We start from the raw sequence: 72,089 nt of genomic DNA on the forward strand, positions 1-72,089 counted from the left end.
GAAAATGAAACCCATATTCAGTTTGCAAGATCCAATAAAAAGACCTGAAAAATCTTGATTTACTATACAGCACAAGTTTGACCAATAAGATTCCCATTCATAGAGATATTAGTTAGTTGTTTTCATTTTTCAGTTTGACTTGCTGGACTAAACACAAAGTTCTAATTCTGTGTAACCATACATTTATAACACACATGTATTTTTGTGGGCCATATTTATATATTCCAGACATTGAGCATCTACTGTATCTCATCCCGTTTATACGGCAGTGGTGTTTTGTTCCACTCATGTAACAGTAAAGTTTTGTAAAACCTTCTTTTCCCTACCCTCCACTCTGAGTGATTCTCCTCTGTGGCTTTCCAGGCATTCAATTTTTTCCAGTTTCATTTAAGACAAAGTGCTCCTTGCTTTGGAAGTGCTGAATGTCACAACCCTTTATTACTGGACAGGTCGATCTTCTGGGCGCTTCTCTTTCTGCCTACTGGTAAGTGACATCCCAGCTTGTGCTGCCTGCGGAAACAGCATGCTGGATCTACCCTAAACGCCCAGCAGGCCGCCTTAAAGCTGACTTTTCATTTAGTCTGGCTTTTCTAAAGAGTCTCCAGCTCTTTAAGGTTTTTAAAGGGTTGAACATGGAATAAGCTGCTTCTGTTGCAGCAATTTATTCATCAAAAAAGTCAACCAGCAACATAAACCCAACATATCAGATTCTGTAACCCATAATACTTTAAAATTGTTGTTTTTTTCTTCGTGCTTTGTTAAATGTTTTTTTCAAATTGGCCCAGAAGTGGTAAACTGGATATCTGAAGAGACATCCAGAGATATTACACAACTGAACACTAAATAGTCAATTTAAAAGGAATTTCTTAATTTATTTGTCTATCTGGATATTTTACATGCTTTCTATTCCATTTGGTACAAATTGTTGTGAATTTTGCTGCACAGTTGGTTAATGTAGTTGCATTTACTGTATAAATGTGAACAAGACTTAATCAATATTCCACTAATGTCTAAAAAGCACAATTTTGCAGTTGTGGTATAACAATTTTGATGCGACCAAAAACCCCACCTCATCCTAGCTCAAAACTTTTATCAAACAATTCGCTCCATTTTCGAAATTTCAAATTGCACAATGATAAGATAATTGGAAATGCACCTATTGTCCTGCAGCAAAATCCCTTCTGTGAGATAGAAAACTGAGACATTAAACAGGCTACATAATGACTTACCACCGTCATCATCCCAGATTTAGACCTTGAACAGTTCAAACACTTGGACTTCACAACATGAGAGTTGAAGGGCAAACCTTTACTGGAAATCATGCTCTCCACTCTAACTTTGAAGCTCTTTCAAAGCTAAAGACAACATATTGTAACAGTAAAATCCCCACAAACAATGTGGTATCCATGGAGATAAAAAGCAAAAAATGAAAAGCATTGCTTACTCTGGTGAACAGTTCAGTCTTGTATTAACACACCAAGCTGTCCTATGTTTTTACCATATGCTCCCGCTTATAGCTCTGATCTAAACTACCTGATATGATTCACTTATTTACTAATTAAGATAGCCTTGTCCTGCTAAAATGCCTGATTCTAAATGTACAACTAGTGCAGGCATGACCAATAATAACCCAAGCTGACAAGTAATTTTTGTAACTGGTGAAATCAAGACAAATAGGTTCCCAGGAAATTCCACTGGTTCAAGCTCTTGTTCGCAAGATCCAGAACCAGACCAGTGTTAGAAATATTAAGGTAAGTTGATCCTCTAACAGATGTTGGTGACGAAAGGAAGATCAGAGTGTGTGCTGCAATATTTGATTGTCAGGTTCGGTGTTTTTCTGTGTTTTATTCTGTGTTTCTGTGTCCTGAGTCTCCTCGTTGTCTTGTCTTCCCCTTGATTGTTCCCAGGTGTGTCTTGTTCCCTTGATTACCCTCTGTGTATTTAGTCCCTCCTGTGTCCTTTGTTCCTCGTCGGGTTCTTGTCGTACTTTTGCCTTTGTCCGCCGTTTTGTGTTGTTTAGCCGCCTGTAAGACCAGTTGCTACCGGTGTGAGCCCTGGCTTCCGCTCAGCCGTGCTGCCTGGCCGCGGACTACATTGTTGACGTGTTTTTGTGGATTATTTTCATTAAATTACTCACCATTCAACTTACCTGGGTCTCTAGCGTCTGCCTCACCACCTCCACCAACACTACTTATGACATTGATTTAGTAATGTTAAGCTGACAATAGGTCTTTACTTAGCATCTCAGAGTGAAAGTTGCTGGTTGGATCAGTGAATGGACAGCTAGGTGAGCAGAGTGAGGTCAACAAAAGAAAAACAGGCTGTCAATCCTGCTGAGATGATGTGATGAGAGAAAAAAGATAAGAAAAGTGTGGTTGAAATTTCACTATGGTTACGATTTGGCAATGGAAAGAGATTCAGAGTGGTAGAAAAAGGAACATAAGTATTGAATCTGTTGGAATGAGAGAATACACAGGAGAGAACAGAAGAGAAAGGATATAAAGATGGATAAAGAGGAATGTAGAACAAGGAAGGAAGAAAACAAAGCTAAATTAAAGACAGTAGAATGGGAATAATTTTATTTTTCCATACAAGAGGCATACAAGATCCACGGATTTATAGACTTTCCAAGGATGTAACACCAGCAAGAACATTCTCCGAAAATTACTCTCATTTCTGCTGGTTCTGGCACGCCGTCTCAGTACTCTAAATGTTGATTGATTGTAGAGGAAAAAAGTGTGACTTTTGGTAAATATGATTCATCTGAGCTAAAAACAGAACAGAGAGATTCTATTGTGTTGAATTATTCCTGGGGGAAAAGGCATTACAATTAAAGTGCTTGTGGCTCCTGCTCTTGTCGGCATTTCATGCATTCTAATTCCTCTGGAATACATTAAAATTGTCCTCTAGTTCTCCCAAAGTGACAGTTGAAATGATACATTTTTATGAGGAGATCAGAGGAGAGGCAGAGCGCGGAACACGCGGCACTCCGCTGCGACGACTTTCCACTCCACTCCAGATTAAAAGTTAATGGATTGAGCTGAAGATGGGATGTGACTAGGCCATGTTTGCCCCACGGTCCTCCTTGCCGCGGACGATCCTCAGCCGTTGGCCCTGCAGCCTGTGATTCACAGATTATGACAGCTCCCTCAAGAACGTCTTTGATCAGAGTGCAGCGAAATCAGACCCTGACAGGGATAATCAGAGGCATTTTCTCAGGAACAACCGTTTGAGAGCAACGACATGAAGAACAACTGCACATGTTCGCCTCACTCCGTATGTTTCATCTCTGCCGCTTAAAGAGGCTAACTTGTATCATATCATTCTGACTCTTGTGATAGCCTCCACTATTTTATACCTGTAGATGCTTTTTTTAACCTTAAAGTGGTTTTTCACTTCTGAGGAAAATGTTTCCTTTTCTCTAGATGGCCTAAAAATTACAGTTGCCATGTGGTTTCAAACATCAGATGGAGTTGTCATGGTGATGGCTCCAATATCAGCATGGCAATGTGGTATAATGAATCCATCACAAAGGAATACTTGAAATGATGTCATGAAAGCCTAGGCGCAAATTCAAACTGGAAGACTCTCTCGCCCCACCTGCATCATCCAATCAGTGTTTCTTGCTCATTGTCATCGACCTATCAATGCCAGACCAAGCCACGTCACTGCCAATCACCGACCACATTCTGCTGATAAGGATCTCAATCACTGGCATTTTCCGCTTCCACCTGTGCTTCATCCGTTCATCCCCCGTCTCAGCTTCTCAGCCAGCTATCTCACCAGATCCACCCGCGGTGGGTGAGAAGGGAATTTTTGGAATATATATATAAATAGGTTTATAAATTGCATATAAACGCTTTAACAATATATTTTAGCAGCATTGCACTGAGAAGTAGCTCATATAATGGAACGCCATCAGTTGTGTTTACTATTTGATGCTGGCTAGTCTGAAGGAGTTGTTGAGTGGGAGGGACTCTAGGAGGGCTGCTCAGGGAAAAACTGCAGCTCTGAGGAGGAGCTTTTCCTAGAAGGTGCCATTAGGCCCCTAAGTGTTTTACAAAGCTGAATGGTTAAAGGATTTCTCAAACATTCATGGACGAATAAAGGCAAGGTTATAAGATATTAAGCTAATTTTCATTTATTTATTTTTTCAAAATACTGCCCCTTGAAGGTCTGAGTCTCCAAAGAAGATTTCTCCCAGAAATTCTACATTTCCTGGTTTTGCCATGCTTCCTGATTCTGCTGCCTCTTTCTTGCTGTCTATCTCTCCCTCATTGTCTGAGAAGAAACCAAAGATGTGTCTTCCAACCAGTTTGTATATTATTTTGTTTCTAAATAAAAATAGTTTAAACTATAGTTTGATTGTCATTCAAGATCCAGATTTTATAAAACGCATTGCATACCTTGCATAACTTGCAGTTTTGGATATTTATTTTGTTTTTGTCATACTTTTAAGCTAAGTTTCAATTAGGTAGATGGTTTCATATCCAACTTGAAGATATTTGGTACACCAGTAGCTCATGGTCTAATCCATAACTGCAACCTGCTCAGGTCCTTTGGCTACAAAAGCCTTTCTAGGGAAGTGACAGATCCTGTTATTCAGTGGTAAGGAGGGGTCAGATAGCAAGTAAACTCAGTTATCCTTGAGGACTTGAAGGATGAAGGAGGCATGGTTTCTGCACAACTGCTTTCAGTGACTGATGATTATGTTTGGGACAACTGCTGGTTTGACTTCTGTCAGAGACTCCTGCTGTGATTTACCTATTACTGCTTCGACTCATCGGCAGCTTTGCTTGTTTGCTTTCCATCCAATGGAAAGCAAAACCTTGTAAAATCATCTCTCAAGTTTGATTTCTTCTTAATGCATTTATAGAGAATCTGAAGTGACCCGGGTGCCTTTCAGAGAAGTATAAGAAGCACAAAGCTTTGAGTGTTTTCTTTTGATGGTTGACAGTTCTGTCGGGTTTGTGTTGCACCAATGTTAAATATACCTTTGTTTTGGGTACACTTTGTCGAACAATGTGTTTCTTTTTTTGATGTCCCTATTTTAAGAGGTAACATTTGCCTTTTAAATGTTGTCAGTTTAACTGACACATGCCTGTGATTTTAACCTCATCAAACCGATGTTAATACTAAGTTATTTTTTAATATCTTGAATTATTTTTTGAAGGCGTCGTTTTGAGGGACATTATTCAGATCTCTTCACACACCACTACTTTGCTTAAAGTCAATACATAGAAAATGTTTATATTTAGAATTTGGCACAAGCTAAATATGCTTGTCTTATTTTGCTCCTGGTTTTCTTCTAAGAAAGAAAAACACTGTGGACCTTCACAACCCTAATTTTTGGAAATATTCTGCCATCACAATGCATACTTTAGTAATCAGTGGAAGTTTCATCATTTATGTCATACTAATATAGACACATTGCAACATGCAGCATATCCTGCTCCAGAGTTCCCTGACTGCCATTGGTTTTAGCTGTTTAGTTCTCAATATATTACACTAAATCTTAAGTGTACGCATAATATATAAAAGAAAAGTTGTGACTTTTTCACAACTTTACAGTTGTGACCTTTTTACAGAAAGGTCACAAAATAAAAATAACTAAAGGAACACTAAAATTCTAGAGAAAATTCTAGTTTAGATTCTAGTTTATTATAATCATAATAAACTAGAATCACTAAGATTCTAGTTTATTATAATCATAATAAACTAGAATCACCAAGGAAGAACTGCAGTAAAAATGGAAATCAGGCATAACAAATAGAAAAAAACTAAAGAACACAAAAAAATGACAAAGCTCAAACTCAAACATGCCCAGATCAAAAACATGTATGGTTTTGAGTTGTTCTTCAGCAACTTTTCGGCATTATTTTTCCTTTGCTCTGGCGCACTGCACTAAATTAATAATACCTACACCTACAGGTTTCATTTTGTTAACGGATTGATTTCAGTCCCAGAAAACATTAGAACTGAGAAGTGTGTATATGAGCTATTATATCAGTTCTATCAGGAAGAATGGGCCAAAATGGGTTAGAGGGACGAGACACTTTTACACACTGACACCATCTGCAATGGAAGATGACAGAAATGTTTAATTTTTGCTATTTTTCATAAACTTATGTGAATTTATCAGATGTATTTTTATTCTCAGATAGAACTGCATTAAGTCTGCTTTGCCTCTGAAACTATCCTGCTTGATCTTCCTCCTGATGTATGTCGCTGTCCCTGAAGACACGCAGTGACCCTTGAACAACCCTTTAAAATATTCATGCTGTATGTGTGTGGGGCATATTACAGCCCCTCACACTGTTCTTTCTATTTACAGCAAACACTTCTATTTTCCAAAGTGGACTTGGAGTCCCTTACCAATTCAAGCTTTGGATGAACAATAAGCATTTGTAGTTATATCATCCTCAAGTATGTTTCAGTTGAGGGTGGTATAACTGGATCTGACAAGCCCCAAGAGCAATCATGAATGAATACAGGAAGAATAATTAGAGACCTTTGTTTAGATAAAAAAAAAGATATATAACTGAAACCACTTGCTTGTTAAAGCACATTGAGCAGACAAAACTCTCATTTTTGAAAAACTGGTAAAAACAACTAGTATAGGGGAAATCCAAAAGTAAAAATTTAACTTGACAGTTTGTCTTGCAGTTTATTGAATCTGAAATTAAGAACTCCAAGTCAGAAAAATTAGCTGAAACCCCATGTTTATGAAACACCATGGTGGTTACAGTGAAAAAAACAGATTTTTTTTAGCACTTTTAGTGCTGTGTCTTTCATTAAAATAGTGTCACTTGTACTAGTTATAGAGTTAATGTTAAATTATACAACACGTTAGTATAAATTAGTTTCACAAACACATCTTTGAAAACCAGAGAGTTAGGCCTTAGTTTTTCCATTTATTGTATTACACAGTGGTGCAGTTGGTAGCACTGTTGCCTTGCAGCAAGAAGGTCCTGGGTTTTATTCCCACCCTGGGGTCTTTCTGCATGAAGTTTGCATGTTCTTCCTATGCACGGTGGGTCCTCTCCTTGTTGTCCAGCTTCCTCCCACAGTCCAAATGTTCCTCGCCCGGAATGTTAGCTGGAGATAATTTTCCAGCTAACGTTCCGACCTCCTTAGGGACAAGGGTGTACTGAAAATAGATGGATGAATTGTTATATTATCATTCAGAGAGAAAGGTGAAAGATTTGGTGACATAAGATAACATAAGGAAAATCTTTGCTGTGATTGTGCCAATTTACAATGTGTAGCAGTACAAGGAAATTGGTCTATTAAAACCCATTGTAGAGAATGTATTGTAATGTATTACATTTCCTTAAATGCAATTCCAGATTTTTCATAAGACTTGGAAGAAAGAGCCACTTAATGACCACTCAATCTTAATGAAAAAAATCAGTTTTGATAAATTAGTTCTCCCAAGTATCTTCCATCATGTCAAACAAAGAACCTATGATAATATTTTTTGCTTTAAAATTGCAAAGGGAAAACTTACACCCATATCAGAGGCTACTTTCAGTCATAAATTATGCCCTTCTGTTAAAATTAAACCCTAGATATCCTTATTAAATGAGTTAAAATGGGATTATTGGTCCAAGGCAATATCATTATCTGGATCTGTTCCAACTGCAAACTTATCACCTTGACATATCACATTCAACTGAATTTTTTTTTTTTTTTATAATACTGATGGAAATCACCCTGGATGCCCTTGTTCTTTGTGGCTGTGCTCGGTTTTGGCATTATTGCTTTATTTCCATAGAGGAGACCTGTTGATGTTCTGCAAAATATATTTTCCGATCTGCCAATTCTGTTTGAGTCATAGAGGAGTGTTACGTAAAGCCGTCTAGAGCTGCAAGACAAAGACAACATTTAGGGCTGACTACTCTGTGCCAGTTAGAGAAGGATAGTTCCAATAGCTTATTGTCACACTGTAAGGTTGTTGACAGTCGTTTCCCTGATAAACTTGTCCTTCATTAAATTTGTAAAGGAGAAGAGTACGAGTCAAATAGCATCATTTCACATCCTTACACTTCAGCAATTAGGAAAAAAATCAAAACTGAATTGGAAAGCTTCTGAAGATCCTGTTTGAGTCTGTGGTGAGATCAGTCATTTTCTCAGCTGGATGAACTGATAAACTCCTTTACCTGGTAACAGAAGAACGGTAGCAAAAATAACAGCACTGTTGGACAATGTCTGATAAGGTGTTGCAGAACTGGAGATCTCCTTCTGTAGCTACATTTCCACTGACCATATAAGTACATAATTTTTTTTTGTAAAATAAAATTACTTAATGGAAACACACACAGTTTGCAAACACTTGTTTTTCAAGAGAAGTTTTGGTGCCAACATAAGGTGTTTTTTTTCTGTAAAACATGCAAGTCTGTTACTGTTAGGATCACCCACATACATCTTAGATATTTTGAACTGGCTTTGCTCAATGTCATTTATTAGTTCATAAAGAATTACATTTTCTCTACTGAATATGTCCAAATCACAAAGAGATAAGTATGGCGGCAGCCTTAGTAATTTGAGATATGTCATTCTATATCTGGATTGATGAATGAAAAGCATTTGAGACAAACCTTAGAATGTCCACACGTTTCCACAAAGATGAACTAAAACAAATAGCTGAAGAGCTTGCAGCCTTGGACCTTTTTTAAAAGCTTAACATTTAAATACTGTGATGTATTATGGCTATGTTAATGAATTCAGTCTAAAAGTATGCCGTACTTTTTAAATTTCTACTTTGAGCTACAGAAGCTAGAAAAAATCATCAGGACAAAAATGAGAAACATTTGCTTGATTTGTTTGAAAATACTTTTTTTCCTTATCTGGCTGCCCAGTCTTCTCTCCTCTTGTCATGTTCTGGTGGCTTCACCTCCTAGATTTTTCCTCTCTTATTGTATGCAGACAAAGTTTCCTACTAAATGATTATAACTGAGATATTGTACAGCAATAGGAGAAGGTATTTCTCCTGCTTTATCTTTAGATCAGTGCGAAATAGCTGAAAGTGGATGAAAGTGGTTTAAACATGAGTAAAATAAGCAGTTCTATGATTATTTCTGCTGATGCTGAGGATTTTGAATCATGATTTGAAAGATTAAGATTGACAGTTTTACATGACGATTTTTAAGGATTAATGCAGGTCAAAATGTGTTTTATGTAAGCTAAGTATTATGAAAGGGCAAGATTGAGAGGCGATAGCTGAGAAAAAGAGAAGATAAATACTTGGAAAAAAGGAAATAACTAATAAGCACAATTCCCTGCTGGAAAGAGTTTGATGCTCAGTTAAGGATAAAAAGGACATGACAGAAAGTCAGTTGAAACATTGTGTCGACATTATTGTAAACAGATTAGCATAAGAAAACAAATTTCACAGAGTAGTAAACTTAAAAACCCAATGGTGATTCAAGTTTAAGGAAAAATCTAATTTTAGCCCTGCAAGTGTTGAGGATTATAAACTTATGGATTTATTGTTGTTCTATTTATCTGCACATAGAATTCTCAACCAGGATGAATCGATGTTTCTTCCTGCTGTTGAGCAAGCATGAGCAATAGGAAAATATTTCAGCAGAATTGGTGTTTTTTGCATTTATTTGATATTTTTCCTAAATTCTTCAGCGCTGTATGCAGCCATTGCTTTGCAGTAAAGTTCGACTATATCTAGAGAAGTTGTGGTTGTGAGATTTTCAATGTTTGACATGATGTTTGTTCTTTGGCAAGTTTTATTTGTAAAGCACATTTTCAGCAACACAGCAATTCAAAGTGCTTTAATTGATGAGAAAAAAGGAAAACAACACAAAGTAAGAAAAAGCTACATTGCAGTGTCAGAGTAAGGAAAAATGATGTCATGTTGAAAGACAGAACATGCCCACAGGTTTGGAAGATCCCATCATAGATCATAATCACAACTTCTAACATAGCCAGGAATGCTTATCCATTCATGTCAGACAGATACATAGTTGGCTTTCTCGATGTTTTGCTTGTGAATGTGATGCCTGCCAACCCAAACTGATGTTCACAGAGAAGTCTTTCTGAAAATTGACCCTGGAGTAGCATGCTGTTTTGTTCCTTCAGAGGATTCTGGGAATATCTAGAGATTCTCTGAGATGGAGACAACATGGTTGATGACACCACACGTTGCATTTATGCAAACACAAATACAATTTTACCATTCATCCAATGGAAGATCACTTCAGGAGTCCTGTTAATCATTTGAGTTCTTGATTGAGCCTATTGCAGTAACTGTAGGCCGACTTATTTTGGTATTATCACATATTTCTTCTACAATCTGTCCAGTTTTTCATTTTGATCTCTTTTCTCATTCTGTCAATTATATACATTTTTTATTAACTGAGAGGGAAGCATAGTGTCCAACATTTTTTTTTTTACACAAAGTAATCAGATTGAACAGAGAACATATGTGATCATGACCTTTCAAATCTATCCACAGATACTTAGTTTGATTTAGGTCTGGATTTTAAGGGCTGCCATAACATACACATGCTTTGAACTGCATTGGTGCATCATTCCATTGCACCAATTGCATGACCAATGTTGAAAAAAACATTTAAAAAATTACAAAAGCCACATTTTTTGTTGTCAAAATGCTCCTGGATTAAGTTATAGATGCCCCAAAGACCTTCTCATCCCCCTCACTCTCTACTGTAGGATCTTTTTGTTATCCATGCCAGTCTAGACATTGTCGCACACACAACAAACACACACACAGCAGTTATAACAAATATCTATTGTAATATTTGCTGAAGTAAAATAATTTGTACTCACAAAAGAGGAGCGGGGTGAGAACACACCCCTGGGGACACTAGAGTTGATTGGGAGACATTGCTCCCCAGTATCACAGTAGTCATTTAATTCCGTGAGGGTGCTAAGGTAAAAAAAAAAGATAAAAGAAATAAATATGGATTAGTGGGTATTATTTTTTTTTTTGATTATAGTTGCATTGCTCTTATATTTATATTTAAACAAAACATTTTATTTTATAGCACATCACTATTATTCTCTTCTTATACACCATATCTTTGTACACCTGTTTAGAAATATTTATATCCTGTATAGCACTTCTGGATAGAGGCAAACTACATTTCGCTTCTTTGTACTTGTGACAGTGCAATGACAATAAGTTGAATTCTATTCTATTCATCATATTTTCACTTTTTGTCAATGTCAATGTCAATGTCAAATTTATTTATATAGCACTTTAAAACAGGTATAAAACTGCGCCAAACTGCTGCAACAGAACAACAGTAGCACAAATAGATAAAAACAGAATATCAAAAATTGCTTCAGTTAAAAGCCAACGAATAAAAAAGAATTTTGAGAAGCGATTTAAAATGATCCAGGCTGCTAGCAGATCTAATCTGAAAAGGCAAATTGTTCCATAAATTAGGAGCAACAACAGAAAAAGCCCGATCTCCTTTCCTTAGTCGGGTCCGAGGGACTGTAAGTAAAAGCTGATTGTTTGATCTGAGGGTTCTGGACACAGACTGAAATTTTAAAGGTCCTGAAGATAAGGGGGAGCTAACCCATTTAAAACTTTATCTCTCTTGCTTCAGGTTGACTTGTTCAATTATTATCAGTTCATTTGTTATGATAAAATATCTCACTTCACACCTTCATCAAACAGATATTTTAACATTCATTTTAGGAACAGAAGCAAAAACGGGCTTCTGCTTTGATGAGGCAAAAGAGCTTCACTGATCAGTCAACTTTAACAATTATTTGTACAGAAACAAAATGTAGATATCTAAAAAGATAAGCAAACTGTGAGTATAATCTGAATATTTCCTTAGAAAACATGAAAGAAAAAAATGTGATAGTTTCGAAGCAAAAAAACCCCATAAATGAGCAGCTTCCAAACTACACATTACATTAGACCTTCTCCTTCAACAGAAGCATGTAAAAAAGGAAACATTCCTGCCACAGTGATCAGTTCTGCTCTTAGCAGTATTTCCACTGATCCTGATACTTTTTCACAGACTAGTATTTTACAACAGGGACAATGAAAGATTTAATTCTATTTCGATTCAATAATTTTTCCTTTTACTGCCACCTATCATCCTATTAGAATTAAACTCTATATAATCAATTCCTCAAGAAGTTACTTATAATATTCAGTTTCGTTCAGTTTGGCATAAATGAACCAGTGGGAAACAGGGGGTGATAAAATTTCAGTTCTCAAACATGTTCCCATCATATGAATCACTGGCTCATGTAAGACAGATAAAAGCTGTCAAAGTTACAGAGATCAAGTTTTATTGTTTCCCAGAGCAAAATGATCACACATTTTAAAATAGTTGGGATTTCCGTCATGGTTCTGTCTGACAAGTTATCCTGTTAAACAAACTTAAATAAATTAATTTAATTACACAGAACACAATTCAGAATTATAATAAATTCTCACAAATTCAAAGTAGGCCTAAGCTGGTATGATGCAAGCCATTTTCAGTCACAGAGGAATTATAAAAAAAAAAAAAATCTTCTTGAACAGGACATTAATGTTTGATTCAGGAGAATAATTAAAGCAGGATTAACTTTAGGGTCTTTGGAATTAGCCAGTCAGAAAAGCTCTGTTTAGTCAGAAGCTGTAATTGTTCGTGCTATGTACAGAAATGGTTTTTACCGAGTGCTCAAGGACAACAGTTTGTAGCAGGTTCTGCTTTACTTTATTCCCCAGGGTGAATTGTATTGATTTTAGTTGCTGAATTAGCATTTCATATCACCTTTGCTCATTTAAAATGGTGATTGCTGATATCTCACCGAGGACAAATGGCTGGCTCGGGAATTACAGCTGAGGGCGATACGGATCAGCTGCAGAGAGTTAACGAGTTCTCATCCCAATGTAAATATATGTGTGTGCGCATGCATGTGTGTGTGTTGATTGCTCTAGGGCACTCCCTTGAGTGAAAGTGTCATTCTTAGTAATCAAAGAAGAAACTGGGGTAGAGTTTCAAATGATAATTATCACATTTACTAGGTTAAGACTGGAATGGCAGCAGTTGTGGACTTTGACTGGGCCATCTGCACAGCATGGTCCCACCATCATGTTAGCGCAGCAGCTAATAAGAGTGATAAACTGAGGTAAAACATTTCTATACCACAAGCTGTCAGGTTTAGGCCCGGCGACTCCTATTCTCTGGTGGATGCTCTGTTCCAGGCATGTAGTCGCTGACGCAACAGAAGCAGTAACTGGTTAATGTAGCTCATGTCATTTGGAATTTTTAAAAATATCTTTTAGGATTTTCTGCAGAGATTTCTTCTACCAAATCTCAGATTTTATAAGTTTTTCTTCTCTGTTTTCCATATTGCACCATGTGGTTCTACTTCTTGTGGAATTGGTGGATACAAATATCAGTGGGAAAGTTTTTCATAATAAGCTTCCTCAAGCTCAGTTAACTTCTGTATGATAGCTGAATCACAAATAAATTGAAAACGAAGCCTTATGGATGTTCTGCAGGAGCGAAAGGAAAAGAAAGTAGAAGAATGGAGACTGTCTTGGTGAATGCAGTAAATAAAATCAATCAGCCTGGAGTAATGGTGAGAAAGCAAAAGTGGTGAGGCATTTAGCTAATTGGGAGTTTTGTCAAGACTTGACAGCAGGAACATATTTTAGTCTTCAACAAGATCACTTTACCCTTATAGACCGTACAGGCAGGCGAACCCAGGAAATGGAAAACGGGAAAGAAAGTAGACCTTGTTTGCTGTCAAACAATACAACATGTGGTATTCCAACATGGTGGTGGTAGAATCAGGCAGTGTGTTTTATTCAGCTGGAACATGGAATCAGGTCAGAACCACACTTTTCAGATTTGTTCTTCTGAATATTTTGAAGGACATGTTTTTCTTTCGCTTCTCAAGAAATGCACTATGTTGTGCTGAACTGTCTCTTAAAGAGGCAGCATCATGTAAAATCAACTTTTTGAGCTTTATATCATGCTATAATGTAATTCCCTCATCAAAAACATGCCTGCAGTGTTGCTTTGATCAAAGACGCATCCTGTGGTCATGGAGAACTGTGGTCTTTTTAAGAAGGATCAAAGCAAAGAAATCATCCAAGGAGATTGCAGAAACTAATGTTTCAAAACTTCCTGACACCTTATCAAAATCTGGAAGAAAAATTGGGAACCATCATCTTTGAGGAAAAAATGTTGTATAAATTAAATCTCAAATTATTTCCAACATTTTGCAAAATTGTGGAAAAACAGCTGTAGAACTCATTTCTATTTCAATAAAAATGCACATCAGTGCATCAGCATACCGAAAAAAAATTGGTGAAGTGATGATTCAATTTTTCTAGTATCTGCTGTTCAAGCCTGTGGTGACATGCTGTTATTTGAGGTTACTGCAGTTGGTCAAGTCAAAGTACAGCAACATTATGGGCCCAAAGAATGAAGTCAGCTGAAGATACTGAATGACCAGTTTATCACATCAACAGGTTTTCTCCTCCCTGAAGGCACAGGCATATTCCAGTATGACAATACCAAGATTTATTGGCTCAGATTGGGATTGGATGGACCACCTCAGACTCTGAACCTTACCATCATAGTATCCTCTGTTCAAATCTTCTTTTATAAATCCAGAGAAGACTCTGAGCAATGGCCTGATTCTCCCATCATCAAAAAAAGATATTGGCAAAAGTAAATGCAACTCTGAAAGCAAGTGAATCATGTGACATTGCATGACAATGTCACAGCGTATGGAAGTTGTAATCAAAGATAAAACAGGACCAACAAAATATTAAAGTGTGTTATCAGGTTTTTTGACCAGGCAGTGCACATGCAGGTTCAAGGTTGTGCTGAGACTGAATGTGGCCATCTGCTTGCATAAAAGGAGTCACACAAGCAATGATTAGCAAAATAACCCAACAAGAGAAATTATGTTCCACCCAATAAATTAGAATTTTCAGAGCAGGGTTTTAAAACAGGACAGAAGTCCTAATATAAACAGCAGTTTCTGTGCAGCAGTTCCACTCCACAGAAAGAAGTGGAAACTAACTGTATGTTTGGCTGCAGGTTTACCACTCCACTATTTATATCTACAGACGCCCTGTTTGACTCAGACAGCAACGTGTCGCTCTGGGCTAGCTTCATAGCGGGCTCCGGCTTCTTCTCCGAGGCTGTCATCTCTCTGTTGTGTTGATTTCTGCAACTGGAGGCACCATCAGGCTGATCCTCTTTCCTCTGCAGGTTGCTCTGTGCTCCAGATCTAAACAAGAAACAAATTCAGTTCTCAGTAATGCCAGATTTGGCTCACTGCAAATAATGTTCCGTCATGACTTTATTCAGCTCACCTGCATACAGCCACATTGCTCTTGCTCCTGCTTAAGAGTCTGGGCTGACAATGAACCCAATCAATCCCCTTAACTAAGCAATTTGGCTCAGATCACTTTAAATATCAGTCAAAGTCTCCATTCCACCCTCATCATAGCTCAAGCAAACCTCAAATCCATAGCCTCATTAGATCGTCCAGCTGACAACATTCTTTTATTACACTGACATTTCTTTCATCCTAAGAATATAGTGCTAAAGTAGGACATTCATTTCTTCTGAAAGATGTGACAGTGTTGGCACCAGGGTAAGGAGAATCTCAGGTGGATTATCATCACCTACCCTAACTACTTTCTAGTTCTTTGGGGAAGTGAATAATATGACAAAAATATGTGGCAAGGTGCCACATGTTGAGGCATCTATAAGAGGAAACTCTTATGGTTGGTGTCTGAAATTTGTCTTCTGTGATTTTTGTCATTTACAGAATATCAGGTTCTTTCAGGTTTTATGGCCCTCTGTTGTTAGGAAAACATTATAGCTGCGTGTCCATTGACCTTAAAATTGCAGAATTTGACATAAAGTTTATGATTTTTCTCTACTTAAAAAAAATCCCTGAAAATAAATGTTTCTCTGGTCCTCACTGCTCTTCTTTATGAGGATTTTCTTTTGCAACATTTTGCCCTTTCATTCAAACTTTCCATAAATAAACTTGGATTCTAAAGCAGTCTGTGACCAACCTACTTCTTCATCAGTTGAAGGCTCATCCTGCCTGTCAAGTCTGCAGTCTTCCGCATGATTGATTTCATAGCCAGCAGCAGAACAATAGACAATCAACTGTAATAAAACTATTTTATCCGTCCATCTGTCCAACTTACCAGGTTGTAGTTTACAATATATTTGGCCTTTCACATTGATTTCTGCTAAATTTGAGGCCAATATGAAATATATTTTATCAATGATATTGACAAAAAAATTCAATACAAAACCATAACTGCTTCATGTTCTACATTTAACTGTCAATCATTTGAGTAGTTATTCTGACTCAAAATATACAAAATGGAACTGCTTGCATGTTTGATTTTTCGCACTCACTTTTTTTAAATAAAAGTTTTATTTATATCTACAGTTTGTAGACAATACTTTCATTTTACTATAACTATTTGACACACATTTAGATTTGACTCTGTTAACATTTCATATAATTCAGTTGCTATTGGTTTTTACTTCAGAGAAAAATTTAATTAACATGAACAATTATTAATTAATTTTACTATGGTTGGATGTTGAAGTGATTGCAACTTGTATGTCCTTTAATAGAGGATGACCAAAATGTTAATAGCATATCTTGAGCTAACGGTCACTGATTCTCTTGGCTTTCCCATCAGAAATATATGTCTCACTGTAGTTGAATACTTGTAATAACTAACTGATTTACATGATCAACACATTTCTGCCTGACTTCCTCTCTTGCTTCATTTGTTGCAACACTGATGCTTTTTGTCATAATCAGTTTTTAAATTATTCACACCTTAGAATTGGAGCAACCTTCTTCTCAGAATTAATTGTGTCGCCCCTAGCTAGCTAAGGGCCACCGATTAATTTAGCGAATGTGGCGTGTCAGGTTGCTGGAGGAGAAAAACCTGTAAACCAATCAAATTATTATCAACTTTCATTGTGCTTATTACTTTTGACAGGGACTTTACCTTTGGAGCACCTAGTTAATGCAAACAGAGATAGGATGAGTCAAAGGTGAATGTGGGAGAAGTGTTGCAGAGAAAAATCCTTCTACAGTGTTTTGTGCTACTGATAAAGCCATCCCCTCATTCACAAGGTGCTGCTTCTCCCTCTCATTCTGCTCAGCACTTCCATCTGACCTTGGAGGATAACTTGGTAAACATCAATGTTTTCAGATTTATTATCTTCACTATTATCAGTAGTGAAGGTTGTTCTACTTTTATGAAGAAAATGTTGATGCTCTCATTTCTGAGATGAACTGATGGTGGGGGCATAAGAGCCTCATGGGTTTACAAAAAAGATGTACATCTTTCTCCATCATTTGTAACATTTCAGTAAAATTTTAATAATTAAAAAAATGGATTTTAAATAATAGACCAACACTAAACAATACATTGTAGTGAAATGGAAAGAAAAATTCAACCGTCTGAAATAAAAATGAGTCATTTGTGAAACTGTTTTGGTGTCTAGCTGCAGAATCTCAGTCTGGACAGAATCCATTTTGATCTGAACCATTCCTCTGTATTTCTGGCTGTTTGTTTTGGTTTGTTGTCCTTTTAGAAAGTGAGCCTTCAGTAAAATCTCAAGTCTTCTGCTGCCTAAACTGGTTTCCTTTCAGGATTGTCCTGGATTTAGCTCCATCCATCTTTCCATCAACTTTTTCCAGCTTGTCTGTCCATGCTGTTTTTCAGCTATTTATTATTGTGTTGACCCATTGTAAATCTATTATACAGTTCACTACTTCACATACTTTTAGAGATACAGCTACAGTAAGTAAGATTTTATTTATATATCTATTTAGGTCGAAGTAGGAATTACCTCCCAAAGTGGTGGAGAACGAAAGCGATAAGATCCTGTGGAAGTTCCTGAGACAAACAGACAAAGAAATTATGGCCAGCCAGCCAGACATTATGATCATTAATAAGCAGTAAAGGACAGGCATTATGATCATTAATTCAGCTGATAATGATTTTACCACCTAGAGATACTTAAGGGTGATTGAAATTTAATTCATCATCATCAACCTTTATTCAACCAGGATAGAAACTCATTAAGATTAAAAATGTATTTTACCTAAATGTCCTGGCAAATGGCAGCAGCACTGACTTACAGATAGGCTCACTTTCACTCAACAACAATATCATCATTCAAAATTTGAAAACATAGATGCTTCGGTTAAAAAGGAATGACAGGCTGCATTTCTGAGAGATACTAATTTCCACATGGAAACAAAGAAACAGTCATGGTAAAGAATTATGTTTGTCAGCCATAATTCATTGATGTGATAGGTCTTTATGGTCCACAATATCTCCTTCATTTTCCTCAACTTTCAACCATTCAGTATGCTTGTTTTTCAAACAACTTTAGGGAATGTGTCTGAACTTCTGAATTTGAAGAAAGATTAAAAAAACCCCACCAATCATTATTCCGGGTTTTAGAATATAGAAGTTAATGTCTAATTTACATTAATTAATTACGTAATGTATGTGCATATTGTCACTTATTTTAATCATTATTATTTCTAATATAGTACTTCTTTTTTTATATATAAATATTTAAGTAAGCATTTGTCAAAAGTGTTAGACTTTCCAGTAAAAATACTAAAACAGACTGCATTTCCCAGTGTACATTGCATTGGATCGACTAAAACTATCCCTGAGGTGCCCAAGATGTATTTAAAACAAACCCACACGCCGTGGTTAGTTTAACATTAATAATAGTTTGAAGTGCAAGTGTTTGTCAGTTGAACTGGTTAATATCAAGAGATTAACAACTTCACGCGCCATTCCTGCGGGTCCGTGTAAAGTTTTTGGTTTCCTTTTTCCAGTGTGTAGTACGCATGCGCGAAGCTACGCCGGGTGAAACATGTCAACTTCAGTCAACAGCTACAAACCCGTGAGCCATGTCATTTTCGACATGGATGGATTATTACTCGGTAATACAACTGTTGTTTTAATTTAAACAGCGTCATCTGAGCCGAACGTCAGCTCGTTCACTCTGTCTGCAGCCGTGAAAACCACAACTAACGAACGCCATAGGAAAATATACTCAGTCGTGGCGTTTGCGCGCAAAATTAACGTAACACATCGTATTAAAAAGAAAGACAAGAATATTGTTTTGTCTTTTGAGAACGACAATTAATTCGGATTATTTTTCATAAATGAGTTGGCGCTATAAAGAACAAAAAAAAGTCTTTGTTCAGTTTGATGTTTAGGGAAGCTGGCCAACCGGAACAGCTCAACTGCATACACCTTAATAAATTAAAATCTAATTGAGCAGTAATTTTAGTCCTGATTGACTGGACTAATTCATTGAAACCCGCTTATATTTAGTGATATGGTTAGTTTATTATGTCTTACAAACACTTGTGGAGGTGTACTGTATTAAGTTTTGTGAGTGTTTGTCTATGACTAATTATTGTATCGGGCATCAACACTTGGTCTGATTTCTTTTGGCATGAAAAATGCATCAGTGCAGCATGACATAGAGCTGATGATAGTTGTTTTCTGGTGTAATCTTTACAATGAGCTCATAGATGGTCTTTGCTCGCATTCTCACTAAAACCAGGAAGATGGAGCATAACACCAGTTTTAAAGTCCCTAGACCAGCTTCCCTGTAGCTTAGAGAATAGACTTTAAAATACTGTTAGTTTATAAATCACTGAACGATTCAGCAGCGCAATACATTCAAGATCTGTTATTGTTGTATCAACGTTCCAGACCCCCTAGGTCTTCTGGTTCTGCTCTGCATCCCCAGAACCAAACAAGGAGAAGCAGCATTCAGCTTCTATGAACCACAAATCTGGAACAAACTTCCAGAAAACTGTAAACAGCTGAAACACTGTCTTCCTTTAAATTTAAACTAAAAACCCACCTGTTTAGAGTTGGTTTTGAAACATAATCATTTATGAATTTAATGATGGCATTTGACTTAATGTAACGTTTTGATTGTTGATTCTATGTTGCATGAATTTGTGTTTTTGTTTGTGATGATGTAAAGCACTTTGGAATGCTTTGCTACTGAAATATGCTTTACAAATGAAATTTGATTTGATTTGATTTAGATTTTGGGGGTTTAGGTTAGGTGAGTTTTCTGGTATCAGTGCTGTTGGTTATTTGGAGGACAGAAAGTGGCAAAAGTATTATCAATCAACTTTGCATTGCATACTACATTTTTGGAGAAATGCACTTTTGGGTTTTCATGAATTGCAAATCATAAAAATGACCTGAACTGAAATGCTTAAAATATATCACAGTGATTATAGCGAGTTTATATATAAAATCTGTTTTACATTCTAAACCAAGTTACTGAAATTTAATGAGGTGCAGCACTTTGAACTGCCATGTTGCTGAAAAAGTGCTAGATAAATAAAACTTTCTACGGTGGTCCAGAGATTTAAAAAAAAAATAAAATACACAAGTTTATCTATTACTATAAATGTTTGAAAAACCTTCAGTTTGACTGGTCTGTTCCAATCAAACAATAAGCCAAATTCTGAAAGCAAAATTATCTATGGAAATAGTTTTTTTTCATACTTTGCATAATGTACTGTGTAGCTTTATCACAGCATGACACCCTGATTCCTAAGGAGAACTTAAGATGGAATAAATTAATGCAGCTAGTTTCTCCAAAAGAAAGAAAAGGGGTCAGAAGAAGCAGTAAACCTTTTTTCAACACACACCTATGATATAGCAACAATTATTTAAGGCTAGGTATGGACCTCAAGTTGAGGTAATAAAAAAATAGCCATTTAACTGATAAGACTTTGTGTGGTGAAATCTCGTCAGACTCCTGTAATCAGTGTTGACCATTTCAGTCCAGGTTTGGCCTGTTCTAAATCTTAAGGCACCACAGATCTGATTTAGTCCTTGTACTACAAAAGCAATGAAATAGCCCTTTACTGATGTACCAAATTGGAAGCTGACAGTCGGATGCTAATCTTCACCTTGTGTGAAGCTTTCCCCTGATAGCTATCTATCAACAAAGACTAACTGATTGGCTTTAATCAGGTGGCAGATCTCTGAAGTATCCAGTTTTAGTCTGGCCATATGGAGCTGATACCCAGTCAGTGCTGTCTTTGATGATGGAGCTCAGAGCTGTGATGACATTCCTCCCCAGCTGTTAAAAAGTGGTGGATTGTTCATTTTGTTTCTCTGCTAACTACAGGCTTGCACCAATTTTTCTATAAAAAAAAAAAAACTTGTTAAAAAAATAATTATTTTATAATTATTTTACAGTATAATACATTTCAGTTTAATGAAACAAAATTTTAAGAAGAGCAAATAAAATGTCGATGCTTCCACTTCATTCAAACTGATCAGCAGCCAGTTTGGTTAAAAAACTTGTTCCTTAGCAAAATTTCCCAGACTGATTTCAGACCATAAAGGACATTCTTGGTGTTTTTATGTAACTTATGTTTTTTTATATATAAAGAGAACAATGCTTATTAATCAACATGAATACATAGTAGTTAAGTCAGAGAGGCTGATTTTCATCTGTTGTCTGCATAAAAACAGACATGACTCATGATTTATAGCTGACAATAGTGTAAGTTACAGTGAACTTTTTAATAAAATTCAGTCACAACCATAAGAAAGAAAGAAAATATAAGAGCAATTAATAAAAAATTGTTGGATCTGAACCCAAAACATTTAATAAAACATTAAATAAAAAATGACAGCGAAAAAGTTGAAGTTTTAAATGCAATAAGACTGAATGTAGAACCAGCTTAGGGACATCTGCCATCTCCGTCTCCAAGCCAGTTCTAATGTGCTCTCATACAATTGCATATTTATTACATTGAAGCGTTGCTTATTTACAAATCATTCGCATAGAAGGAGTGGCAAACAGTGAATACTGCTACAAGATTTCAGTCACAAGTCTCTGCTCAAACAATGGTGTCATCCTGCATCTATGCAGCTGTTGTCTTCAAGCACGTCTTCGTAGCTCCTGAAGATCCTGTGTGTGAATCTCTTGAGGTTATGAAAACACAGTTGTTTATTGTTTCTCTGGGCCATAAAACTAGAGTTTTTCAGGACTTCTCGTCTTTGATCCATTCTCCTGCTAAAGTGTCAACACTTTCTTTCTGACTGGCATCTGTTGTCCATTTGTCACGCTTGTCCTGCAGCTACCCAGCTTCCTACTGCTACAACACAGATCCTACGGGCAAACAAAGGTCTCCCAGCCTTTAAATATATTTATAGAGTCTCATAGTTCCAAGTGTTTATATCTGCAATTAACATAAAAACCCATCAAAAATTTATTGGTTAAGACCCCCAATTATTAAGTAGTAGACATTGTAGATAAAATATAAAATATTCTAGTTTTAATGTAGTAAATGTATGCTAGTTTAAATCATGGAAAATTAAATTTTTCAGATTTGTCACTTTTTAAAAATGTACTTTTAGTTTAAAAAATTCTGCGATATTTAGAATATGTTTATTTTTTTTCGTCTGAAATTTACTCCATAGCAATTTTTGTTCTTTTACTTTCAATGGCACTAATATACTGTTCTAGTGTTGTGCAGTCATGGTGTGGAAACTAAAATAACTCCATTAAGCTAGCACTTTTGTTTTGAAGCATTAGCATGTCTTCAAAGCAGCTGATTTTCAGACCAGATGAAAAAGATTTTTCACATGAGCAGAACTGACATTTTCAAAGTGCAAGTAAACTTCACAGAATTGTCCTTAGTTATTTTTACTATCAAAATCCAGTTTACAGCTAAATGCTGCTTTTCAGTACCATGTTTTTTTTAAATGTCATATTGTTTGCAGCAGAAATAATTATTGCCTTAATCATATTGTCAATGTTATTGTTGATTTTTATGTGAATATGACCGTATTTTCCGGACTATAAGTTGCTCCAGAGTATAAGTCGTACCAGCTACAAAATACATAATAAAGAAGAAAATACATATATAAGTCGCACCAAAGTACAAGTTGCATTTTTGAGGGAAATTAATTGATAAAATCCAACACCAAGAACAGACATGTCATCTTGAAAGGCAATAAAAATAGAATAGAGGCAACAACAGGCTGAATAATTGTACGGTATGCTAACGTTAAGTGACAAACAAACTGAGAACGTGCCTGGTATGTTAACATACTAAGAGTTATTCAGATAACTATAGCATAAATAACATGCTAACAAGTTTAGCAAACCACCCGTGTCACTTCAAATCACTAAATCGAATAAAATCTTCGTCCTCGATGTCACTTTTAAACAACTCTGCTAACTCCAAAGGTAGAATAACACAAGACTAGAGTGCCCTCTTGCGATTTAGTGTGAAAATAACATGTGCTATGACTAATGATGTGTTAATTTCCACACACAAGTCACTCCGGAGTAGAAGTCGCATCCCAAGCCAAACTATAAAAAAAAATGTGACTTGTAGTCCGAAAAATACAATAAATTATATCTCTCAAATCATGTATACATTTAACTGTCCGAAAATATTGGGCTTTATATCCATTTTATTTCCCAAGTTAAAGTTGCTGGTTTTATTTCCTGTATGTTTCCACCTTTAGATCTGTTTGTATTGTAGCCATTTCCCTGAAACTAGACTGTGGCAGGAAACCAAATGTCTGTTTTATAGTGAACCGTAAGTAGCAACACTTCAGATGAGATCTTTTGTCTCATTTTGTCTTCTTATTTTAGACACAGAACGAATTTACACAGTGTCTTTCCAAGAAATATGCGACCGCTTCGGAAAGCAGTACACCTGGGATGTGAAGTCGTCTGATGGGAAAAAAGGCTCTGGATGCCGCCCAGATTATCCAGGATTCCTTGGATCTTCCCATGACAGCTGAGGAGCTGCTGAAGGAAAGCAGGCAAATACAGGAGAGGCTCTTTCCGTCGGCCAAACTTCTGCCAGGTTTGTCTTATTTACCACTCCCATTCTCCATGTTTTAAATATTTCAATAAATAATTGTAAGATCAATACACATTTCCACCTATATGTCTACACAAACCTTTTCATGCTTACGTTTTGGTACATTGGCATGTTTCCGTTAAACAAATTTACTTTCAAAATGTCAATTTGCATATGGTGAATGGAAATGTATCTAAAGTTATTCTGTCTTGGAAGCAAATTATGAAATGTATACTGCACTTACTTCCATGAAGATTGGACAGAAACACCTGACCAGAACTGGAAACATTTAGAGAAAGTTTGTGTGGTTTTCTGTAACCAGCCCTGTTTGACCTGATTTTTCATTTTGCTGCTCATGAACCAGGTGTGGAGAAACTTGTAAACCATCTGAAGAAGCACCACATCCCCATCGCTGTGGCAACCAGCTCAGCTGATGTGACCTTCAAGATGAAGACCAGTGCACACACAAACTTTTTTGCTCTGTTTGATCACATTGTTCTGGGCGACGATCCCGACGTAAAGAACGGCAAACCTGAGCCCGACTCCTTTCTGGTGTGTGCCAGCAGATTCAGCCCCCCAGCCTCACCAGAGAAGGTAGGAACTCCAGATTACAGATAGAATCAGTATCAGAGTTCTTTTGATGCTCTGCTGAGAAACAAACACAATTATGTCAGAGTGAAACAGAAATCTGTGTGCCATAAAAAGTTTTTGAGAGCAGTGGGAAAAGTTTTAAAGTTTTAAAGCTACAGTCAGTCAGTTCAGACTGTCAGCTGCTGATTCTGTGTGTTGAAGATAACTTTCTGCATTGTTGGTGTGTTATGGATTTCCATCAAATGTATTTTATGAGTTTGTTTTTAAGAAACGCCTCGTGTAAAGCTTCCCACAAAAAGCTTTTCATTACTTTTGTGAACCGAGGTTACCAAATTCATAAGGGCTTTTTGCAAAGGGAGAATAAAATTTTTTTGTGGGTGATGAACTTTGAAATTGATGTTGGGCTTTTGTTTCCTGTTCCGTTATTAAAAGCAACAACTTGAGGGACGTCTGAGGTTCTGGTGTTGACCCATCAGTGACATTTCTCTACAAGCTTTTCACCAAATTCAAGATGGGATTTTTTTTTTACGTCGACCTCTACTGCTTCCGTTCCATTCATTCTCCGAATCCTGACTCACAATTATAAAAAAAAAAAATCCTAATTTCTTCAGAATTTTTTCATTTTGTTAATTTTTTTTAGCCAATCTTTGCATTTGATGATGGCTTAGAGTGGTTCCTTAAAACAAGGTAGAAAATTGGAGGACAAAACAAATATCAGGGCTAAAACCCTGATATTTAAAAATCTTAAAAATCATTATTTTATGCATGTCAAATAGTTTTCCACGCCCCCCAAAGATCACATTTAAATTTAGCAAACTCAACTACAGTGGACCCTATTTCTATTCATGGTTTAGTATTTGCAGATTTTTCTGTGGAACGCAGCTCCAAATTATTTGACAATTTTTTTTACAGCATATCTAAATTATATAAAAAACATCTTGTAAAGCAGGAGTACCTCAGCGCAATGCTACTTCATATGCTATTGACTGGCCAATCCAGCAGTGCCATTCATTTTTCTTGCCATTGATTGGCTGTAATGCCCAAAGTTTTTTCCTTTAAACATGTCAGAAAACAAAACATGATGAAAAATGATTCGATAACCAGCAGTAGCGCTACATCTATTTTTAGTGCCTAGAAGATTTCTGAAGTAAGCATAATCATTTTCTGCTCTGTGGATCTTCTGCGCACCTAGGTGGGATACATAGATTAAAAATACATATGAACAGATATACCTTGACCTAACCCGACTGTGTCAGTAAATCAAATAGATCTGGAACTACATATCAGCATGTGTCCAAAAATATCTGGTCGTTTTAATTGAGTTTAGCAGCCTGTGCGTCACCCTGCACCTTTTTAGATTTGCATCTAATTTGTTCCATTTGCTGCGTTGCAGGCGGGACGTTATGTCACTGACACAGATCCACTTAACATCCAGCACTTTGATCAAAACTGTGAAGCTTTCTGGGTTCAGATGCTTTTTGAGACGCGTGTTCAGACTGTCAGCAAGCCTTTTGCTCTGTTGAGTCAGGCTAAAATAGCTGCCAAATATTTTCCTAGAAGAACCAAATAACTGTGAGGATGACCTAGTTTAGGGGGAAATGTTCACTGTAGACAGCAGGCAGAAATGACAGTCTGATGTTAATTTGAACAAATCCCCTTATTAAAAACCCAGAATATTGATTAAATATTCAATAAAAAGGTGGCTGGTAAGTGCTGGTGTCACTGGCATTTAGTTCTAAAAGAAGAGCAGCATTTGTTGAATATGAGAGTTTGCATTATATAAATTCATGAGATATTCATTAAACAGTCCTGTCTTTTAACTTTTCTCTTCACTTAAATATTTCACATTATCAGACAACTTCAATAATCAGACAAAGCTAACCGAAGAAAACACAAATAATTGTTTTTAAAAGATTATTATTTACATATCCATCCATCCATCCATCCATCCATCCATCCATCCATCCATCCATCCATCCATCCATCCATCCATCCATCCATCCATCCATCCATCCATCCATCCATCCATCCATCCATCCATCCATCCATCCATCCATCCATCCATCCTTCCATCTTCCGCTTATCTGGGGTCGGGTCGTGGAGGTAGCAGTTTCAGAAGGGAGGCCCAGACTTCCCTTTTTATTGTAGCTTTTCAATATATTTTTGTTATTTTTTTGTCATCTCAGTCCAAGAGAACATGAGAGGGCAGAAATGCAAAAGTGTGTGAGCAAAGAGGCTTACAAAGTTCTACCAGGTTTGTCTGGAGGACTGGACCAAATTACCAGCATTTAACTCTAAATCAAACCATTTAAATGTAACTACCAAACAGAAAAAAAATGCATGAAAATGTCTGACTGAAGAAAATGAACAATTCTGTCCCTCTTTATTTTGTCATGTAACAAATGTAAGTGATGTTGTAAGTTGATTATCCTGAGTTTTAACAAGAAAACTTTAGTCTGATTTTATGTCAGTTAAATTTCCCTCGATGATGGCATAAAGGTCTATATTTGTAACTTACAAACATAGTCATGTTGCAGTTATTTAATCTTTCAGGTTTTTGTGCATTTATGCAAAGAGACCCTCGGCTTATGGCTGATATATTCATGCTAAATCCTCTTGCATGAAAGGCTTTTGCTGCAAATGGGTCCAGCTTGCGGAATGATGCACCTGATTTTTTTTCTTCAATCCGCAGCCAACCGTAGTAAAAACTGGCATTTTTCTTGATGAGATATGAAACTGCAGCTCAGAGGGGGGATTGACGCAGCGTTTAGTGGAATAACAGATGAAACGTCACCCTCTGACTTCCACTTTGTGGGAAAAGAGAGAATAAAGCATGAGCGACAAGAGACGCGGAGGAGGTGGAGGGAACAAAAAGAAGAGCAAGCAGTGGAAAACTGCTAGCAGAAGAATTGATAGAAGGACATTAAGAGAAGTCATGAAGTGGTAACATACAGCGTGGAGAGTAATCAGGTTCTCTGATTCAACTCTGTTGAAAAGTCAATTATCACCGGAAGCCACAGGAGGTATGATGAGGTAGAGAAAACTGAACAATAGTGATGTCTACAAATGGAGACATTCTGGAAATTAATTTTAGGTAAACACAAATTACTAATCTTGACGTAGTAGGGTTAGAAAACCCTACTATGTCTTCACTGCCAGTCCTTCCTTCTTTGGAAGAAGATGTTTCTTGTCTCCATCTAGCAGCTCTAATAGTTTGCCCCACTCTTCTCTTAAATTGGAGATGTCTGAAGGGTGTCTTGTATGTTCAGATTATTTCAACTTCACACAGCATTTCCGTGAAATCCACATGTGGGCTTTGACTTTGACTCTTAATTCTTGGCCAGTGTTTAGAGAATTTGCTGGTGTACTTTAGGTTGTTGCCATTTTGAAAGGTCCAGTTCGTGTTTAGTTTTGCTGTTTTTACACTTGGCCTCATATTTTCCTGAAACACCTTGTGATACACAGCAGAATTAATGTTGGAGACAGTAACAGTGAGCTGATCAGGTCTTTCTGCAGCAAAATATTCCCAAATCATAACACTTCGACTTCTATACTTCACAGAAGGCATGGGCTACTTTTGCTGAAAAGCCCAGTGTGCCCTCTGTTCTGGTGTCGTAATAATTTAGTTTTAGACTCATCTGTACAGTCAAGTGTTGAAATGGTCCAGTCAAAGGACAGTCCTAAGTCCAATTCATAGTCCAGGTCCTTTACTTTCTTATGTCTAGGTTGATTAAAAAGTGAATGTCTTTCACACTGTTCCAAAGCCGTTAGTGAGGCAGATTATTTTTCAAAGGCTTTGCTCAGAGGCTGGACTAAGATTAATAAAAAATTAAAGTGAACTAGTTTGTGCTCAGACTGATGAAGAGAGCACAAAGGAACCAGTTGGTTGTCTGTCATTAATCATACAGCGCGTTGCACCTGGGGAAGTCTTGATGATCCAGATATTTAAATCGGGTGTAATTAGGAAGTGGTCTTTATAGGTTCAACACTGAAAAACATTATGTTCTGTTTATGTACTATTTCTTGTTTTGATAAACCTTCCCAGTAGTTATCCCTCAGCAGGCTGCGGACATTCAATGAATTCTGTGAAGTGCACAATTCAGAGTGAGGTCCAGACAAAAGTCAGGGAGCAAAAACAATCTTTAGTACATCTTCAGATGGAGAGCAACAACACACTGCATTAGGCGAAAATTAAAATCTGCTCTAACAAACTCAATGTTACATAGTTACTTTATTCACCTCTCTTTGCTACCGAGGCGGAGACTCGATCTTCTAAGACCAAACAAAAGAAACAAAGAAAAATAGGCAGAACCTTGTATGCTCATTCACTGTCATGTCTACGGGATGCGAAAACTAAATACTCCATCACAGCACAGGGAAGGCCACGGGAAGAACAACAAGTTCCCAGACTACCGGTCTAGGAAAGTTCAGCAACCCTGGGAAACTTACTTCAGTAGACACATCTTGTTTCATTAGTTTGTACACCTTTTTCAGCTGCACAGAAAAACACCTTGACTGTGATACAAAAAACATTACATTTATATGATACATAAAGGAACATTATTTAATACGAATAAAACATTTTGCATTTAAAAAAAACTGCTTCACAATTCCTTTCACAATGCACACAATACTAATCACTTATTCTAACAAAACATGATTTATGTTTTAATTATGATATGTTTCGTAGTTCTGGAATTTGCTGTGTTCAATTTTTCACAGTTTAACAAAGCAAAGTTAGGGCATTTCCTCCCCAAATTTCTCTCTTGTGCTTTCAGACACTAGCTATTCCAAGCACTTAGAACTTCAGATATTTATACTGACTTCCACTTAGATTTAAGTACAATTGACCTTTCTGAAACTAATTAAGTGTTCCTGGGGCTGTGTGTTGTTATATCATGATTCTTTTACAGACTGTCGTACAATTCTTCTGGTTATTCTTTTGACTCTACAACTTTGTCAAAGTATCAGAAGATAAAATACAGTAATAATATTGTTTATTGATTACTGTCTATAGCACATGTGTTAAACTCAAGGCCCGGGGCCAAATCAGGCCCGCCGTAGCTTTTTATGTGGCCCTCCACAGACTAGACTAAAACCTAGGTGTGATTAAATATTATATTATCAATCATATCAATGCAGTTTTTATCTGTTTACTGCCAATTTATATCAATCAATCCTTCCAGTTTCTTGAGAATTTAGTTGATGTATGATTATAGTCCATGATTTATACAACGAGTAAATAAACAAGTTGCATTTATTATTAGTTCCTGAAGGGACTGAAAAGATCTCCAATAATATTTTGTAATTTTAAGAATTTATTGACATATTAACAGTTTGTGAACAGGTTTTATCAACACATTCTGGCACAACCGGCCCTTTAAGAGCCTTCATGATCTTGATTTGGCCTAAAACGAAAATGAGTTTGACACAACTGGTCTATAGTGATGTATTTATTTACATCTCAAACCTTATCCATTCATATAGTTTCCAAATGTAAAAATATTTAGTGAATTTCCAGGCAAGCAGTTCACGTCTGACTTTAAATGACAGGTAAGAAAGTCATAATTATCACACTAGCTCTTAATCAGAACATAATGTTTTTCAAATTAACCTACATCTTACTGGTCTATGTGAAAGTAATGTCATACAACTTCCATTAAAAGGCAATTTCCCCAGGCGCGACCTCATGAAGGAGAAGTGATTTACAAATCGCTTATACTGAACGTTAGTAAAGCAGGAGAAGGTTTTCACACAGAGTGAAAAGAGACAGAGAATTCCCTTCTGGCCATAAAAGCTTCAGATGTGCAGATAATGATGCTGCAACAATGCAGCAACTATTATTCTAGGCCCACGTTAACCTTGTGCATATCTACTCTTTCATCCTCCTTTAACCATCAGAGGTTGAAAAGGTTTCATGTAATAAAGTTCACTGTAATCTGCAAAGAAGGAAGAAACACTTATGATTTTCAGGAGACTTTCTGGATCCCAGATACTGCGTTCGTTTTATTGAAATTCATCAAAATAAAATGGGAAAAGTGTTGTCGTAAAATTTTAACTGTATGAAATTACAGTTCCTAGATTAATGTTTCCTAATTTCCTCCATTCCAGGCAGCAGTCTGTACATTATCATCAGATTGAGGATATATCTGTACATCGATTTCATTTAAAAACAATTGAAATACTACTACTAAATACTAACTTGAGCTTGAATTTACTGAAATGAAATTGATTAACAATCAGTGATTTTCTATTCCCTACCAATTAACTAAACTAAAAGAAGCCGAACAAACATAAGCACTAATTCTAATCTACTCACTCTGTGAAGTAGAAATGTCACCTGGACAGAAAATAAAAACAGTGTATTGGCTTCTCAGAGGCTACAAAGGATTTTTGTGGCATTTTGTAAATGCTAACAACAAAATGTAATTTAAAGGGGCATTATTATATATTTTTTAGCTGGCATTATATAGCCCACCCAATTAATTAGGAAACATTCACTTATTATAAAAATGCTCTATCTATCAAATATGACTTAAAAGATATTTTATTTTATAATTTAATGCCTTGAAATTGGACCTCCGCCTCCTTAAAAAGTCCTGCTCTTTTGAAAATCCACCTCCAGGACGTCGTCACAACATGGCTCCTCTACTAACCTTTTAACAACGGCATGTTTTTGATGAGGGAACAACATACAACATGATGTAAAGTTCAAAAATGTTGATTTCACATACTACTTCCTCTTTAAGAAATGTAAACCATCTGGTCTGCTATCTAGCAGCAGAAAGAAAAAAAAAGCACCTTACTTGAAGGTCCAGATCATGTTTGACCATCTAGCAGTTTTATGTTGGAAGGTAGTGTGTTTATTTCTGGCTTTGGTTGTTGTTGAACATGTTGATGGTCACAATTATAATGATGGAACTGGAGTCTTCAATGAACAAATATCACATTAGTAAGTCTAAACATACTTTCTCCTTTAGTTGCACATTTCTTTCCTTTTAAAGAATTTGATAATTATTTTTGTCTGTGGTTGTACAAAGCTGACTGAATGATATTCATGAATAAATTACAGTACATATCAGACAAATATGTACCGGCTCCACATAACACTAAAACTGTTTAGGATGGAAGTTTTCAGCTCTGACATTTAGTGAGTCGTTAATAACTTCCATGCCTTTGACTTTACTTTCTTTTACTTGAAAAAAAAAACACTCTGTCCTTGCATTTTGTTTAGCTTTATTCATTATCACTCAGACTTTAAATTAGTGGGTAAATCCGGCTGCAGGGCCCCACACGATCATGAGCCCAGCAGAAAAAGCTGGGTAGCAGTGAGATTTCCCAGGCATTCATTGTAGCTCAATTATGATATTTGATGGATACCCAGGGATGTCTCAGGGATTTTCTCCGAACCATGTGCTTTCTGTTTAAACTCGGCTCACTGGCACATTATCTCCTAATAAAAATATGTTTGCTGTTTATTGCTGTTTAATTCAGATGAAACTCAAACTGGAGCTAACATTTAAATGTCCAGCAGTTTTCTATAATTAATTCAATGTTGCTTTAATTTGTATGAAAACCTTAGAACCCAATCCCATTACCTAGAGTTACAATTATATGTATCTCACCTGATATGGACTGTGATTTTTATCGCAATATTTTTTCATACTGTTGTAATAACTATAAACAAATAAAAAATATTACTTTTTTTAGTAGCATCAGTCATAGCCCCACAAACACAAATACTGTCCTTGGAAAACATTCCCATTTGACACTGGCTTAAAGAAGTGTGATTTATATATATATATATATATATATATATATATATATATATATATATATATATATATATATATATATATATATATATATATTCACAGTAAGTGTATTTAATCATATTTTTAAATTTACTGATATTTATTGATACTCTCATGGAAAAAATAGTGGGGAAAATAATAAAAATACAATAAAAATCTATCAGGTTTTGTTTTTATCACAGTTATGGAATGTATCAAAATTGTCTGAACATAAAAGAGTAATAGCAGAAATCCTCCCAGCTGCACATCATTCAAAATCAGAGGGAATAATAATATGGCCAATGCAATATTATTTACCATGAATTTAAGGAGCAACAGAAGCTTTTTAAGTTGTCAACAACTTACAATCTTTAAAGGTCTTTCCTGATAAACTGTTTGCTTCTCCATTCAATACACGTGATGCTCTGTAATGATCGCTTTTTCTGAGCTGAGAAATCAACAAGCTTCAGAAATTATCCATAATTAATTCCTGATAAGTTCCATGCTTTAGAGGCAGAATGTTTGAAATAACCCCAAACACATTCCTGGCTGTCTGACCTTGCGTTAGGTTGCTGCTTCCAGCCAGCCAGACATCTCTTCTGGTTTTAATTAGGAACTGTTTTAGGAACTGTCCTTAAAGTCCTTAAAGTTTTAAAAGATTTTAGATCCTGTTTTAGCTCTGCGATTGTCATGTGCTGAAATGTCCAGAATGAGCAGCATATGATATGACAATGAGGTGATAGATAAAGAACCAGACTAATTACAATTAAAGATAAGTGGGACCAACTTATCTGGTTGTCAACAAATATTTATTTTTTATGTAGTTTTATTTTATTTTTTAACACTTTTTCACTTCAGTGGTATGCCTAAAATAGAAATAAATGTAACAAGCCACTGATATATTTTATGTTTTATTAGTTTTCTGAAGTGGAACACTGTATATCGAATCTGATATGCTCCACTCCAGGCCCTCTTTGATTCTGCAATGCTGTATTGATTCTTTTTAAAGCTCCCGGTGTGGAATGTTACTGGTTCAATTTGTGGTTCAGGATGTTCAGAGGAATTTCGGAATATTGATCATCTCAGTGGTTTTATGATGGAAATGTTTTTTAAAAGAGCAGAAAAAATTCTGACTCTTAATGTAATGGATTTAACCATAAGGATAAAAATGTGCTACATCTTAGTGTTTTTCCAATGTTAAAAAATACTTCATGAAATATTATCAACTTGTAACACTCTTGACTTTTAACCCTCTAAAAGCCAGTATGTTTGCTTACCTTCTAAAATAATTTCTATCAAATACTATGAGTATTTGTTTTTATAAATTTTAATCCTTAGACCAACCTTATTTATTCTTTTATTTTTACAGTGCAAGTTTTTTAAACCTTCCCTTTCTCAAAATCTGCTGTAAAAATGTTATACTTGTTCTGAGGTTGTATTACATCCAATGTGGCTCAAAGAAAAAAAAAACAATGCGGCCACACAGGAGTACATTTTTGCTAAAAGATCTCAGAAATATCTAGATTAACTTCAGATATTTACAAAAAAATAAACTGAGTTTAATCTTTACATTTTTGGTGGAAACTCACTCCTTTTTTCCCTACAATGTCCCTTAACCAGGTCATAATATTCTGACAATGTAAAGTCAGAATAGGTTCTCAAGAGTATGGATGATTGATGTGTGTCATCTAATAATCATCAAGTTCAATCATAAATATCAGTCATGTCATTTTCTGCTTCTGTTTGACTTTATTTACTTTTTTTCTTGGCTATCTATATTTTTCAACCTAGTTTTTGTTGTGAGATAGACTTAGTCTGAATTAACAGCAATCATTGTACTATGTCACATCCATATTTGCTGCAGCAAACATTAAAACTGGCATGGATGAGGGCAAAACCCTCTGACTCCACCTGGATTCTCCTGTCCATCATCCATACTAAGTATTTTTGTGTTCTTTACAACATCATTAAAGGAATGTTACATGTTCCTGAATCTACCTTAGGCTCTGGGATCATTTAAAAAATGCAATGAGCTATCTGTCACTGTCATTGATTTACTGCTGCTGCTTGCAGATCATAAACACATAACCACACTTTGTCATCTATAATTATGGAGTGTTCTGTGTGAGAAAAATTTATGAGTTCGTTTTACATCATGTATCAGTCATGTAACTCGGCTGTAGTGACAATGGTGATTATGGCTGCTGTCTTTCTCTATCTATTAGTAGAAACAAGATATTTGACTTATATTCCTTGCATATATATTTTCATGAGGCAGCTACTGCACTCCCTGAACTTTATCTTTATTCACAAATCAAGCACAGACTTCAGTGTATTTAGTTTCTGACAGACGAACACAATGTTGTGGATAATTGGAAACTGGAAGAAAAAGATGTTTTGTTCCCTTTTATCCAAAAATGTGTCATATCCAACCCCTGAATCAAAACTTTGTAAGATTTACCTTGACTGCGGTTCTCGCTGTTGGTCTTTGGGTAATGACTGGAGCACCTTAGCACAATTTTCTGCTTGTTCAGATTTAACCACATTGAATGGAAACATCAGTTTTCTAGTGTTGCCACATTTACTGAACACAAAAAATATGTTTGTTTTTTTTAATTTCAGGAAAAATCCTTTTATAAGGATTTCTCAAATTATATTGAGGAAAAAAAAAATATTTGATTTGTATGTCCATGGGGACCTGCAAGCTAAATTATGGAGCCCCGTAGGGAACATGGGGATTTTTTTTTTCTTTTGCATTCTCTTGCAAAACTTTTGTGTTCCCTCGCGAAAGTTACCTCGCAATACAGTACTGATCAGTTATGCGGCATATTTGAATACTGTGAGCCTTTCCTACGGTGGCCGCCGTACTTTCTGCTTTGATATAAGGTGAGGTTTTTCCATGAATGTTAATATTTCTTTGTGATATATCTGAAGTTTTATCTTTTTTTAGGATAGAAAGGCACCAAAAACTCATCAAATAAACAAAAACTTTCCGTAAGTAGGAAATAAATAAAAATACATCCTAATTTGGATTATTTCTGAGTTATCGCGAGGTAATCTGTCATCTGACAGTTTTGATTGTGTTTGTTGTGTTCTGAATAGTTTAAAGAGCTGTTTTCATGTGAAACTTCATCTCAACCTTAACAGAAGTAAACATGCAGTGAATAAATCAATTTTCAATTAGTTTTTTGGACCAAAGACTCAATAATACTAAACACATTTTTTTATTATTATAAAACACGGTAAACTAACGGTGGTACAGGGCTGCACTGGGTAAACTTGGAGAATCTCATCTGTCCATGTATCAATCAACTCTAAAACATTTCTTTCTTCTGTCACAATTATCGATTTATTCCATTTTGATTATCATGCTCCAAACTTTGCAACGACTGACCAGTCTGCTCATCGCTTCCTCATACACACAAAACCAGCAGGATAATAATCTTCCCATTCATACTTGATGATGTCATGCCCACATCGACACACCCACCACCCGTGTCAAAATCCCCTGGTCTTGTCATATCAGTAATTACTTATTTCATTCATACGGAGCCTCAGTGAAAATGTGTTTATTATTATTATTATTAAGTCTTTGGTGCAAAACACTGATTGAAAATCAATTTATCTACTGCATGTTTAAGATGGAACGGCATTGAAAGCAGCACTTTAAACTATTTAGACAACCAGCACAACAGAGACACAATCAAAACTGTAAAATGACTGATTATCCTGCGATAATAACTCAGAAATAGTCCAAATTAGGATGTATTTTTATTTATTTCCTACTTATGGAATGTTTCTGTTTATATCATTTTGATGCCTTTCTATCCTTGAGGAAAATATATAAAACTTCAGATATTTCACAAAGAAATATTAACAGTCATGGAAAAACCTCACATAACCTTGTATTAAAGCAGAAAGTACGGCAGCCACCGTAGGAAAGGTTTACAGTATTCAATTATGCCGCATAACTGATCAGTACCGTATTGCAAGGAAACAAAAGAAAAAAGAATCTGTAGTAAATCTAGATGTAACCAACCCAAACGCATTTGAAATGGCCAGAAAATGAGCTGCTGTAATCCACTTTAGTCAAGATGTTGTTTGGATCGTATGCACAAAGTGCACAGACAATATTAAGGACGTAATCTGCAGAACAAGGATTTGCTGTAGTTTTTGCTTGACAGCTAACAGCATGTTAAGTATCACGCCACCCTATAAAATCCATCAGTAGGCGCATTTCAAAGTTGGATTTACATTCCACAGAAAAATGTGATAAAAGTGGGCCACAATAAAAGCTTTGACCATGATACTGCCACCATCATGTTTCACAGTGGGATGGTGGTTTGAGGGTGTTTGTCCTCAATCTCACATAATGTTTTCACATCAAGACTGAAAAATTTAAATGTCGGTCTCATCTGGCCAGAGCATCTTCTTCCATATGTTTGCTGTTTCCCGTACATGACTTGTAGTACTTTCTTTCTCAATGCTATTTTAAGGATTAGTTTTTTTTTCTGTGTATTCATTTACATTTCTGTGTCTATTGAGTCTCCATGTTGTTCTCTTGATTATTCCCAGCTGTGTCTTGTTTCCTTGATTACCCTCTGTGTAATTAATCCCACCTGTGTTCCTTGTCTAGTCGTTTTGTCTTTGTGTGTCTCCTGTCAAGTCTGCTGTCAGTTATTTGATTGTGACCAGTTGCTACCAGTTTAGAGCCTTAGCCTTCTGCTCATTGTGTGGTGCCTGGACTTGGACTTTCTTTGGGAACCACTGCTATATAGTGTTCTGATTAATTCATAAGTCTAAATTAATGAATGATGCATGTATACTGAGATCAGTGAAGTGGTATTTATGACTGTTTGTAGTGTCCTTCCGTAATATCAATGTTAACTGTTTTCATTGCCGGGGATTAAGAAATGCTATTTTTTATGAAAGAAACAAATTTGGATTATGACAGAAATAAACTTCTGTCATAAAGAGAAATCAGCAGTCAGCCAGAACATAAAAACCTAAGCAGGCATAAAACGATAAAAGAACAAATAGTCTGCATGTGACAGAGACACACAAAGACAGTAATGGTAATTGTTTTCTGTTCTTCCTTAATATTAATTTACATATTAGCTTTTGAGTAGTTTAGATTTTTATCTTTAAATTTGTTTTCATTAATCTGACTATTTAGTTAACTATTTGTAGTGCACACATTTAGTTAACTTTATTTGTCAGTTCTTTGTATTTTTTGTTAAATGCAACAAATTAAATATTTTTGAGTTACCAGTTTCTTCTGGACTTGTGCCTGAAATAATAAAGATGAGTTCCAGCTGATGTCCTTATATGGCTGTCAACTTCCCCAGTGTGTCGTTACATCTGCCTGCCAGGGGAAGGGAAAATTTGGTTTTTAGTTTAATTTGACCATTTCTTTAATGTTTGTTCTTTTTTGCAAGTAATTTCAGTTCTAATATTTATTTAATTTAAGGTTTAGTGTATTTCCCAGTATTTGTTAAGTGTGTTTAATTATCCCCTTTGTGTGTAGCAGTGGTCTGATCAGTCACTATTTAAGCTTCTTTCAAGTCTTGTTTGTTAGGTCAGTTCTTGTTTGAGTTCTCTATGTCACTACCTGAGTTGTAGTTTATTATGTTGACCTCAATTTTGGACCCAATTTATATTTTGAAATTATTTTTTGATTTATTTTTTTTTTGTAATAAATTAAGAACATCTTTTGAAATTTACTCAACGTCTCTATGGCTGGTCTGTGTAAAACCCTCACACTGCAGTATGTTGATTAAATTGATCTGATCAACGCTGTCAGAGACTGCTGAAAGGTCCAACTGCACTAACTAGACAAAAACAGGAAATTCTCCACTGCCTGCTGCATTACAGAATAAATACCATCAGAGATTGGTATTTATCAAAAGTTTGAATTCAAAGGTCATTTACAAACTGATCTTTAACTATCCTAGCTGTGTTTGTTGAAGTCAGGTTCTGCAACAGTTTGTTTAAAAGTGGAAGAGGACAGATTAACAGTGTCCACTAAGAAATTTTGCTGAAAAACGTATAGAAATATCTGCAAGATTTAAAGAGTATTTCATATTTTTTAGTATGATGATGATGTGAGCAAAAGCATGAAGATGGATAATCTGTCGAACAAGAGTGCTTAGAAAACCTGTCTTTGCATCAAACTGTAATTTTTCACTCTTCACATTTAAAAAAAATGCATAAACAATTGCTGAACTGTACAATTTGATTGTGCAAACTGTACAATTTGTACAGTTTGTGTTTTCTTTTATGATTGGAGAAATGATTTAGAATAATATACAGAAAAGATTCTGCTGCTTACAATAAGGTAAAACAAGTCTTATTTTGTTTTCAGCATTGTTTTCTTTTTCTTTTTTGTCTAAAAATGGCCAAACATAGATCTAATATGTAAACTAAACATTTGATTGGTTATGTGAATATAATCAATTTCCACAACTTTTGTATAATCTTATTCAAAGATATTAGAAATTTGTTGAGTGCAACTCATAACCTTTAAGATTAGCTACTGTAGTTACTGACTGAATCGGGACGTTGATCAAATACAGTAAAATACAATTTACAAATTGTTGCTTGGTGTGGAAAACACAGAGCAATTTGGTGGATATATTTTATTAAAATGTACAACATTCCTCTGCTTCTGCCTCATTCTAGAGAGTCAAAAACTGTCAGAAAGTTAATTTAAGGTGAAGGTTGAGAAACAGAACAGAATCATCATCATCATCATCCATTAGTTCCAATATGTCTAAACTGAAACACTGCAGTTTTTCATAAACTAAACATAAAGTAATGCATGTGTGTCTGTGTGTGTGTGTGAGAGAGACATTTTAAGAGGCTCTCCAGTCTCTTAACTGCCCTGCAGTGTAAATAAAGACAATGTAGTGAGTTAACAGGAAGCAGACCTTAAAATCTCCATTAAATGGATGTTCCACTCACCAGAGGTAAACATTAAGTCTCAGAGGAATGCGAAGGTAACCTAACTGAGATGGAAATTGTTTCATCTGCAGGACGGGAACACTTAATGAGCTCTGTCGCATTTCTTTCTCTCAGTGCCTGGTGTTTGAAGATGCCCCCAACGGCGTAAAGGCTGCGCTAGCTTCAGGGATGCAGGTGGTGATGATTCCCGACGACAACCTGCCCCCCAGCTCCACCCAGGGGGCCACTCTTCGCCTGCGGAGCATGGAGGAGTTTGACCCGCAGCTCTTTGGCCTGCCTGCATACAGCTAAACAGGCCAAAGCAGTGCTGCTCCTGCCTCTGTGTTTCAGTTCATTGACGTCCTTTCAAAGAAACAATTCTGTTAATTTGCTGAGGAAAAGTTGTACTGATAGTTTTCAAAGTCAACCTCAGCCTTTGGGCAATAAAGGATTAAGTGTTTTATTTTACATTTTACTGCCATCTTATTATCAACCTCTGGAGTTAAAGCGCTGGAGTTAATCTGACAATAAGTTGACTTTTCTGAAATGTAAATCAAGCTGTTTCTGTGGAAATCAAACATTCTTTGCTATTGCTTTTGTAAACCTGTCCTTATGATTTTTAAAGATGATTAAAGTAAATTTACATTTATTTTACCACAGTTTCAGTTTTTTTACAATTATCTTATTATAACAATTTTTGTGATTGTGATATTGGAGGACAGGTGGCAAAGTGGGACAAAAGGTTGTACCTTGTTCCACATAGAACCACCGGCTGTTTTACTGTGAGATTTATTACAGGCCATCATGTATATTTAAATCAATAGCCATATGTAGTCTGATGCAGATGTTTAATTATGTTATCTGACAATCAACAAAACAGAATGACAATTTTTGGGCGGAAAATTAAAAATGTGACGCATTGGTAATAAAACCTGTTAAACCGAGGAATCCTACCCAGAAAAGATTTTAGAAGGCCATTTTTTCAATTCAGAAAAACACGCAGGCACCTTTGCACCTCCTGGTGTTTGTCTTTGGACGTCCTGGCCTTCAGAGACACTTAAGCTCATTTCGTCTCCATCCTGTTACTCAAATTAAACCTCAAAAAGTTGTCTGAACAACATTTAGTAAACGCATGAATAATAATGTGCCTGGTTTACTGTTTATGTGAAGAAACAATTGATCTGATGCTTTTAAAACTGATCATAATGTATTCATACATTTTAGCATCTATACATATTTTGACCTTGTGTGGATTATAGGTGCTCCTCAATCAAAGCGCCACTAATTCTGCTTCATTACCTGTTTTGGATTTGGGTTTACTCAGATTCCTGATTAAATAAAAACTGATGTATGATGTAAATTAATTCTTGGATTTCACTCTGGGGTTTCATGCTTTTCAGTGCACCTTGCTGGCAAGTATATACAAGTTTGCCAATCCTTTGTGGCCGCAACACATGAAGAGATAAACGCCACACTGATCAAAGATTAAAGCGATGGATAACATGAGTCAAATAGAACCATAGATTTCTTCTTGGATAAGTTCTAAGATATGATCAGCTTAATCTGTTGTCAGAAGTCTCTCAGGTGTAACAGACAGGTAGAACTTATCGAGATGTTCGACTAGGCATCGTTTGAAAGTCCAAAGTTGGGTCTCTCAGGGGAATTAGATAAATTTAAAGTGGAGGAGGCAGCAGCTGCTGCATGCACAAATGGTTCAGGTAACATCTGAAACAATCTTCAAAGACACCACTCCTCCGCTCGCTGTTTAATCGACTTTAAGTTGTCCACACACTTTAATCTCTGCTTATATCTGTTCTGGTGCTTGCCATAGTTTGTATGCACGACACTGTTACAAAAACGACGGGGGGCTGAGCTGAGTGAGTATGATGCCATCACTTCCTAAGGCCGCTCAGATCCGATTCTGATGTACTCTTATCCATTTCCTCGAGGAACTGACAATCACGGCAGATTTTTGCTTCTCCTCTTGCATAAAATGTGCATTTTTCTGCTTTTACTTAGCATTCTTTGGGTTTATTGTTTGCCATATATTACAGAATGAAAGTTTTTTTTTTCTTGTGATTGAAACAGATATTGGTTCACTTAGCTTGGGCATGAGTGACACAGAACAAACAACCACGCACAAACACTCATATGTAAAGGTAAACTAGAGAAACCAATTAACAGTCATGTTTTGAACTGTGGGTATGAAGAAGCTGCAGAACAGCTTATCTCGAAACAAAGACACTTCTTCAGTTTATTCTTACATTTGAGGAAAGAGACAATTCAAAAATGTCAGCTAAGTCTAAATCTCACTGAATCCAAAACAGGTATGATCTGATCTACAGGTGTTGAAAGTAACTAATTACATTTACTCACCTTACTGTAATTAAGTATAATTTGTACTTTTTTGAGCACTTAAAGTTTCACTTTTGCTTGAGTTCCTTTTGAGTATTTCACTCACAATTAAAATCAAATTCAAACCTATAGGTGAAACCAGAAGTTTATATATGCATTTTTTCCTCACTGTGGCGTGGAATCAGAATAAATATTTTCCTTTTTAGATCAATTAAGATTGCCAAAATGTTTTCTATTTGTTAAAATCCAGAAAAATCTGATTTTTTTTACAGCAATTTTTATTACTTTCCTCAAAGTCAAAAGTTTAAAGACACTAATATTACTTTTCCTTTATACAATTTGGAAAATTGTATATTTGATGTCATGTCATTGGAAGCTTCCGATTGGTATATTGATAACACGTGTGGATGCAACTGAAGGTACTTGTCATGCAGTGTATGTATCTGGTTTCAACTATACTTATAAACAGAAACATTTTCCTCCACAGGGTGAAAGCTGGAGAGAACCCAAACATCGGTTTGTGAATGTTGTCTCTGTTAAAAAGTCTGCAGCTCTTAGTCAAACCTAACATTACAGAAGTTGAGCGATATCCATTAGCATTAGTTCATTTTCTTCTTGACCTTCGTTTCAGGTTTGATTAGTTTGTGAATTATTTTTACACACGCTGCATATTGAAAGTGATCCGTGCATGTGTATTGAATGTGCTTATTCATTTTTAATTTATGTGATCATTTAATATAATTTATACAAGTCAAGTGAACCTGTCACATTCAGTTCACTGCCTGTATAATCAGATGAGGAGGGAATCCAGAAAGTCGTTTCAGCTTTTTCACCTTCAGACTTTCCAAACGGGTTTAAAGGAAAACAAACATCAATCTGAGCCCATTTCATAAGACAGTTAAATCAGCACAAAGTGAAACACAATGTGAAAGAATAAAAAAAGATGTAGATTTTTATATAAATAAAATTCAGACAGGTATAGCAAATGAAGCCTTGGCGCAAATTCAAACTGGAAGACTAACCCCAACTGCATCATCCAACCGGTGCTCCCTGCTCATCACCGTTGATTAATCATCGCTGGTCCAAGGCACGTCACGTCAAATCACCGTCCAAGTCCCAGCTGATAAGGACCATCATCCATGGCGTCTTCCGCTTTCCAGCAGAGCTCAACCCACCTCTACCCGTCACCTTCACTCGCTCGGCCATCCGGCCACATCCTTCATCGCCTCCACCACCAGTGTCGAGTCCCGGGGGGGATAACGTTCCTTTCAGCATGCGGAATGCTCGTCCGAGCCCATCGCAAAATTTGCGATAATCAATGTCCTTAGCGCCAAAGACTCTAATTTTGTATGTAAATAAACTCTTCTAAACAAAATTAAAGAAGAAACATCATCAAGAAGAAGAAACTGGCAAAAAGAAATCAATTATTGTTTAAAAGAGCACATTGTTTTTAGCCTGAAATGCTAATGGGCATTTCAGTAGACTGAAATGCCCATTAAAGTGCGTCTGAAATTATTTCAGAAACTAATATTTAGCAGATGAGCAGCATTAATCCTAAATCATGCAAACATATGATGGTTTGGATGTTTTTTGTTGTGGCCCCCTGACGAAAACAAGTGTGGTAGTTATTAATAAAGTTATTTTAAAAAGTAATATTTCATCAGTTTATCGCTAGAATTTAATAACTAACAATGATACTATCAGTCTCATATGCCTGTTGGCCTGTGTGAACCGACTCTAGATAGGACATCTAGCAGATGAATATCTGCTCTGTCTAAATTTTCCATTTCCAAGACAAAAGTGGAAAATGTAAGAAGGGATGAATAGTTTCAAAAGACTTCTCTTTAGGATATAAAATGCTTCAGTTTTGTAGTTATGTTATATTCCACTTTACACCATTTGCATTCATTTTCCACTCTGCAAATCACCTTGTCTTTTATCCTTGCCATAAACCATTTCAGTATTAATTCTGCCTTTGAGTGGGATAGAAAGCAGCAGTGATGATGGCTCACTGACATGTTTCACAACCCCGTGTTCTCCAACTGTGCTCACGACTGATAGAAGAGAGCGGCTGTGGGATACATTCATCTTCCATGTCAGTTTTTTTTTTATTTCCGGACCTTATCAGAGCTCAGACACGCAGCTCCTTCTACAGGCAAAGTCAGAGTGCTGGATGGCAAGCAAAAAAATGTTATGGATGACCTCATTTCATACACTGAACCTTTTCTTCTGAAAAGACTAACAAGCAAGCTTGTAACTCACTGTGGAAGGAGAGGAACAAGAAGGCACAATCTCCAATCTCTGCTCCTGAAGTCCACTATGATACTGAAGAACTCCATAAGTCACATCTTATAAAAGTTTTGGTGACTATCTCCTGATTCCCTGGATATGTGTTTGTTTTAGATATTCACTTTTGCAGTTTGGTTTGTTCATTTAAATTAAGTGAAATTTGTTCAGTCTGAACATTGTTTTCTTATATTTTTTCTTCAGGGCTTTAATACCCCCTTTTCAACCCTAATTCCATTCAAAATGAATACTTTGAATGGAAGTTGATTTCTTTAAGTTGATTTCTGTTTGTATTTTTTTTTCCCTTTTTGTAGAATTAGTATTTATATAGATATATAAAAATTTCTACCGGTGAAAAATCTTTCATGTATTTTTCATTTAACAGCTCATTCCTAAAACAAGATAATTATCTGGGAAGCATGTGTCCTGGCAGAACAGAAATAATTTATTTATAAATAATTTTGCACACACACAAACAAATAAATGAAGAAACACTATTAAAAAATAAGGGAGAAAAAAATATATAGAAATTGTATAGAAAGAGAATTATTCACTTTCTATACTTTTCCACAGAAGAATTATTAACATTGAAACTGGCACTTATTGGGTTAAAATTTAGACATTTTTCGATTTTTTCATTAGCTTAAAGTTAATAAATAAGTCAATTAAAAATTGGTAATGTTTCTTTTGCAATCTTTAAAAAAATATATTAAAGTTGCTGCTGGTTCAACTTTGATATTTTATCTCCACCTTGGGGATGGACAATAGATAACTGAAAAATGAAGAGTTCAAAAATCTGAAAATTCATGAAAATCTGTTACTTGAGATCATAATAACATTTGAGAAAATATATTTGAAAAAAAGAAAAGATTCTTAATATTATCTATTTTTTGCACTTTATGAACCCCAGATAGTTCATGAAACACCAGAGTCTAAATCAGAAAATGACCATTTCAGTTGTTCAATTGAATTTGTCTGATAGTTTTCAACAGTTTAAATACTTCTCCTGGTGTCAACAGACTGAATACGATCCGTCCCCTTCAAGACAAAAACAAATAGCTCCAGAGTGTGCAGGGCTTTTGGAGCTTCAGATGGATTTCTCTTTTTCAAAAGCAAATGCATATCATAAGTCTGCATATCTCTAAAGTGCAGGCTGCTGCTGAATTGCCAAGAAGGCTTGAGCAAAGAAGAATCCAAAAATCAGATGAAAGTACTTCAGCTCCGTGCCATTTTGTATTCCTCTGCCAAAATGTGAAACCTCAACTTGAACCATACAGGGTTTTATTGAGATGAAGATATTAACGACCTCTGACCATAAGAAGCACTTTGTCTTTTATACGAGATAGCATGCAGGCTGCTCTCCATGCTTGCTTAGTGATCCAAATAGAGCTCATGTTTTATTCAGCTCCAAGTAATGAGCAAATAAATTTGATTAAAGAAACAGGTGATGGAAAGGACAGTGTTGGAAAATGCTTCCATTGTAAGGTCAGGAGGAATCAGATGAAGATATTTGCAGTCATGCTTTGGGAATTAAATAGCTCTTTTTTCTTATGTGTAGAAAAAAAGATTGATAATTTAAGTCTTAATACAAAGAAACAAATAATATTTTTTCTGTAAATTATTTTTGAAAATAATGGTTACCTGGTTTACATCACTGTGATACAATCATTCCCCCAAAAAACAGTTTGAATGAATAATAAAAGCCCAAAATGAGTCCAACACCTCAGCTATGATGTAACTGTCGTTCACTTTGTGTCTGCTTGTAATATTTATGCTTCTGCTCTGATTAAATGTTTTAAAGATAAGCCAGGAGACAGACTTTCATCAGAAATAAAGTCCAGGCATATTTGCCATTTTTAAAAACCTCTTCCAGCTTTTGCATGCATTGTCTTTCACCTCCTATCTTTTTACTAAAGGACTGCTGCTGTACAGCAGGACCACAACTAATCACACATTTGACATTTTCATCAGATTCGTTGTTGGTAGTTGGTTATGAATATATTATAATATGAGCTTTTGATCTTGGGTTTGGTCTTGCAACAAAACACATATGAGCAAAATGTTTATTTTCATTTACGTTTTCCAGTCTAGGTTAGATACTCATGTAGACTGAAGACTGAACACATGACATGACCTGAAAGGTCAATAAAGTCATATAAATGTACAGGATGCTTTATGCTGAGTAATTGTTGAGTCACAAGTACAAGAGAGGAGTCCAGTTAGATGGCGCAGTGATTGACAGGTCAGTGTACTGCAGAGCTGCAGCTTATTGGTGGTGAAAAGATGTTATGAATAGCAGCAGAGCACAGATCATACCCAGCTGCAAGGCTTCCTGTACTAGCCTTTCACTTCTAGATACAGAGCAAAGCAGCCCAAGCAGTCAGATAGGATAGAGAGTTTATTTGTCTTTAAGTCTTGACAGTTTTTCAGATGTAGGCCTGGACAATAACTGAGCTTCCATTGCAGTTTTTGTGAAATGAATCAAATTTGGCACAGCTGAAAAACTACTTCCTCCAAACACCAAACTTTCTTTTAAATTAGCATGTTTCCTTTAGATAAATATGACTAGGCCATTGTGCCACATCAATTTGTTTTGACATGTCACTTTGTTGTAGCTCTGGCTCTGTCCTCTGCAGCCTCTTACAGGCTTTCTTCTGAAGTGAACCACACCCATAGCCTGATGTTCTGTTTCGATATGAGGATACACAGTGTTAGTATACATCACACATCATTTTGAATGTTGGCCTGAAAGATTTAGTTTTGCTTTCATTTTCTGGTTTTTTTCCCTCTTTTCCTCAGATTGAAAAATTCATGACTACCAGCAGGAGTGTGAAGATTGTTCTTCTAAATTAATGTATGACACACACTGAGTGTTATACTAAAGTATACTGACACAGGCAGTTTGAGAACCCCATCATTGGATAATGTGACTAACATCCAAATTAATTAGCTTCAAAGATTTATTGGACAAATTTGTAAATGGTGAGTATCTGCGGTAAATTGGTGGAATTTAAGTAAAAATGTTGTGTAAAAGTAACACTGCACGACATCCAGAACACACACTTACCACTGTGGAACATGGTGATGGCAGCCTCATACTGATGGTATCATTTGTGCAGTAGACAGGGCATCTGGTAAGAAGTGATGAGAAGATGGATGGAGCTGAAACCAATGTTCTTCTTGTAGGATTTTCTCAATATGCTGTACCATATTTCTGAAAAGCAAGCTTCAAAGGTTGTCCTGGCAAAATGGAAACACAAAAAATGAGATTGTTGGTATTCCTGGTATTTATGGAAAAAATGACATCAAATGCACATCAGTGTTTCTTTTAGTCTATTCTTGCATGATTCCAAGGCCTTCTTTTAACCCCATTATGTTTTCACTCTTCATCTCCTCTTTTAAAGGGCTACACATTGAGTTTCACAGTCAGACTGCAGCTACTGGAATATGTGAGAAGATCTATTCTACTAAATGTCTTCCCCATCCCTCTCTAGAGGACCGCCAGGCTTTGTGCTGCTCCCTTCTACTTTACAAAGCAGTATCACTGTTATAAAAGAGAATAAAATATACATGTATACAATTGAGGGAGTAGTGCAGTATAAAGGAAATCAAATGATCCAGTAAAGAGATAGTTTGAGTTCAATAAAAGTGCCTCAAGGTTTGCAGTGAACACATTAGGAGAGCTGGTCGCCTGTGATTTCCTAAAATATGCATGTGGACGCCACTAAGGTGCTAGTAGCAGAGTTCTCTCAACAAACCAAAATACATCATCCTGTTTTCCTCTTCTTTACCTCCACGACTCTAAAAAGACAGCAGGGATTTTAAACTTAAAGGGACTTCTTCCTACAGGGATTGCAATGTCATCTGTGATTTATGTCATCTGATGTAAATCAGTTCACATCTGATTCACATCCGATTTCCAAAACGTGAGAGACCACACACTAGCTGATTAAAAATCGTAGGTATGACGGGTTCGATCTTAGAGTGTGAAGTTTCACTTTAACGACATTCAAATTCCAGATATGAATTTAGAGTAAACAAACATGGACAACGACGTTAAATTCGTAACTTTAGTTTGTGGACTTACCCACAAAAGATGTAACCAAAAATCAGAGCTTTGGATTAAGAACTGGAAACGTCGTGAGCAAGAACTGCATTTGTTGCACCACAATATGGAGGTGAGTTTTTTTCTTTTCCCCTCATTACAAATACTGTTTTACATTTTTTTGGCTTTATCGTTTAATTAACTGTTACTGTTTACTTATAAGTTTCGATTTTTTTTTGCTGTGTTGATGTAGAATGAGTCCTTGATTGAAACATGAGAGTAGCTCAAACTGGAAGAAAGCAATTCCTGCATATTTGTTTTTAGAAAATTAGATGTCAGTTATTCTTTTTTTCCCAACTGACAGCGAAAGGTTAGTATATTCCAGCTCCTTTAATTGAAACCCACAAGGGGAGTTAATTGTAATTATTCTGTCATTGCTCCTGAAGCCGCGCAATATTTTTGCAACTTTGTATCTTTTTCTCTACTTGCTCCTATATTTAGACTATAATAGATTAACACAACATAACATTTTCAGTATTTTTCCTGTTATTTCTACAGAATAAAATCAAAAGCGCCACTTCAGCTAATGGTTAGAATGCGCTTCTAAACCAGATGTACTCTGTGCAATAATTTTATAATTTTTCTGTCGTTTAGTTTAAAAAATGATCCAAAAGCATGCCGCTCCAAACAAGGATAAAGCTTTACTTATGGTTTGATAAGATCTAATTACCTCAAAAGCACATTTCATTCATCGTAGCATTGCAATTCACAAGTCACTACCGTAAAGCTAAGCTTTTGACTCTCCAGAGAGCCTGCTAGTAAAAAATATTGTTTCAACATCTTGCTCTTATGTCACATCGCTTTCTAATTGGCTACCTGTCACATTCACCAGGTCAGTCGTAACACACCACACATTACAGGATGATCGGATATGGTTGTGGCAAGCCACAATCTTAGAATTCTAAGATTGAGGGGGAAATTGGGGCAAAAAATTGTGAAGTGTGAATTGGGCTTAACCTGACTCAGACAACTGATGGATGGTTTACTTGGACTAAAACCCGCTAAAGGAGACGGGTATAAGTACGTTTCCAAGTTTGTGCCCAACTAAATACCATAAATTACATTTAAATTATATAGTATCTTGGATTTGCTTTGCACAGGAGTATCAATGATATGGCACTCATGTTCACAGCAGGGAACATGCTTGTCCCCAGTGTTGAGATGTAATACTAATTAACCTGTTTGGTACAGAGCACATTAAGGCACATGGGCCTAAATCTCTGGCATCACGAGAACATGAATACTTTTATTAATTTATAGACAAGGAGGAGAGAGTTTCAGCAATGATAGTGCATACTCTAAATTATGCAACACTTCATCTGCTTTGTAGAAAACTCAAAGATCTAAATGGAATTACATCCCAAAGTTCCAACTTATTACAAAAAACAAAAAGTTACCTGATTCACTTGACAGAAGGTCTAATGATCAAACTAGACAGTAATAATAATATATACTTTAATTTCCAGCACAGGTTTACCACAGCATGTAGAGAAACATAAATAAAGTTTAGAAGATGAAAGTGTTATGTTTTTTCACAACTCCAAGGACAGAGTGGCAGCTTAATGAGCCATTATCATTTCTTACTCCCCTGCTAAGCATTTAACTTTTTTATATATGGTTTTCATTACAGAGAACAGCTATTCAAATACTGTTTTCTTTACATGTGGGTGTTGATGGTGAAAAAAAGGAGATGAAACAAGAAAAAAAGTTTAATGACTTTTTATACATTATACATAAATATCACGTTGAACTAATCCCTCTGTAACCTTTCATAGAACACAACAGCTTAAAAAAGTCAGAGCAGAAACAAGCAGAAAACTAGGCAACCCACTGAGTTCCCCATAACCTTAACAGTACAAATAAAGCCTGTTTGAGTCATGCGGAACAAGACGTGATTCAGAAAACATCAGTGACAATCCAGTACTAATGACTAAATGTAGGAGCTTTGTTTACATCAGTGTTGCAGTGCTGCCTAAATAACTGAAAGAAAGAATTTTTATGTTCCTCCCAGTGGTACAAAGAAATTCATTATAGGCAACGATATGGAGAGATGTCACATCAGTGTTCCTTTCTGAACTTATGATGATGACATGAGGTCACACATTGTCAGCAATAAGAATGCGCTCAGATGATCTATTTGACAAGAAAGTGGGGTAACAGTCCTAGCATTAGCGCTATGGGAAACAATGGTGCTAATGCTATGGAGTTGTTCTGTTCTTTTAACATTTCCTTGTTTGGTAATATCTGAATGATAGGCAAACAAAATTTTAATCTGTTAGTTAAAATCTGTTATCTGATGCCACCCCCTCTCAGCTTATCATTCATCATCTCTCCAGTTTAAGAAGGGAGGCCCAGACTTCCCTCTCCCCAGCCACTTCTTCCAGCTCCTCGGGGGAATCCCGAGGCATTCCCAGGCCAGCCGGGAGACATAGTCCCTCCAGCATGTCCTGGGTCTTCCCCGGGGCCTCCTCCTGGTGGGACGTGCCCGAAACACCTCACCAGGGAGGCATCCAGGAGGCAGCTTGACCAGATACCTGAGCCACCTCAACTGGCTTTTCTTGATGTGGAGGAGCAGCGGCTCTGAGTCCCTCCCGGATGACCGAGCCGCTCACCCTATCTCGAAGGGAGAGCCCAGCCACTCTATGGAGGAAACCCATTTCGGCCGCCTGTATCCGAGATCTCGTTTTTTCGGTCCTGACCCAAAGCTCATGACCATAGATGAGGGTAAGAAATTAAATCGACTGGTAAATCGAGATTCACTTTTTGACTCAGTTCTCTCTTCACCACGACAGATCGGTACAGCGTACCCTTTATTGCAAAACAGTTTTTCTTTTCATCACCATCAATCCGCCTGTCGATCTCCTGCTCCCTTCTTCCCTCATTGGTGAACAAGATCCCAAGATACTTGAACTCCTTCACTTGGAGCAGGACATCCCCCTCAACCTGGAGAAGGCACTCTACCCTTTTCCGGCTCATGATCATGGCCTCGGACTTGGAGGCACTAATCCTCATCCCGGCCGCTTCACACTTGGCTGCAAACCGCTCTAGCGATAGCTGGAGATCATGTCCTGATGAAGCCAACAAGACCACACCAAAATGGATCCCCTCAACACCTTGGCTGTGCCTAGAAATTCTGTCTATAAAAGTAATGAACAGAATCAGTGACAAACAGCAGCCCTGGCGGAGTCCAATCCTCACCGGAAATGAGTCAGACTTATTTCCGGCTATGCAGACCAGACTCTGACACCGGTCATACAGGGACCTGACAGCCCGTATCAAAGGGCCCGACCCCATACTCCCAGAGAACCCCCCCAGAGGGCACCCGAGGGACACGGTCGAACGCCTTCTCGAAGTCCACAAAACACATGTGGACCAGTTGGGCAAACTCCCATGCATCCTCCAGAACCCTGCTGAGGTGTAGAGCTGGTCCAGCGTTCCATGACCAGGACAAAAACCACACTGCTCTTCCAAATCCGAGGTTCGACTATCCGACTGACCCTCCTCTCAGGACCCCCAAATAGACCTTGTCAGGGAGGCTTAAGAGTGTGATCCCTCTATAATTGGAGCACACCCTCTGATCCCCCATTTTAAACAGGGGGACCACCACACCGGTCTGCCAATCCAGGGTACTGCCCCCGATGCCCATGGATGCTGCAGTTGCGTTAACCAACACAACCCTACAATATCCAGAGCCTTAAAACTCCAGGTGAATCTCATCCACCCCCAGGGCTCGGCCACTGAGGAGCTTTTTAACCACCTCAGTGACCTCGTCCCCAGAGATTGGCGAGCCCAACCCTGAATCCCCAGGCTCAGTTTCCTCAATGGAAGGCATGTTGGTGGGATTAAGGAGGTCTTCGAAGTATTCCGCCCACCGGCCCACAACGTCCCGAGTTGAGGTCAGCAGCACACCACCCCCACTGTACAGTGTTGGTGCTACACCACTTCCCCGTCCTGAGTCGCTGGATGGTGGCCCAGAATTGCCTCGAAGCCATGCAGAAGTCTTTCTCCACAGCCTCTCCGAACTTCTCCCACGCCCAAGTTTTTGCCTCAGTAACCACTCGAGCCGCACATCGCTTTGCCTGCCGGTGCCAATCTGCTGCTTCTGGAGTCCCAGAAGGCAAAAGGGCTTGATAGGACTCCTTCTTCAACCTGACAGAATCCCTCACCGAAGGTGTCCACCAACAGGCACCGACAACCACCAACAATAAGCCGCCTCGACAATGGTCTGCTGGAAACATCTGCCAGACGTTTTCCAGCAGACCCTCACAACACGTTTGCGCGTGTGCCAGGTCTGACCGGCGTCCTCCCCACCACCGGAGCCAACTCACCACCAGGCAGTGGTCAGTGGACAACTCCGCGCCTCTCTTCACCCGAGTGTCCAAGACATATGGACGCAGATCCGATTAAATGATGACAAAATTGATCATCGAACTGCGGCCTACGGTGTCCTGGTGCCAAGTGCACATATGGACATTCTTATGCCTAAACATGGTGTTCATTATGGACAATCCAGGATGAGCACAGAAGTCCAACAACAGAACACCACTAGAGTTCAGGTCGGAGGGAGTGTTCCTCCCAACCAGGTCTCATTGTCATTGCCCATGTGAGCGTTGAAGTCCCCCAGCAGAACGAGGGAGTCTCCAGGAGGGGTACTGTCCTTCTAAGGACTCCAAAAAGGGTGGGCAGGCTGAACTGTCGTTCAGTCCGTAGCACAAACGACAGTCAAACCCGTCCCCACCACCCGTAGGCAAAGGGAGGCTACCCTCTCGTTCACCGGGGTAAACCCCAACATACAGGCGTCGAGATGGAAAGCAACAAGTATGCTCACCCCTGCCCGACGCCTCTCGCCATGAGCAACTCCAGAGTGTAATGTGGCCAGCCCCTGTCAAGGAGACTGGTTCCAGAACCAGAGCCATGCATCGACTATTTCTAGCCGGAACCTCTCAGCCGCACACAACAGTTCTGGCTCCTTGCCCACCAGAGAGGTGACATTCCACATCCCAAGAGCCAGCTTCTGCAACAAAGGATTGGACCGCCAGGCCCCATCCCTCGGCCACCCATCACATACTGCACCCGACCCCTTTGGCCCCTCTCATAGGAGATGGGCCCATGGGGAGGGACCCATGTTTCCTCTTCGGGCTGAGTCCGGCCGGCTCGATGGGTAAAAGCCCGGCCCCCAGGAGCTCACCAACGCACCCCACCTCCATGCCTAGCTCCAGGGTGGGGCCCCGGTGCCCTGCGTCCAGTCGAGGGAACACAAGATCCAATCTTTTTATTCATCATTGGGGTCTTCAGGCTGCACTTTGTCTGGTCCCTCACCTAAGACTTGAATGCTTTGGGTGACCCTACCAGGGGCATAGCTCTTAGGATCATTGGACACTCGAACCCCTCCACCACGATAAGGTGGCAGCCTGAGGAGGAGAGAAGGATTATTCATTCATAAAACAGCAGACCTATGCACACCCAGCTACAGCCGGGCAGTCTTGGGTCGTCATGGTTACTGTATTCATTTCTCTTCTCTTTCTACTTTTGACACTAGCAATGAGATACTAGATTAATTCTAATGACCCATTATAATTAAATGCAGGAGAGTAGATACATAATTAAACCCTTTGGGGCTTATTGCCCTAATAAAAGAATATTATGTTCTTTTAACAATGTTTCAAACAAAAACGTGATAAATCATGTTCGATGTTGAATAAATAAGAAATTCTACAACCTAAAGTTTATGAAATTGATTCAAGTTGAGATAACGTGATTCATTTAGTTCAGGGGTTTAAAAACTCCAGTCCTCAAGGGCTGATGTCATTCAACTTTTAGATGTGCCTTTGCTGGACCACAGCTGAATAGAATAATTAAGTCATTAAGTATCTGGAGAACTGATGTACACAAGAAGGAGGTAATTAAGCCATTTCATTCTAGTGTTTTGTACCTGTGGCGCATCTAAAAACTGCAGGACCGGCCCTTGAGGACTGGAGTTTGACACCTGTGTTAGACTGACCTCCTTGCGAAATTACGAAAGATCACGTGACTTAACTGTTTTGCGCCTGGGAGAACTTCAAGGCAGTTTTAGTTACATAATAAACTATAGATATTTGTTTTTCTCTGCAAGGCACTATTGGCACTTAAAAACTGCCCTGTAGCAAATCGTTGTAAAAACTACAGCATGAAAATACAGTAAGGTGCCTGGGTTTTGAAAATTCAGCTTTTACTATGATCCGAAACGTGTATGGGATGTGATTGAACTGCTGGATCATGTGAGAAAAAGTCACAAATTGTCAAGGGCCATTATCCAATCATCGTTCCTCATAAATTCTTGTTTTAAGTCCTATTTACTAATTACTGACACAACTTTAAATAGAAGGTGGTTTCGCCTCAATTTAACAGAACAGTGTTAGATTCCGTATTTGACTTATAGGAATTATCCGGTTTCATTGCATAGTGGCTGATTGCCGTTTCATGCTTCATCCTGATGTCCAGCACCATCGCAAAGTTTTCGATAACTGATATCTTCAGCCGGAGAGCGCCAAATACTCTAACTTTGTATGTCAATAAACTCTTCTAATGAATTCCCTTTTCTCTGTCTGAGTCTCTCCAGATTGAATTCAAGGAACAACAAAAATATTTCCACGTTTCAAAAGTCAAACACGTTTGACTTTTTTGGCAGGGTTTTTTGCCAGTAATTTACTTCAGTTTTTAACAATTTTTTGTCTACACCAGCTCTAATGTGGCATCTTATTGTAGAGCGTGACCACATTGTGAGGGGGTTTCATCATTTATTCAAGCGTAGGACAAGGCAACATGTAAAAGCTGCTGGACTCTGGCCCTCGTGGATGGAGTTTGAGGGCACAGCTCCAAATAAAATTCAGTGCAATCACAAGATGCACACCTAATCTCAATGGACTTCAATGGACAAAACATTTCTGGATGAACAAATTTGTGAAAAGCATACCTCAGTTTCTGTCCAATTCACAATATAGCAGAACCTTTTGTTTGTTAATCAAAAATATATTAAAGTTTGTGGTTAAAATTTAGAAAGTTTCAAGGCTGTGCATACTTTTTTAGTACAATTGTTGATGCTATATTTTTAGATATTACAAAACACAGTCATCTTTTTCTCTACTGCAGGCCTTTCTTCACCTCAGAATTCTGTCTTTGAAGGTTTCTCTTGTTTTCCGTGTTGACTTTCTCCAAATTTGAGGCAGATCTCCTGAGTGATTTGAGGATGAAGGCTGTAGCAGCTCTCTTGCTCTGCTCTCCAGCTCCTCTTTCATCTTGTTTATACTGTCCTCTTTATGAAGACGTTTCCCTCAGGTTTCCCATGAGGGCGAGTCTGGCTTCTTTATCTATCTGGTTTTTTCAGCCAATCTTTTTTTCTTTGCAATTCAAACTTCTGTTTGCTTCAAAATCTTTGCTGTCTGCAGCTTCTAATGAGTTTGTGGAACTTAGAACTTCCCAGAATTGGAAATATTAAATATACTCTTACTGTAACAAGGTCTTAACAAAAATAGGAGACCATGCAGTGGTTAAAGTGCATAAAAAGGAATATTTATTGACAAAAACAATGGATTGTGGATATCAGTATCAGTGGTGTAATGCAAATGTTTGGATGTGATGGATGAGTGCATAATGGAAGTGTTGAAGTGCAAAAACAAAGAAACTCAAATGTGCAAAAGGAGGGGCGCTGAGGCCTGGCAACAAAACACCACAAGCATCAAGCAACAGAGTGGACGGCAAAGGCGACCCAGAAGGTGGAGACGGCCAGGTTTAAATGCTCTGTTCTCAAAATTAACAAATCAGCAGCACCTGTACAGGGGAGGAGCACAAAGACAACAAGACCTCCTGCAGCCCAGCACATAAGGCCCAGGGGCGTAACAATATCATCAGTAATTTCTAAACCTAAACCCTTACTTTTAATTAATTAAATAATTTAAAGTCACCTTAATTACTTCTGAGTGTCCAACTGCATTCTGTGAGGTCTCCGGAATAATTGGGCTGAATTTAACTGCCATGAGTTTTATTTGGAAAACATATTGAGAGCAATGTCTCCATCATATGGGGTTCCTATATGAGGCATCAAAGTTTTTGGTTGTGAAAACATTCAAGATTTGTCCAGATTTATACAAAACATTCTTTTAGAAAATTGCCGCAATCATACATCAATGTTGGTCAGTAGCTCCATTTAGGATGTGATGGGATGTTCACATGCCAAATTGTGTCAGATTCAACTTGACTTGCTGCTTTGTTTGGTGGTTAATCTGCTTTAATGACCATCTAGAACAATCTCATCAAGCTGAGACAGACTGACCTCAGGAGAGATTTCCATTCTGTCATTTCCTGACCTTCATTTAAACCTGAAGTCCTTCAGATTAGAGGCCAGGAGCAACACAACTGAGAAATGCTGAGAAACCATTCATAAATCTCCAAACTACAACCATAAGTTGTGCTCTCCGAGTACAGTCGGAAACAGATATTTCCATTACATAACGTTTGACAAAATTGGAATAATATTTTCCTGTTTTAGGTTAGTTAAATTCTCACTCCTTATTAAATGACGGAATAACACAAATATTTATTTTTTACTTTCTTCAAATTCAGAAGTTGATGTACAACACCATTCAACAGCTTGGTTATGGTGTTGTGGCTTTTTAAGTTTCATAAAGGTTCACACCAGTTGAATTACTGTGGAGACAATCAAACTGAGGAAAAACAATGTAAAAGTTCCACAAAAACATTTCCGTAATTTTTCTCACATCTAGGAAATGGAAATGATTTTGATATTCCTAAGTGACCAGAATGTGTAAAAAGTTTCAACTGATTCAAGGTCAGACAGTGAGGAACGTGTCATGTTTTTACACAGATTTTAAGACACTAAAATCTGTATATGATCAAACAGAAGCAGAGGGTTTGATTCTTATGATCAAACCTTCTGCACTTGAAGTGGTTAAAATTGACTGAGCCATGTGTGTCTCAGAGGCCGATTGCTCTGGGAATGCAAACGGGTGAAAAACAAGTATTTGCTGAGGAAGCAGGAGAAACCTCAGGCTAATGCAGTCTTTGAAAATCAGTGGAAGTTTGGTCAAACGCAGAACTATCGATTTCCTAATCACTCTGTCCTTCACTGTGTGTCCCCTATAGTACTGAGGCCACACCCTAATGTTAAATCTCCTTAGGATTTAACATTTTGTTTTGCATGTGTGTGCTCCTGGCTCGGCTGCAGCTACCAGCCTCATCCTCTTCCATACAAGACCTTTATTTACCCGAGTAGGCATGCTGCATTTTGATAACAGCCTATGTCTGCTCGAATTAATTCAATACCAGGGAGAGGGCTTTCAATTAGGGAGCAGGAAAAGTTCAATAGGATGAATTCAACCAAAAATGCACTGGCACTTCATCCCACACATGAGAGGAATCTACAATTCAGCACACCTCTGAAAGTCCTTTTTAATTTCTGCTAGGGTGTGAACCAGCCACATTTGCAGCAGCATTTTTATGCAGAACATCCTTCCTCTTTAACGCAACGGACTGTCAGCGTGAACAGAATGTTGCTCGTTTGCAAGTATTATCCACTTGGTTTTATATAAGAGGTTTGGAAGTTTTAAAGTGAAGTTGAATAAAAGGAAAAAAAATACAGTTTGACAAACACACAGATGATTCCTTAGAAGTCCGTTCTTTTAGGACTTATTTTGGGTTGGCAGATAGTCGGCTTCTTTTTCTTCTGATAAATCTTCCAAAACTTATTTGCCATTTCTAAATCCTCTTTAATGCCTTGAAAGTCACTTTGGAAAACCACATTTTCATCTTTCAAGTCTTTCGCTGTATATTTCTACCAGTTTGCACATCTTCATTTATGTTCACTCTGTAAAACAACTTGATCAGTTTGGATGGGGTGCATTCATGATCAGTTTTAAAGTTCTGCCACAAATTCTCAATTTTTATTTAGCATAAACTTTGACTAGGCCTCTGTAGCACTTAGTAATACTTTGACGCTGCTTCTGTATCTCTGTCAGTCAGACTCAGCTTAGGAAACAGTGCCATATTTTCTGGTGGTTTCAGTCTCTATTGTTCTTATCATTGCCTAGCCCAGTTCCTCTGTGTTGTCCTTCAGACCCATCATATTGATCACAGCTTCAGTGTGTTGGCGGTATTTGACCAGGCAGAGCTGTGGCTTTGCATGATGGTTCCTCCAAATCATTTTCTTGCACTTTGCATATTAGTTGGATGGAATGGATGATTTTAGTCCATCCATCCATCCATCCATCCATCCATCCATCCATCCATCCATCCATCCATCCATCCATCCATCCATCCATCCATCCATCCATCCATCATCCATCCATCCATCCATCCATCCATCCATCCATTCATTTTCTTCCGCTTATCCGGGGTCGGGTTGCGGGGCGAGCAGCTGCAGAAGGGAGGCCCAGACTTCCCTCTCCCCAGCCACTTCTTCCAGCTCCTCCGGGGGAATCCCAAGGCGTTCCCAGGCCAGACGAGAGATACAGTCCCTCCAGGGTGTCCTGGGTCTTCCCTGGAGCTTCCTCCAGGAGGCACCCAGGCTAGATGCCCAGCCACCTCAGCTGGCTCCTCTCAACGTGAAAAAGCAGCGGCTCTACTCTGAGTCCCTCCCGGATGACTGAGCTTCTCTCTAGGAGAACACCCATTTCGGCCGCTTGTATCCGCAATCTCGTTTTTCGGTTATGACCATAGATGAGAGTGGGAACGTAGATCAACCGGTAAATCGAGAGCTTCGCTTTTTGGCTCAACTCTTTCATCACCACGACAGAGCGGTACAGCGCCCTCTTCACAGCAGATGGTGCGCCAATCGATCTCCCGCTCCTTCTTCTCTCATTTGTGAACAAGATCCCGAGATACTTGAACTCCTCCACTTGAGGCAGGACACCCTCCCGACCCGGAGAAGGTCTTGTTGTGGCAAGACCGGAGTGAAGCCAACAGGACCACATCATCTGCAAAAAGCAGAGATGCAGGACTAATGGGATACAAAATTCTGAAAATGCTGAAGTTTTTATTTGTTGTATTTAGTAGACTTGCATTTTAAACTGTTTCTTGAAACTGTAATATCTGGGTTTCCTTCCGGCAGAATTTTTGCTCTTGTGTTTTTTTTCCAATGTACTTTTCTGTATATATCTGCCCTCAATGGAAGCAAGATATGAAGAATTCCCCTTCACAGTTCTCTTTTAGGTTAACACAAAAGAAGGGTGAAAAAAATTGTCAAATGTGACTCAAGTGTAACTTTTTCGTTTACATGCAAAACTAACCTGGTTTTGAACTGATGGTGGCAGCATCAAACTGGATGAGTGTCTTCCGTCCATCCATTCATTTTCTTTACAGCCTTGTCCCTAGTGAGTTTGGGGGGGGTGCTGGTGCCTATTTGCAGTGTATGTTTTGGGAATGAGGCGGGGTCACCCCGGACAGTTTGCCGGTTTGTCCTGTTTGTCACAGACACAAACAGGACAAATTACCACACCCACGCTCACCTAGGGAGAATTTAGAGAGACCAATCAACCTGACCGTCATGTTTTTGGACTATGGGAGGAAGCTGGAGAACCCCGGAGAGAACCCAACATGCACAGGGATAACATGCAAACTCCATGCAGAAAGACCCTGGGCCGGGAATTGAACCCAGAACCTTCTTGCTGCAAGCAACTGCGCCACTGTGCAGCCCTGGATGAGCATCTTGCCACACACAAAAAAATCTGAAGCCAAAAACTGCGCATTAGAATTGATTTGTGTCCTTGCTGCCGACGCGGTCACTCAGAACTCACCTCGAAGGAAAATGCTGCAGCTTATGCTGAATTACATTTTCTAAGGTTTCATCTGTTATTTTTGAGATCTTTTAATCATTTTTCAGCCCAGACTACAGCATTATTAAATGAGGGTTAACTGTGTTCACTTCAAGTTATTTACAGTCATATATTTAATAAATTGAAATATTTGTCTTCATAAATCTCATTGTCAGATCAAAAGTGCCTTTAGAAAATCCTTTAGAGATACTTGGTGCCGTAACCAGGCTGAAAGTATTCAGCAATATTTGTATCAAAATCTAATCTGGAGACTTCTTCAAAGTGGAGGAGAATGACAGTCTAAAATCCATTGGGACTTCCAGAACCTAGCTAATAAACTGTTGGCAGCAGTAATGACTGATGTAGTGATCAAAAAGAAAACAGCAGCATTAATAGCAAGAAACATAAAAGGCAAGAAAACACTAGAGGCTTAAAGTAGAAACAGAAAAGCAATTGGCATTCAGGATCTCTTTTGAGTTGATACAGCTTCTAAACTGGAAGAATTCTTCCACAGTATTCCAGGATGATTCTGAAACATTCCTTTATATTGTCCAGGTGTAACTTTCTGCCAGTGGATTGGATATATAGACTTGGTTAACCTGTCGTATCTGCTCTCAGTTTGTTTCACTATTGTTAATCAATTATTCTCCATCAGCTACTCAGTCACACCAGCTGTGGATTTTACTGATCCCCGACTCTTTCACTCCATGTCTGTATTTCAGTAAGTACTGAGATTCTTCTGTTTCCTCATCCTGGTCTCAGTGGCTGCTTTTCCATTGACCATATAATCGCACAATTTCACATTTTACCAAATAAATTTGCTTAATGTAAATGGCAAAACTCTTGGCTTTTGATGAAAAGTTTCGGTGCTAGGATGAGGATGGCTACATCAAAATTGGTTTAATTTGCAAAAACTGCAATGAAGACACTTTATTTTGCATCACGAGTCACATAATCGACAACTGAATATTGCCTTTGGAGCAAACCATGAAGAAAAAAAAAACAGGAAGTAGTTGGAGGATCATGTCATTTTAGCGACTTATTCTGTGAACAAACTTATTCATATGTGATTTGAATTGGTTTTCTCATTTAATGGAAACAACACATTAGTGAAATTGTGTTCTTTCTACATTAGTTTTGTGAACTTTTGTAATGGAAACTCGGCTACTTTTCTGTTTCTTGGTTTGTTTCTAGTTTTCACGTATTTGTCCTAAGTTCCTCGTGTTTCTATTCAAGTTATCTATCCACTATTCTACCTTCATTTGTTCTCTGAAGCTATGTCAATGAATAAAACTTGACTTCTTCACAGAATTTAATATGAATTTTCATTAGTGGATCAACCAGAAAAGCAACCGAATACAAACCATGGTAATGATAGTGATACAGAAATAACCTGGATGCAAGTGTGCTTGATGAGATAGAAAAAGACAAATACTTGAGAAACAGATGAAATACACAATTTGTCTTCAAATGCTTCACAAATATTTCTGAGGAACTTCTTGAAAAACAAAGAGGATCAGTTGATCAGTGAGAAATTTTAAGCAAAGCTGTTATCTTTGCTTAAGTGTTGCTTTCAGTGTTGCTTTCTTCACTTTCTGCTCATCTGAAACATCAAACGAACAGTTACTCATCCAAAGTCCTTGAATTGAACACGTTTCCAATGCAGCTTGTTGGCAACTAAAGAAAATAAATGACATAAAATAAATAAATTTAGAGTGACTCAGACAGAGAAAAATAGCAGTTAGAACATTTATTGGTACAAAGTTTTTTGGTGCTCGGACCCGGCAGAAGACCTGTGTGGGGATCAGGCCAAGCTCAGGGTAGTTTTCCCCCCGGGTCCATATACTGGTGGAGCGGAGACTACAGGATGTCCGCCGGGATGAAGGTGGAAATGGGGAGGAGCACGGTTGAAGAGCAGGTGGACCCGAGGTAGCTTGTCCTTTTGAAGAAATCCTTACCCGGCAATTGGCTGGAGCGGAGCACCGGTGCAGGTTGGCTGCGGCGGAGGCATGGTAATTGGATGATGACGATAAGCTGGTAGAATCTCCCAGCTTGAATTTGCGCCTAGGCTTCATTTTACATCGAGGCTAATGGAAGTTAAGATCTGGTTCAACTCCACCCAGTCAGGCACAACTTATTTGTCACAATAACGAAGAGTATCAAGCCTAGAAATTTTGAAAAGATAAAGTAGCAAAAATATAATTCTAGAGTGCTTTTGCTTATCAACATTTCTGACTAAATTAGTGTTAATACTCATTTTAAACAAAATGTAATAAATAGCCAGTCAGGCTATTTATTAATGAAAAATATTGTTGAGAAGAAAAAGACAGTGACAGAAGGAAGGGCATTTCCACAACATGACACTGCACCCACCATGTTTCATAGCATTTGCATGCATACCGAAAGCAGTACATATACATATCGACCTGTTTATTATCCTTAAAAGGCAGGTTCAAAAGGTTACCATTTTTAATGTTGAAATTCTGTAAATATCTCCAAAAACTGAACTTTGTGGACATTTCAAACTGCAGAACAAAATCTTGTAGTGGTTCATCAACATGATGTTTTATTATTCTACAGACTATGTGCCTGATACGGTCAGAACAACCAGTTTTTATTTTATTCATGTATGTGTCCTGTTCTGCAGTGTAGTACTCCCCAATGTTGTCTTAATGCCAGAGAGAAACTCGACAGATTTACTTCCACAAGTGGCAGTCGCTATGATGCTCCACTTGATATTAATAAAAACTTTATTAGCAATTATTTTGGGTTTATTTAAAATGCAATGGATACAGAGATGGAGAGAGATTGGACAGTAGATAAATAATATTCTAAGTTGTAAGAAGTTCTTGGTAAGAATTAAAAACTCTTCTTTTTACTACAAGAGATGGAAACATTTATAGTTTGGATTTTCTCTAAATCAGGATTATTATTTCATGATGTTCTAATAAATGAAAAGCAGATTTAAAGTTCCATCTGTTAGTTTCTTAATACAGACACAGCATTGTAACCAGAAACTGGAAACTGGAAATGGCTGCCATTGTATTTTCTCTGTTGGTAGAAAAGGAAATGTCACTAAAACACTTCTCTCTGATTTTATTCAGTTCCTCAACAATAAGGGCAGTGATGACTGTGATATGCTATTCATATGTGTTAATAAGCTCCAAATAAATCCAAGTTATAATAGCCTTTTCTTGTGTTTATGGCTTATTATGTTGGGTATTATTAGAGTAATTATGAATGAGCTATTATTCAACACTGTTGTTTTGTCACTATCTGAATGTTTTCAAAGGGACAGACATTTAGATCCAGCTGCTCCCTTTTTATAATACTGTGTTTTTGGAATGACAGAAGAATAGACATGAACCTTTAAAAAGCTTTCCCCACGTATATAGATGTTCTTTAGACCACTAGAGAAAACCTAATTTACCATAAGCAAAAACATAAAAAATTTTAATAAGGAATATTCTGAATTCAGAATATATACACAAACTAAAGCATTCTCAAAGGATCTTTTTTATTGTACATCTCACTCCATCTCAGACCTTGACTTAGTCATGCTTGTCTGGTTTATCTTCTAGAAGTTCTCCAGATCTAGATGGTGAATTAGTCTCTTGACCTCACCTTCGTCTACGGATGTTCAATCAAATTATGTTCTAGTGGAAAACTTTCACTTTCCTCTCATGAATCAAGTTTTTCATTTACATTTCTCCTTGGACTCACTCTGATGCTGATTATTATTATTATTATTATTATTATTTATTATTATTATTATTATTATTATTATTATTATTATTATTAGTCTCTCTCTCCTGAAGGGTTTAAGTCAGATATTTAGACATTGTGACTCTGATTCACATCTCATCAAATCCCCATTCAACCAGAAGAAAAGCAAGCTGAGCATTTTAATAGATGATTCTTTTAACACAGTTTAGGTGGGATGGCCTGGCCTGAATCCCTAAAGGCTCTCTGATTGGTTAACTTTTTGTTTTACAAGGCTTCACTTGGACTCCTGCTGGTCTGTATCTGTTCTTCCACTGAGATATGTGGAATCATACTTTTTTCTCTCACAGTTTCCTGCATCTTTCCTTCCCTTCTGCTCAGACAGAATTGGGTGAGAGGGATTTTCTTTACACTGCTCCTTTAAACTGGAACTTTTAAATTGTGACATAATTTATTTCATTGCCTCCAAATTAAAAGTTTGTGAGGTTGATTCAATGACATGTACCTGTTTTTTTATACCTTGTAATTTTATTTGAAGTGGGTAACTTTGTGTTTCGTTTGCTGCTGCCTCTTTGCCACGACAACTTTGCAGACAAGATTTTTAATCTCATCGTGATTTCATCCAGTAAAATAAAGGTGGAATAATAAAAAAATGCATGTATTTTCTTCAGTTATCAATGTCTATTTTTACTGTATTGTGGTTTGTACACAGAACAATGATACATATTCTTTAAGAGCATTCTCTTCACTGATACTATTATGATTAAAGTATTTCATGACTTTTATGGCTTTAATGGATGTAAGTGTGAATCATGAGGTAAATGCAACAGAATTTAACTTTATTTCAGATAAATTAGATTCACTATTTTTGATGGCAAGTTTGAATCAGTCAGTGTCAGGATGTGTAGACTTATGAGGCCACCTTCTTATTCTGTACATCCCATCCCACACTAACAGTTTGGAAAGTAATGTAAATAGATACTGTATCTTTACAACAAACTCAGCATTTCAGCAGGGGGTGCAAGCATGTTGGTGTGGCAGTGGAGTTCAGCAACGTCTCAATCAAACCTTAACTTTTCGTACCAACAGCAACACAAAGTATTTATAGATGAAAAAATATCTCACATAATATATATTTATTGTTCAGATTTATTTATTTATACTATTGATTTAAAGATAAATTACAAGTGTCTGAGATGAAAACCAAGCAAACACATATCATTGAAAAGCCGTCTTATTAAAAACCAACATGGAAGAAGCAAGCAGTGAAGGTTTTAAAGTAATATAAATAAATAATGTGCACAGAAACATCAGCAATATGGTATTTTTACGACAATCCAAAAACATTAAGATCTGATTCATTCAGACAAAAAGCGTCTCCAAAGTAAGAAATAGTTTACTAATTTAAAAGGAAAAGGTTGCATATTTTACTTTTAGGTATAAAATTTTATCAAACTGAAGCTCAGGTGTTTAATCCAGGATGTCATAAATGCTGTCAAATTCCAGAAATATTATAATTTTGCTGATTTTTAAACGGGAAATTGTGATCTGAAAATGTTACACAAGGTATATCAAATTTTTTTTTAAAAAAGTGAAATGAAGTTGCATTAAGAGAAAGTGTTAAAAATGCAGGTGAAATGTTGCATTATGGAGGTTTAATATAGATGAATATAAATAGAATGCTGTAAAATAAAGAACAGTTCAACCGGGACAGACTTATACACAGACAGAGAGCGGTATTAGAAAGCTTGATTGACAAATGAAAGTCTTTGGCGTTCGGACCCAGGAGGAAGACGTTACGCTGTATAACGCTATCAGAGAGAATGAGCCACCGTGTGTGAAGATTATAGATGTCTTCCCCCCATGGGCCTGCTGGTGGAGAAGATGCCAAAGACTGAATGGATATTGAAGTCTTGAGCTGAAGGCAGAGGAGGGGTGGAGGAAGGTTGAGGCTCAGCCAATGAGCAGAAGCCGATGAACAGCTGAACTTTATAAAGGTAGCAACACTTGATGATTGGAGGAGGAGATCATCACTGATAGGTTGGAATCGAGACGCATGATGGCATCTTGGTTGGGTGAGTGAGATGAATAAAGTCTTTCAGTTTGAATTTACGCCTAGATTTAGCGACAAATGTAGATAAAAGAAAATACTGTTAAAAATTAATGTTTTTAATATTAAATTGTTCTTTTTATTCATCATATGAATTAATTGATAGAATCATCTAAATGATTCCCTCACGTAAACTCTGGAAGTAGACTCACAAAAATCTCTGTGTTGACCAAACCTTGCTCTGAAACAACGGAGAAAACGTCAATTTCTCTGGAATCTGATAGATCAGTTAAGCTCAGCAGCAATCGCTGCACAGAGCGAAACAGCGGAGGGCAGGCCTGTGATTTCCATTATTCATGCTTGTGGGTGAGGAGCTTTCTGCGATGCTTCTCTGCATCTGCTTTCTCAGAAGCATACCTGTCCCAGCTTGCTGTGCTGTTACACAAAACTATTATTCATAAGGCAGCAAGGATGTAGATTACAACATGCTGCACTCTGCAGGTTCAAACCACAAAACTTGTAGATTCACGTTTCACTGAGACGACAAGAACAATTTAGCTGGAATAATACAGAAATCTTTTAATGGACTGGGACCAGATAATGTGTCATATAATCATGTTGCAATAATAAAAAAAGACTCACAAAAAGCACATGGTAATTCTACTTATTTATATGAAACATCAATTGGCTTCCTATATCAAAGAGCAACCTTACTATAACAGAGACCAATGAACAACTAAATATTTTTTATCATTAAAGTAACGGATTTTCCAGACTAAAAGTCACAGTTTTTTTCATAGTTGGCCCGGGGTGCAACTTATACTCCGGAGTGACTTATGTGTGAAATTATTAACAATTATCATATTATATCGCATGTTATTCTCACACTGTACCACAGAGGGCGCTCTAGGCTTGTGTTGATAATGTGTGTGGTAGAAGCTACCTCCGGAGTTAGCGGAGGTTTTTACAAGCGACACCGAAAATGAAGATTTAGTGATTTGGAGAGACACGGATGGTTTGGTAAACTTGTTAGCATGTTATTTATGCTGTAGTTATCTGAATAACTCTTGATATGTTATGTTAACATACCAGGCACGTTCTCAGTTCGTCGTTTGTAATGTTAGCATACCGTACAATTATTCAATCTGTTGTTGCCTCTATTCTATTTTTATTGCCTTTCAAAATGACATGTCTGTTCTGGTGTTGTATTTTATCAAATAAATTTCCCCCAAAAATGCAATTTATACTCTGGTGTGACTTATAGTCCGAAAAATATAGTATATTTCTTCTCAAAATGTTGTCATTTCTATTAAAGTTATTTTTTTAGAACTTGTTAAATCAAAGAACCTATGTGTGTTCATGCCAACTCTCTGTTCATGGCTCAGTATTTGCACATTCACCAATTTGTGTGTAAAACCTGCCTTTTTGCCTCATAGAGCATATCTAACTTATTAAAAGGAAAGCTTGAAAAGTTGAAATTTCTAGTATTTTTCTATATTAGAGTGATCAGAAATAATTAAGCCTAACAAGAAGTTAAAGAAAATCCTAAGAGAACTAAAAATGGACTTAACATAATGAGCTCCACAGAGACCAAACCTTTTCATCAAAATCTCTTTCTGAAACTTCAAATCAAATGTTTTAACACAACAGGTTCAAATAAATGTGTGTTCTTTAAAGAAGCGTCTGCAGTGTAGAATGGATTAATCAAATTGAGAAAGAACTTTAAGGTCCAGTAGATTCTGACATCCATAAGATGCTTTATTTTCTGGGTCTTGTGCCAGCTCTCAATTGTACAGAGTTCCTAGATCTGTAGTTCTGAACACATTGGTTCTAAGCTCAGTGGACGGGAAAAATCACAGTATACATGTTTGACCCGGCTTGGAGGTTGTGTTTTCAGGGAGGAGCTGACTGTTTTCATCTGACGCAGGATGTTAGGTGTCAGAGAAGGTTGTTTGCATTTCCCAAATACAGACAGTCAGTCTGTATTTGTGGTTCCTCTCTTTGAAATTCCAAACTGAGTTGTAAACAACACAAAAGCTGGGTTCTGTCTCAATCACAGGTACTGGAAACCTAAATATAGTGGAGCTAGTTGGAAATGTAAAATTAGGCTACTTTCTTACTGATTTGGCACTATGCTGAGCAACATCATCCATTTGGAAAACTCATTTGTGTCCAAGTTTTAGCTTCCTGTTTCATGTCTTGAGATGCTGCTTCAGCATTTCCTCTGTTCTTCCCAGTTGGGATCATCTTCTCAGACTTGTGAGATTCCTTCTTTCTCCTCCAAATGTCCGGATAAGTTATATTTCAATCAGACTACGGGACATGTGCCCTTTTTCTGATGCTTTTGGTGTAATGGCTTCTTCACCATTTTACAGTAGATAATGACACTCTCATTTTACACTGAAATTCATTGATCTCTGGGACACAGAACCGGTCTTCTTCCACACAGTCCACAGCTGGACGTTGAACAGATAAACTTGGCATTTTCAGGCAGCGATGACAATATCGGACAGAGCAGATTCTTCTTAGTTTTTTTTTGTTGTAAAAATAGGTTTAAGAATAAAATCAATGTAAAAATTTGGACTTCCTCCAAGTCCAAACATGTCACTGCAATGGCAAAAATCATTAAGTTGAAAGTGTCTGTGGGCCATAATGTTGTTTTGATTTATTAAAAAAAAGATATTTTTCAAATGCTTTGCCATAGAGTAAACATTAAAAATGTAAGAAAGTAAGGTAGTAATTCTTGTTTTTTTTTTTTTAATCAAGTTTGCCTTATTCAGACAAAGAATTCTGTCAGGTCTTAGGTTGTTTTGATTTATTGATGTTTCGTTATATTCTGTGTTACTTCGTCCGTTACTTTGATTAGACCAGCTTTGTTAGCTCAGGTCGTTTGTTCCAGCTTTCACTCTCCCAGTACTTCTGCTTCTCCTGTTACTTCCCCTCTGACTCCCTGCTGGCTTTTGCTCCAGATTCCTGTGTTTTTTGCTCCGCTTGGCTCCATGGTTTTTGTTCTTAATTGTTTTTTCATTATATTTACTAAAATCTATTCAACACCTCTGTCACTTTCAAAATGTTCTCTGGGATGGGGCTATTTAAAATAAAGGCTTTTTTTTGCAAGTTTTGGGAACATCTTTCTGTACCTTGCAAAATTTAAAAAGTCAATTAAAATACGTTTTTTATTGCGTAAACGTTGATGGATGTTTGTGACTCCATTCACTATAAAGTGATAATGGTTTTTCACCTGTACCATTTTCCATTTTTGTAAAGAAGTCAAGTTATCTAAAAAAAAAATAATGCCTAAAAAAAGTTCAGTTTTGGTAAATTGGTTGCAAATGTGTCTCAGGCCACAGGTTCAGACTGTCATGATTTGTTGTAGGTTCAGACCCAGAAACAGGGAAGTGAGGCAGCACCTTAGATGATTTAATGAATATAATGAGCAAGGACAAAGTGCAGGCAGCACTCACAGGTGAGTACTGTAAAAAGAACTCAAACACTGGTAGCTAGTGATGTTACGAAGTGTGTCGAGTAATGGAGGGGACGTTTCCGTAAAGCGCGTATTGAAGCTTGCTTCATTTAGGGGAGGAGCCGAAAACGATGATGTCCGAGGCCTCGCTGCCCGGCTGTACCACGTGACTGCTTCAGGAAGTGGTTCAGATTTTGGCGCGGGGTTTGACAGCTTTCACTGTCCTCTGCCTGATTAAGCCCATGCCATTTTTCTAGAGTCACAGAAAAACATTACACAACATGCCATATCACATGACCCCACTATTTTGGAAAAAATTACACACAGAGAATACGTTCAAACAATATTTTATTGTACACATATGTATATACATAATTTAGACCAGAGGTCGGCAACCCAACATGTTGAAAAAGCCACATTGGACCCAAAAAACGAAAAACAAATCTGTTTGGAGCCGCAAAAAAGTAAAAGCCGTATATAAGGCTTTTATATAAGGCTAGACAGGCTCTAGGTGTTTATATTAGCGTGTTATCAAAATGACTAAGTGTATACATAATTAGTATTCATGATTAAATGTTTATTTTCTCTGCAGTGTGTCCTGGAAGAAATGACGCATCACGTGACTCTTCTGTTGTACGATGGTGTTTTATGTTAACCTTCTGTCAAAATATGAATGCATTTACAAAATTAAAGAAACGCAATAAAGAAATCAGATTTTTGATATTTTTATTATGAAGAGCAACAGGGAAAGTGTCATTTTTTTCCCATTTTGGAACACGGAAAATCTGCCCCCGAAATGCAGTTTGCATAAAGACGATCGCTCTTTGTAAATAATCACTAAGTGTGTGATCCAAAAAACAACAAACGGAGTGTGATAAAATGGCAGCCTTTTAAAAACGTAAAGTATATAAAATTAAGAGTTTAAGTTCAATTTCTGTGCAAATGCCAAGTAAGTCAGTGCAACAGTAACACAAAGCAGCCATGAGCAACCCGACCTGAGCAACGACACAAAACAATATCACTAAGTGTCATTCTAAATGTGTACTGATGAAAATTACTGTATGCTTATTTATGTATGTTTTCAGTTTTTTATTTTTTTCCAAAAAATGTGTGGTTTCGGCTTTCATTGAGGTGCACTCCGGAAAGTACAGTACTCTTTTAGTTATTTGACAACTTGTCACTGCAGAGCGAACATTCAGGCAATTTTTCCACACTGGCAACGAATGCAGATGATTCAGTCCAAGAATTGTAGAATTGAATGTTTCTTCTACACATTTTTATAGCATTAGAAAACGTTAAGAATGATTGTGTTGTGTTTGTCCTCCTACAGAAACCATAATAAAACAAAAATATATTTCCCAGCCCCCTCTTTCCCATTTTCAAACATTTTTGATGAAGCTCCAAAGAGCCATTAGGGCGGCGCTAAAGAGCCGCGGGTTGCCTACCCCTGATTTAGACGAATGATTTCATCCTACATCTTTTGTGAAGTCATTCCCAAGAGCCATAATCGACAAAAATTCAATGCATCACACATGTTAAGATACAGCTGGCTGTGATTATACACCTGGCCAGTAGGTGGTTTCATGAGCACATGAAGCTTCAAGAATGAACCCTTTCTCAAACCAGTTGGCTCAAGTGGTTCAATGCCTCATGGGGCTTCATCTCACCATCACTACTGGTAGCAATAGTAAAACAACAAAATGTCAGACCAGAAAGACAATGACAACTCAAACAAAGATCCAAAGAGGACACACAGACACAGGTGGGATACATAAGAAAGGTAGTCAGGGGAAACGAGGGACAGCTGCGAACAATCAAGGGGTAGCCGGGACAACATGGAGACTCAACTGGACACAGAAACCTAAAATAATACACAGAAAAACCAAATCCTTACACACACCTGCACTAAGTGATCAAATGGAACACTTAGATCTATTGCCCGTTCTAAAATAGAACAGCATGATCAACAGATCCAGGAGAAATAAAACTGGTGCAACTAATCACATCTCATACTTTTTAGTTAGAAATCTAAGTTCATATTATCAGTGTCTTGTTTTTTATTCTTGGATCTGTACACAAAATATGTGGGACTTTTTTGTGCTTTTAATACTGTACAATGTAATAAAAGTCAGTGTTGTGCCAAAGAGGCGTTCTGTCTTTTCTCCCTGAAACAGGCGACCTGCTTTCCACGACTCAATTTAATGGTCTCGATCATTTGTATCCGCTCTGCTGATTGTTTATCGCCTGTCACATGGATGCCACTCTTAGCCTCAGAATGTCGCAACACATCTTCAGCCTATCCATAATGAAGATGATAAGGTTGTCTTCCTATGCAGGTGGTAAAATTCATTGTTGAGCTGCTGTAAAGACAGGTGATATTTTAAAGCTGGAAGTGGAAAAAATTGGATCGTTGCAGATTTTACATAAAAAGAACAGCACTGCAAATGAAGCAAAGGGATTAACCACATTCATATACTCCAAAATGATAGTATTTGGTGTGCATCTGGCTCACCCCTAAAACTGACTCCAGGGTTTAGCTTACAGTTGGATAATATAGAAACTGCTGGTTTGAAAAGATTTACCCCAAGAATGCAGACAGGGATGACAATCAATAATAATTAAATTCTTAATGTGTTTCACTTAACACAAGTGTTTACAACAGGCAAGTTTGCTTGTGAACTTCCCAAGGTGAAAGTGTAAAGAGGGAAGATCAGCTTGTGGATACATTTTTAACACCCTGTGCAGAGTGAAAACGGGGCCAAAGCGCCGCATGTAATTGATGAAATCATGACATGTCAGTCAGCATCTGCTCACAGGCATTAAGTTGAGGCTATATTTGCCTCCATTTGCATTTAGAATTGCCCCCTGGAATTGTTTTGATTCATCGTCTCATTTGCTTTTATTCCTTTTCATTACAGTCATGAGGTAATGGGAGGTTTGCAAATGTGCTGTGACACGCCGGGTGTGATTACTGCACCGCCATGAACTGCCTGACAACTACACTTCCTCCTTCACCCTGCCTCCACACACAAGTCAAATGACTACTGTCACTAAATGGCATTTAGAT

General features: G+C 37.4%; 1 protein-coding gene across 1 annotated transcript; it reads left to right on the top strand.

The window, feature by feature from the left end:
• The first annotated feature begins 18,888 nt into the window (after nt 1–18,888).
• Nucleotides 18,889–39,890, top strand: LOC129357031 (pseudouridine-5'-phosphatase-like). Its single transcript, XM_055026553.1, is given in 5 exon segments — nt 18,889–18,975; nt 23,697–23,778; nt 23,780–23,913; nt 24,275–24,504; nt 39,372–39,890. Coding segments are annotated over 5 exon segments (693 nt in total). The 5' UTR covers nt 18,889–18,905; the 3' UTR covers nt 39,549–39,890.
• The last annotated feature ends 32,199 nt before the right edge of the window (nt 39,891–72,089 follow it).

Source organism: Poeciliopsis prolifica, unplaced genomic scaffold (assembly GCF_027474105.1).
Source record: "Poeciliopsis prolifica strain line A6 unplaced genomic scaffold, Auburn_PproV2 SCAFFOLD220, whole genome shotgun sequence".
Classification (NCBI taxonomy): domain Eukaryota; kingdom Metazoa; phylum Chordata; class Actinopteri; order Cyprinodontiformes; family Poeciliidae; genus Poeciliopsis; species Poeciliopsis prolifica.